The sequence below is a fragment of the Adiantum capillus-veneris genome, chromosome 24, assembly GCF_014529385.1.
Source record: "Adiantum capillus-veneris isolate H3 chromosome 24, ASM1452938v2, whole genome shotgun sequence".
Lineage (NCBI taxonomy): Eukaryota > Viridiplantae > Streptophyta > Polypodiopsida > Polypodiales > Pteridaceae > Adiantum > Adiantum capillus-veneris.
Genome location: NC_140954.1, coordinates 102561290 through 102633378, shown reverse-complemented (window position 1 = coordinate 102633378; position 72089 = coordinate 102561290). Strand labels below are relative to the sequence as shown.

General features: G+C 43.4%; 1 protein-coding gene across 1 annotated transcript; it reads left to right on the top strand.

Annotated features, from left to right (window-relative positions):
- Nucleotides 1-25057: 25057 nt before the first annotated feature.
- LOC147426869 (uncharacterized) lies at nt 25058-60097 on the top strand. Its single transcript, XM_086498309.1, has 4 exons — nt 25058-25413; nt 40852-41429; nt 59286-59372; nt 59566-60097. Exons 1-4 carry the CDS (start codon nt 25153-25155, stop codon nt 59855-59857), a joined length of 1218 nt encoding a protein of 405 aa, XP_086354435.1. The 5' UTR covers nt 25058-25152; the 3' UTR covers nt 59858-60097.
- Nucleotides 60098-72089: the final 11992 nt, after the last annotated feature.

Here is a 72089-nt window from a genome sequence, read left to right as displayed (position 1 = left end):
TTGAGCAAGAAGCAACCTATTGTGGCCACTTCGAGTTGTGAGGCTAAGTACATGGCAGTCTTCACAGCTACGGTTGAGTGTGTATGGCTCAAACGCCTTATGGCTGATTTGGGTGTTGGACACGACACTGCCAACACTATGTACACTGACAATCAGAGTGCATTGGTAGTTGCGAGGAACCCATTATTTCATGCTCGCACAAAGCAAATCGAGGTGCATTACCACTATGTCAGGGAGAGGCTCTCAGCAGGAGAGATTAGCTTGGCTTATGTCCCGCTTATGTGCCAACATAGGACAACCTTGCAGATCTTTTCACAAAGGCATTGTTTCGTGAGAAGTTTGAAGCTTTTCGCAAAGCTTTGGGCTTACTCTCCTTTCTGGACTGATCATGTCCTCAGGGCATGGCACTTCCCTTCACTCATGTGCTAGCTCTCATTCACCACATCACTCCAAGGGGGATTGGTTACCATATACATGTGGTAGTGATGTGTGTGAACACACTTAGGACTGCCGAGACATTTTTTTCCCTCTCTAGGAGGTTTTTCCCCCCGTGCAACACCCATTCATTCTAGGGCTATCTATCTTTCTATTGCACACTAGGTAATACACTCTCTGTTGTGTGCCTTGAGCTTCCTTCGTCTTCTCCAAGCTATGTGTGTTTTCCTGCAACCCTAATTCCAACAGGGGGTGAGCAGAGAAGCAGACCTTCTTTGCAGAGTTCTAGCCCATAGTTAGGGCAAAGCTGCACTAAACAGAGGTATTGAAAAGCATGCTGTGTGTGTGTGTGTGTGTGTGTGTGTGTATGGGGCAAGATACCAATAGTAATGGAGGCTATGAAACAAGTGATGATAAAGGCAACATAATTTAGCACGTGATTAAGCTATCTTATGAAGCTTGGGTAAATAATGATTACAGGCGGGTTGCTCAAGGGATGGAAAACGGAGGCCCTTGACACGTGTGTGTGTGTGTGTATGTGTATGTGTGTGTGGAGCAGGCGCTATTCTACAGATTTTGCATGTGTGTGTGTGTGTGTGTGTGTGTGTGTGTGGAGAAGACTAGCTCACGCTATTTTTGTGTGAGTTTGAGCTCCGGCAGCTTCTGCTCACCTCAACAGTCCAATCAGTCATCGTCTTCTTTGTTCCATTGCATATGTCTTCTCTCTCCTCGTTGCATGCATGAGCTCTAGAACGCATGAGCAGCAAGACGCTCTCGCGCATCCTCTCTCTCTCTCTCTCTCTCTCTCTCTCTCTCTCTCTCTATCTCTATCTAATGAAGGGTACTTACAAGCCCATATGGATGAGAGACATGAGCATTCCATACATCTAGGTCATTATCTTGGAAACCATACCTTTGTAAGCTGAGGTTTTCAGTAATCTTTCAATAACTCTTTTGTCAATGAGGCTGTCATCCACAACAAGTTCATGCACTTCTGTAGGCTCTGCATCTAAAGTTGGGGAGGCACTCTTGAGACTTCAGAAGTCGACGCCTCCTTGATCACCATCTTAGAGGGAAGCAGTAGAAGCCTCACCTAGGTGTACTTCTGCTTAATGCTTGTAAAAGTTTTTACAAAGGAAGGCAAAAATGGCTTGTGGAGAGAGGCCTCCCCACCTAACTCCAAGTTCTTGGGAGGAAGGTGATGGGTTCTCCTGATGCTTCCCAACAACAAAATCCTAACCTGCCTCTTTACAAAGGCAAAAATTGATAGTGCCCGATAAAACAGACAAAAGGGTGGCGAGGGAAGCAGAGGGATATTTGCTGTGCATCCACAGTGACAGAATCTTGCCTCTCAATGGAGGCTCAAAATGATCATATACAAAAAACTCTCTCTCTCTCTCTCTCTCTCTCTCTCTCTCTCTCTCTCTCTCTCTCTCTCTCTCTCTCTCTCTCTCTCTCTCTCTCAGTTGCATGCATGAGCTCCAGAATGCATGAGCACATGAAATATGAAATGTAACTTCACTTAACATTCTATATTCTTATTGTAGGCAGCAAGTCTGCAAGCCAAGGCGAGTGGAGTGGAGGTGTGTGTGAAGCAGATCAACCAAGTAGCTCAACCAAGTAACTTTTTAAATCAGCTTAATTCTTAGAGAGAGAGAGAGAGAGAGAGAGAGAGAGAGAAGAAAAAGACCAAAGAGAATAAAAACAATTGGGGGGAGAGAGAAAGAGAGAGATGACAATGAAATGAAATGTTATGGTAATGTGCTCAAAAGAGAGTACATCCATGTGACCATAGACAAGATAAAAGATGAAAGAGAGAGAGAGAAAGAAGTGAATTGAAATGGTATTAACTTACTCAAAATAGTGAAATGACTTATGAGACCCGAAGATTGCGTCTATACATGTTCACACACACAGAGGGGTCCAGACAGAGAGAGAGAGAGAGAGAGAGAGAGAGAGAGAGAGAGAGAGAGAGAGAGAGAGAGAGAGAGAGAGAGAAGAAAAAGACCAAAGAGAATTTAAAAAATTGAGGGGAGAGAGAAAGAGAGAGATGACAATGAAATGTAAGGTTATGGTACCTAATGTGCTCAAAAGAGTACATCCATGTGACCATGTTCACACACACACACACACAGGGGTCCACAGAGAGAGAGAGAGAGAGAGAGAGAGAGAGAGAGAAGAAGAAGAAGAAGAAGAAGAAAAAGACCAAAGAGAATAAAAAAATTTGGGGGGAGAGAGAAAGAGAGAGATGACAATGATGATGTAATATTATGGTACCTAATGTGCTCAAAAGAGTACGGCCATGCAACCATGTTCACACACACATAGGGGTCCACACACACACACACACACACACACACACACACACACAGAATTGATCGTAAGTCTTCACACACATAGAAATAAAACACACACACACACACACACACACACACACACACACACACACACACACACAAACACACATAGAGAGACAGAGAGATGAAAATGAACTGAATTTGAAGGGTACTTACACACATACACGCACGCATACTACACACACACACAAACAAAGAGAGAGAGAGAGAGAGAGAGAGAGAGAGAGAGAGAGAGAGAGAGAGAGAGAGAGAGAGAAGAAGAAGAAGAAGAAGAAGAAGAAGAAGAAAAAGACCAAAGAGAATTTGAAAAATTGGGGGGGGAGAGAGAGAGAGAGAGAGAGAGAGAGAGAGAGAGAGAGAGAGAGAGATGACAATGAAATGAAATGTTATGGTGATGTGTTCAAAAGAGTACAACCATGTAACCATAGATAGGATAAAAGATAAGAGAGAGAGAGAGAGAGAGAGAGAGAGAGAGAGAGATAGTTCTATTATCATCCTCGGAGGTCAAATATGACCTATGGGACCAAATGAACATGTATGTGGTGTGAGTGGAGGTCATAAGTGACTCTCGATGCTAAAAAATGACTGAAATGAGCGTCGCAATAGAGAGTCCACATTGTGGTTGGGAGAGGAAGGTATGTAGGGAGAGCTCATGACTAAATATATGGGGAAAAGAGGAACTAATGTGGTCAAAAGCTGAGCACTCAAGTAGTGTGTGGTACTCACACTCTCGCACTTGATGAGGGCATAAGGTGCAAAGTCGACGAGACTCCTCGCCACTGCCCCAACGTCCTCTCTCGCAGCGTAGAGAATGGGAGCTAAGACGAATGGAGGCAATGGTGTGGATCGCACTGAACGGGATGGGCTCAAGGATGTAGGGATGGGTTCGGTTACCTCGTTTGGAGAAGAAGAGAGATTTGTAGTTTGGGGCAACGTGTGTGGTGTAATGGCTGAAGCGAGAACCTCCGGATTTCTCCCAAGCTGTGATACATTGGCGTTGTAAGAAGGCCTCATTAACTTGGGATTCAATCGACGCATCCTTGACCAAGTGACATGCATCCCATCTTCCAAACCATTTCTTGATGTCAAGCATCCACCCCGAACTTAGTATTTTGCTCGTGCCTGTCTTTTGGACCTTTTGACTTGCTTCATATGCGATCCTAGGAAGTCAATGCAAAGGTCTACATTGTGTATGAAGCATGTACTCCATAACCCTTTGCATGCCCAAGACCTCAATGGGAAGCGATCCGGACTCAAGAAGTAAGAGCATGTAGGGTGTTTGTGTCGACTTGGAGAAAGTTGGTGAGAAAACGCTTTTGGACATTCTCAAACTCTTTCCAAGTAGACTTCCCGATGCTTCCACCCCACACCTCCACTCCATAAAGAAGCACCAGTGTCACCAATGTGTCAAAGAGGTACTTTTTGAGAGCCCAACACTTGATCTCTCCAGCATTGCACGTGTTCTCAAATGCATAATAAGCACTCTTTTCGGCTTCCAAGCGACGCATTGCACAATCCTTCCATTTATGGTTGGATGGAACCTCAAGGCTAAGGTACTTGAAGTGATCTACCACTTCAAGTTGCTCATTGTTGTATATAATGCATGGATTTTTGTCATTGAGGGTCTTTACAAGCATAACCTTGGTTTTGGATCCATTCACGATCAGCCCGCTATGTAGGCAAAAGCGTTCCAAGACACTCATAAGCTTTTGTGCATCTTCTAAGGTATGTACCAAGAGCACTACATCATCGGCATAAAGCAAAAGCATGATTACCGCATTTTCGATCTTAACCTTTTCTATGCCTTCTTGCTGCATAAATCAAGAACCATGCATTCCAATTCATCAATGAGTAGCCCAAAGAGGGTTGGGGAAAGTGGGCATCCTTGTTTGACACCAATGGTGCTTGCAAAAAATTCTGAAATTCCATCTCCCATACGTAATCGACATATCACTTTTTGGTAGATGCGAAAGACTGCATGCATAAATTCTCTCGGCACTTGAAGGCTTTGCATACGTCTCCAAAGATTTCCTCGCGGTACCATGTCAAAAGCTTTCTTGAAATCCACAAAGCAACAATACAACTTTTTTCCTTCCAATCGAGACGCTTCCATAAGAGCTCGAAGAGTGACAAGGTGATCAATAGTGCTATGATGCTTTCGAAAACCTGCTTGGCCAAGCGCACATTTGCCATTCTTTTCAGCTCATTCACTTATCTTCATCTCCATGACACATCCAAATAACTTTGCTATCAAAGAACCAACTATTATAGTGCGATAGTTGTTCACATTGTTTACATCTCCTCCTTTGTGCAAAGGTTTGATCCAATTTGCACTCCAATCATGAGGCATGCCATGCTGAAGTGCAAGGTTAAACATATCGCATATCCAATATTGTGTTTTCTTGCTTGTTCATTTAATCATTTCAGCCTTGACACCTTGAAGGTCCCTTGCCTTGCGAGTAGCAAGTTTCTCAAGCGCGCGGCATACATCTTCAATGGTAAAGAAGGGAGACATAAACGGAAGGGAGCTACAACACTCCATCTTATCAACATTGGGTTGCTCATAGAGGTTCTTGCAATGCATATACATATTCTCAAGAGGCCAAGTCACCAAAGCTCTCAATGCACTTACCTTTAGATTTTGCCAAAACTTGCCATATGCATGTGCTTTCTATTGCGCTAAAAGAAGTTGTTTTTTGACTTCCCACCTTATCCTCTTCTTTTGAACAAGTGCTTTGTATGTGTGTGAACATTCCAAGTAAACTTCCTTGTCTTTGCTTGCATCCAATATTAGCAAGTGTTTTCGGGCTTGACTACATTCCATTTCTTCTTGGTGCTACCCTTCTTAAACCTTTTGCAAGACATGTGTTTCACCGAAAAGCATTCCTTCGCACAAGAGCAAATTAGTTCTTTGAAAACTTTCCACTTGCATTCTAATGTTGGGCTCTCTTGATGCTCTATCATGCTTAACATTTGGTCCACCATATCATCATATATAAGTGCTCGTTTGAAGTCTAGATGTAAGCACAAATGATTCACATCATGATTGGAGGCTACATGCTTGGGCCGTGTACCACACTTGAGGTCAATACATAACATCCTATGATCCGATCCAGATTCCATTCACCAAGTGTAAAGCTTTGTGAAGGAGTACGAGCGGAAGTGTGACGCGAGAGAGAGTGCGAGAAGAAGAGCACGACGATATGGTGAACTCGCTCTATTGTACTGTGTAGAGCATAGTGAGTTCTTATTAGGTTTTTTACAAAAGAATATGTGTACATACCTGGCGGCCCGCCCACTTACCTGGGCGACCACATTGGGCTTTATACCCCAACAACCTCCCACTTAAAGTCCAATGTGGTACTTTAAGTGTGAGAGAAGCTACTATACAAGCTAATATACAAGAGATGTAGAGAAGTGATGTACTACCCTACACCTAACTGCTTGCGAAAATGCGCAAAGCTCTCTGAGGGAAGTCCTTTTGTAAGTAGATCAGCAGGATTTTCTGTGGTGTGAACTTTGACAAGCTGAAGTTGCTTATCCTCGAGCATTTCCCTGATGAAATGATACTTCACATCCACATGCTTTGTCTTTGAGTGATAAACTGGATTGCGAGCCAATTGTATAGCACTTTGACTATCACAATATAACACAGGCATCTCTTCTTTGATTCCCAAATCTGTTACTAGTCGATTAAGCCAAATTGATTCTTTGCATGCCTCTGATGCTGCAACATATTCAGCCTCTGTAGTAGACTGAGTAACACAATCTTGTAATCTAGAACGCCATAATACTGCGCCACCAGCCAATGTAAAGACATACCCTGACGTAGACCTTCGGTTGTCTAAGTCACCTGCATAATCTGAGTTTGTAAAACCCTTTACACTTAGCTCCTGACTCCCATAGCATATACGCATACTCTTTGTAGCTTTCAGGTATCTCAATATTCCTTTCACTGCCTCCCAATGTTTCTTGCCTGGGTTTGACATGTATCGACTTACTACTCCCACTGCAAATGCAATGTCTGGGCGAGTAGCAATCATTGCATAGATCAAACTACCCACTGCAGACGCATATGGAATCTTATCCATTTCAACCTGTTCTTCCTCAAACACAGGACAATCTTGTTTGCTAAGTTTCACATATGGTGGCAATGGAACACTTAGTGCCTGTCCCTTCTCCATATTGAAACGTTGCAAAACCTTGTCAATATACTCTGTTTGAGATAACCAAATCAACTTCTTTGATCTGTCTCTCTCAATGCGCATACCAAGTATATGACTTGCCTCACCCATGTCTTTCATGTCAAATGATTTTGCCATCTTTGACTTCAAAGCTGAAATTTCTTCCAAGTGCTTGCCAGCAATCAACATGTCATCCACATACAAAATAAGGATCAGCCAACTACCATCCTTAGCCTTCTTTGTATATAGACAGTGATCGAACTCACTACGTTTGTAGCCTTGAGAAAGCATAAACTTGTGGAATTTCTGATACCATGCCCTCGGTGATTGTTTCAAGCCATAAAGACGCTTTAACAACTGGCATACCCAATCTTCCTTGCCTTTCTCAACAAACCCTTCTGGCTGCTGCATGTAAATTTCCACATCTAAATCAACATGCAAGAACACTGTCTTGACATCCATTTGGTGCAACACCAAATCTAATATGGCAACCAATGCAAGAAAGCATCTCAATGTAGTCATCTTGACCACCGGAGAGAAGACTTCATCAAAGTCAATGCCTTGTTCTTGCTTAAAGCCCTTGGCAACAAGCCTTGCTTTGTACTTTGGCTGACTATCATGAGCAGTGATCTTATACCTGTAAACCCATTTACAAGGTAGAGCCTTTTTGCCTTGTGGTAATTTAACTAGCTTCCATGTCTTGTTTTTATGCGGAGCTGTCATCTTTGACTGCATGGCCAATTGCCAATTCCCGGAGTCCTTCATTTGCACTGCTTCCTTGTAACATGAAGGCTCATTGCAATCAGTCAACATGACATAGTTCATAGATGGAACAAACCTATCAGGAGGTCGCGTGACACGTCCAGATCTACGCACAATAGGTGGCTCAGGCTCAGCCACAACCTATGGTTCCAATCTATCCTGTCCTTGCTCCTCTTGAGCCGTGACATTTTGTCTTGCACGTGCAGGTCCATCTCTTGGAAGACAACTCTTCTAATCTCCTCAACCCTCTCTGGTTTAGAATGATATTTGGATTCATTAAAGTGAACATCATTGATGCGGACAACCTTTCTGGATTCGGGATCCCAAAGTCTGTACCCCATCTCACCAGAATTACCATAGCCTAGAAAGATGCACTTTCTACTCTTTTGCTCAAGTTTTTTCCTAAATTCCTTTGGAACGTGAGTATATGCCTCACAGCCAAAGACTCTGAGATGCTTGTATGAGGGCATTTTGCCTGACCATACCATCTTTGCCACTGAATCCTTCTGCAAAACCTTGCTAGGAGAACTATTTACAAGATGAACAGCTGTTGATACAGCTTCAGCCCAAAACCCATTTGGCAGCTGTGCATTAGACAACATACTTCTGACCTTCTCTTGTATGGTCCTATTCATCCTCTCAGCAACACCATTTTGAGGAGGATTGTAAGGAGCAGTAAGTTCACGTTTTATACCTTTTGACTCACAAAAGTCCTGAAAGGCCTTTGAAACATACTCTCCACCATTGTCAGTGCGTAAGCATTTAAGCTTCTTGCCACTGTGATTCTCCACAAGTGTCACAAACGTTTTGAAAACACTAAACGCTTCATCCTTGTGCTTGAGAAAGTAAACCCATACTTTCCTCGAGTAATCATCTATAAATGTCATAAAGTAAGAAGCTCCCCCTAGAGATAGGTTAGGCATAGGTCCACACAAATCACTATGAACAAGTGCCAACTGTGTATCTCTTCTACTGCTTCTATGCTTATGTGGCTGTTGTGTTTGCTTACCATACAGACAATGTTCACAGAATTCAAAATCATTAAATGAAAAGCCAGGCAAATAACCAGAACGAGACAAGATTTCCATTCCCTTCTTGGACATATGTCCTAACCGGCTATGCCACAAAGAAACGTTCGGCTGCTCGGTTACATTGATCACATTTTAAGAGACATTTGATACATAAATCATGTAAAGTCCTCCAGACTTTACTCCATGTACTACTGTCATAGAACCCTTGGATATCTTCCACATGTTCTGTCCAAAAGTGGTGACGTAGCCAGCATCATCAAGTAAACTTGTGCTGATCAAGTTCTTTGTAATTGCGGGAACATGTCTCACATTCTTCAGCGTGAAAGAAGAGCCATTCTGAAACTTCAATTGAACATCTCCAACACCTAAGATCTCACATGTCTGCCCATTGCCTAGCCGAACATGATCTTTAGTGGTCACATAAGAATTAAACCACTCCTTGTTTGGAGACACATGAAGTGATGCCCCTGAGTCTATAATCCAGTCACTCAGTGCATTTCCATCAGATGCTGTAAGAAGAGCTGAGTCCATTGTATTCTTCAAGAAGTAGATGTCTCCTGACACTAGACTGTCATCCTCTGCAACAGTGTTTGTCACATTTATTTCTTGAATCTTCATTGAGGACTTGTTCTTCTCACCATGGTCTTCAGCTTTCTCTTTGCCTTTTTTTGCTTTCCATTCTCTGCAGTCTCTTTTCATGTGACCCTTCTTGCCACAATGGTAGCATTCTATGTCACTCTTGCCTTTAGCACTGTGGGACTTGCTACGAGACTGATTCCTCTTTCCACCTTTGTACTTTTCTTTGGTCCTTCCCCTGACAACTAAGGTTGTTCCTTTGCCTTTGTCCATTGTCTTTCTATTGGTTTCTTCAGTAAGCAGACTTCCTTCTACACCTGCTATGTTCAAACCATCTGGAGGTGCATAATTACTCAAATCTGTGCAAAAAGTGTCCCAACTTTCCGGCAATGTGATCAACAGGAACATAGCTCTAACAGGTTCATCAAACTTGACACCTTGAGCTGACAACTGACTACAGATTGTGTTGAATTCATTCAGATGATTGGACATAGGTGTCCCTTCTTTCATCTTCAAGTCAACAAGCTTCTTAAGCCAGTATACCTGTGAAGCTGCACTCTGCGTCTCATAAAGATCACTCAGCTTTAACCATGCTTGATAAGCCGACATCTCGTCTGCTACATTGAAGTAAACGCTTTCTGCCAAAGTCAGCATAATGGTAGAAAGTGCCAATTCATCCATTTCGCTCCATTCATCTTCGTCCATATCTTCTGGTTTTATCCCCTTGAGCTTTATAGGTTTTATCTGCTTCTTTTGTACCAACACGTGCCAAATCTGCTTCTTCCACAATGGGAAATTGGTTCCATCCAGCTTCTTGATATTGTAAAGAGCAGTGTCCTGTGATCCGGCCATAGCTACGCTTCACAATGGTTTACTTTCCTGGGAAAAATTTGGCAGAGTTTCCCCTGTAAACTGACCTCTGAACCAATATCAACCTGTCAAATGAACCAAGAAAGCTTTAGATTCTGCATAAATTTCGGCAGAGTCTCCTTTGTAAAATGGCTCTTGTGTACCCAAAAAACAGACCAAAAAACATTGTCTCTCTGACACTGTAAGCTGCGGGTAAACCTGTCCTGCACCTGTACTGTCTCTCATTGTCCTGTCACTGTCCTGTAAGCATAGACTGTGACAATGCCTCAACGGCAGTAAAGCAAAGATGCAATCCCAACTGTCTAACTCACAGCCAATACATCCTAGCTGCCTATCTAAGGGTGCTCGAGGGATCGCTCCAAGACCTGTATCACCGAAAGGATCTCAACATTCGAGAATCCCCCAGCTCAATAAAACCTCACTTGACCCTAAACAAAGGCTGCAGTAAATCTGACAGTACATAGACTTCCCACAAAGTCATACATCCACAAATTTTCCACTATATGCTGTAACCGCTGCGGCGGTTGTTTGCTGCGTGACTCACAGCCAACAAACCCTCAACAAACATACATCATCTCTGACAATACATCCCATGTGGAAGTACCTGCAATGTCAGGATGAACTCTGGAATATCAAGCAGCAAACACAAGCTACCTGATGAACTAGTGGATGTCGCCTACAGTCTGTGTGTAGATGCGCCCGTGTCGTATGTGACACGCCTCCAAGAACTGTGAGCCGTCCTTCGATGTGTAGACAGCCACAAATCAACACTCTGGGAGTGTTGATATCCTCAACACCTGCACTCGTAGGCCGAAAACCCCAAATTTGCAGAGTCGGATCTGCATCCGCCGAGACCACGTAGTCGAAAATGGCCTGCGCAGACCTTTGTCGAAGCCGAACGGTGACCGAGATGACCTCAGAATGAAATTCTGAGCACACCAAGCTATACGGGCATACCCACAAGATTTGGGGCCGTGTCTTTGCCCGTCGAATTTCACTCCAATCTGAGCTGGTGACTCTAGCCTCCTGCAGTGCTGCCCCGAGCCTCGATCTGAGCTCTGATACCAGTTGAAGGAGTACGAGCGGAAGTGCGACGCGAGAGAGAGTGCGAGAAGAAGAGCACGACGATATGGTGAACTCGCTCTACTGTAATGTGTAGAGCATAGTGAGTTCTTATTAGGTTTTTTACAAAAGAATATGTGTACATACCTGGCGGCCCGCCCACTTACCTGAGCGACCACATTGGGCTTTATACCCCAACACTTTGTATGCATTCTAGAGTGGCTTCCGAGAACAACATATAGTCAATCACACTATCACCATTGTGCTTTCTACATGTAAAGTCATTGGTGCCTTGTCATAGAGATACACCATTTGCAATGAGCATTCCGATACTATTGCACGTATGTAAAAGTGACTTTCCATAGTGATCCAGTTCTTTTGCATCATTAGAACTTCGATTATACATGTATGAGTCATCCATTCTTCTTGAGACATGCGGCATGTCGACTTGTTGTGTGTCGTGTTGTAATGTATTTGTGCGAGTATTCATGTCTCCAAAAAGAATGACTTCTCCTTGATCCTTGTAATGAGCAATGTCTTCCTCTAGTTCAACAAAGGGCTGATCTCTATCAAGATCCAAGCGAGCATAAAAGTTGGAGTCATAGTGAGGAATGTAGCAACCAACCACAAATATGGCTTGACCATTTGGTGGGCTGATTTTCAACCATAAGTAGTGTTTATACTTATCTTCTTTGACAATGGAAATATCTTTCAAACCCTTTTTGGTCATACATGCTACGCCTCCTTGGCCTCTTCGTTGCTTTGCATTTTTGTCCCACATCAAAGAATGCACATCATATTTGTCAAATCCAAGAATTCATTGCGCATCATGCTCTCATGCTCCCATATTTTGACAAGAAGTATCACATCGGAGTCATTGGTAAGCTCATCAATGCCAATTCCCGCATTCCATGGATACCCGTTACAATTTCAAAAGCTTATTCGCAAGCGTGAGTTGGTCTCATAGATCATGTGTCCCTATTCGTTGGGTGGACTTGCATCCTCCTCAAATGGCTTCTCTTCTTGAGATGACACCTTAACCTTCTTGCTTCTTTCCTCATATGCTTTGCGACGTATATTTTGTTGCATAAAAGTGTGATCCTCGTATACATTACAACCCATTCCTTTGAGGTAGATCCAACTATTGTCAAAGATGATCTTTCTCTTTACCTCATCAGCCATGGTACATACAATAGGTCTTTGTCCCGAGCGAGGGACTCCTTGTTTTCCAAATCAATGTGCACCATAAGCCATGATTCCTGACATGCCAAGTGTGTAGCAAAAAATTCTTCAATAGCAACCGCAAAGATTGGGGTGTTTCCATGCTTTCCTCCTTGATTCCGCGAATGATGATATTCTTAGAGCGTTTTTGTCATTCTTGCAATTCTTGAGTGTCCACAGTCTCTACGTTCTTTGCTTGGACAATGGCTTGCGTGATAGGAGATGTAGAAACCACATTATCCTTACATACATCAGCCCATGATTTGGATGCATTTCTCATCTCACATACATCATATCATATTGTATCTATCGTTTCCTCTTTCAATACATGATCACTCTCAACTTTGATCAAGCACTCTTTCAATACATTCATGTCAACAAGAGAGCGTTTACATTCTTGAACTTCATTCTCAAGATGCATCAAGCGTGTTGTTTGCATTTCAAGAACCTTCTTGAGGTGCTCATTCTCCACATCGAGAACTCTTAAAGGGTCATTCTCCATTGCAAGAGCGCGCAACTCTTCACCTTGCTTGTTGACGGTTTCTTGTAATGAGATCAAGTAAGCCATGATCATTGCTTCCACTGTTGTAGACAATGTGGTTGGATTAGCATCCAAATTCCTTGGAGATTTTGCATCATTCTCCATAACGAGTGTGGATTTTCCACCTTTGCGAGTTTTGTCTGACATTGCTTTCAAGTCGGCAACAAAAGCAAAAAGTTTTGATAGTTTTTCTAGTTTTGAGATGCTGTTACAGCAAAGCCTTCCATTACACAAAAAAATTTGTCTTTACATATATGCGTAGAGGGCTTCGTGCTCTTCAATTGAGGCTATAGATCAGCTAAATCGGAGTTCAAATGAGTGAGTTATGGTCAAAAGAGTGAACTGTTGTCTACTAGGTCAAACTGAGAGAGAGAGAGAGAGAGAGAGAGAGAGAGAGAGAGAGAAATATAATTAAAATAAAATGTTATATGAACTTTCCAAAAATTAGAGCTGAACTGCCTATGAGAGAAGACTTTATAAGTGCACTTAGGGTGTTCAAGTCCTCGCACAATTCCATCTAAAACTTATACATATACATAGGCATAGAGAGGGTTTCCAAAGATCTCGGGCTTGATGTAAATGCCTAGAGCAATCCCATTAGACCTTACAAATTCTCGAGTAGTCTTGAAAATCAAGGCATGATACTCAAAAGGCAATCCCAAGAGAGCATGATACTGAACCAAGAGGCCTTGCACATCTATTGTATGGGCCTTAAACTCAATATTCTTATCAAGAGGATACTCGAATATCCAAGGTAGCAGTACAGTCTACTACAATTTGGTGCCTCGAACTTAAGTGATGGGAGTAATTCAAGAAACCCTAGATGAGATTTTTGTCTTCTCCCTAATAAGGAAGAGGTTTTGAGTGTCCTGTCTATGGAAGTATTGAAAGATCTATCTAATGATAGGGCTCCAAATCTAGCTATGATATTCAAGTGACAATTAACATAACCAATTTGTCACACATACACCCTCACTTGGACATGAGAAGATATGGTTAGTTCACTCTCATACGGATAGTTTCAAAAGATCCCAAGGATGTAAGTGCCATGACGCTAGCATTTATTCTATTGGTCATCAGTCATGAAGAACTCTACCGAGTTTTGAAATGAAGGCATGATACTCAAGAGGGCATTTGAATATTTAACATCTTATTCTTCTTAACAATAAGATACCACCCCTAGGTGTTCTATACATCATGCCACTTTGGGGTTTTAAAACAATCCAGTAAAGCTAAAAGTTGTATTGGGTTTGATAATTTTTACCTCATGAAGAGAGTTTCAAGCTCACTAGGAGATGATGTTAGCATCATAGATATAAGAGCATATCTATTTTATGAGTCTTGAACTCAACATGTTATTCTATAGTGTTTTGATTGTGGAATATTTCCAAAAGGGACAAGGCCTAGGTTGTTTTTTTCATATGATGCAAAGTGACAGCATCTCTCCAGATGCAATTACATATGCATTCCAATTAAAATAAACCACAGTTTGATCACCAAAAGGTGACCACATGGATAGAGAATCACATACAACCTAGACAGATTTCAAAAAGGGTTAGATAGAGAGAATAACATGTGTGATTGAAAGATCCAATGTTGCTTTTGAACCCTACAAATTTTAGATACAAAATGTGTGTGTGTGTGTGTGTGAGTGTGTGTGTGTGTGTGTGTGTGTGTGTGTGTGTGTGAGAGAGAGAGAGAGAGCTAGAAATCTATAATTCTTTGAGCACTTATCTAAAGAGACATATTGTAAAGTCAAGTTTTGTGGACGAAGTCCTATAGCAATTATACTTACATTGTCTCTTATTTTTTTCTATTAGGAACTTTATGGCACCTAGGGTGATTAGCAATGGAGATAGTATTGGATCGTATAATGCTTCACTACTCTCTACAAAAGAAAGCTAAATTCTTTCAAAGCATTGTTTGAGGTTTCTTTTTGGGTGTTACTATAGAAGAATCTTGGAGAACCTATGATCGCACTTCCATGACTCGAAATAGGGTACCCTTTCACCATGTGTTTGTCATAATCCAAAATGATCCTAGTAAATGGTTTTGCAACCTACACCTTTTGCAAATTTGAGTAAAGTTGGGATATTCAGATGCCCTCTACCTTGATTTTGAGTTAGGTTGTTGTTCTATCTCTGAAGCTTATAGAAAAAATTAATGCTTTAAAGAGCATTTGTAGGACCTGATAAGATAGAGAATTATAAGGAGCCTGCTTTCAAGTGGCCGAGTGCTAAACACACTTTTCCCGTTTTCAAATATAGATGGGGTTGACCATGTATTGAGCAGAACTTTTATCTACTAACAAAAATGATTGATGAGCATTTTGGTTTGTTTTCCACTTCTCATGCAATCCTTTGTTATTTCTCACATCTAGATAGAGATGATGTATTTTTTTGTTTCTATAAAAGCAAGCACTTAAAAAGTGAATATTCTAAGAGGGTTATTTTTTAATTTACAAGCATTCAAAACTTTCTCTTTGGTTGTCAGATTTCTCTTTGCAACCATTGTAGTTTTTTGTGCACAGTAAATGGAGATTAGTCATGCCATTCCTCTCGCTATTGCAACCAATGGCTTGATATCTTCTCCAATAGCTGTAAGTGCATCAGCTAATGAAGAGGAGATACTGTCATCTCTTCCTATTTGCAACGTGCGTGCAGCAAAGAGAGCAGCTCAAAATGTCAAGAGGAATAGTGCATCAGCTAATGAAGATGAGATACTGTCATCTCTTCCTATTCATAATGTACGTGCGGCAAAGAGAGCAGCTCAAAATGTTGGGAGGAATTCTAAAAAGCAGATTATTGAAACCCTGCTAGAGATAAAAGCCTCCTGCAACAATAGGATGGAGACAATGCAAACCAATGTCTCTGATGTGGTTGAAACTTAAAGCTTTACATTGGAGATTGAAAGTGGGATACTGTGGAAATTGCGAGCAGAGACAAAAGCAACAAACTTGCAAAGATTAGAGAGTGAGGCATACTTGAGAGAGAAACTTTCTCAAGTTGAGGATTCTCAAAAGATGATATTGGCATCTATTGAGAATCTTCGAAAAGAGGTTTCAAGGAGTCAATGTGAATGAAAAGGACGAATTCAAGACATCACTCTATGACACATCATGCTAGGATTGAGAAGTACTGTCAACAAGTTGGGTGCTTTGACAAAGGTTCAAGGTTCAAGAATTTCAGATATCCGAGCTGCCTCAAATAAATTAAGTGCTTTGGCTAGATTAGTTCGACCAAAGCAACGTCAAGTTTCTCAACGACCTAATCCCACTAATGGAAGATATATGTAATTCTATGTTGTATCTTCATCAAACTGTACTTTTTTGTTGAGTCACTATCAATGTGTCAGTTGTATTCAATTTAGAGGAGATTTGATGTTCAAGCTTATATTGATTTTTTATTATGCATAAGAACGTCCTTTTACTAATCAAAACTATAGCAAGTACTAACTAATCAAAACTATAGCAAGTACCTTATATGAGATTTATTTGCACGTGATTTCATAGATGGTATCTGGACCACATATATTATCACCTGGTCATGCGAGACGTAGCCGCCTATGTGATGAATCTTGAAAGGCGAGACGCCAAATAGCACGAGAGAGAACAAGGCATTCACTACAAAGTACTATTGGAGATTTATTGGAGTGCAATGAAAGATAGTGCTTGCATGATGTACATGAAGGAAACTCTGAAGCCATGGATGTTGGGACGACAATGAACATAGCATTGTGATGTAATCAAGAGACTGTAGAGCCTATTTCTATCCTTGAAGAGGGAACCTATTCTAAAGTAGAAAAGCACTGTTTGTCCATCCGCTTTGATACCCAACTTCTCTCCTTTTACATCACAAGTCTATGGCACCTGCTCTATCCAAAAAGTGTATGCTGCACAACTTAGAAAGCTTAGATTTTGTTTGCTCCAAATGTGGAGCAAAGGCATGGAAGGATGAAGGAAGGACTATCCAAAAATTCGTGAGTAAATATTGTTGCTCTGATGGAAGAGTTTGATTATTTCCTTTGAATGAGCTACCAATGAATTGAAAGATTTGATGAGCTCAACCACAACAAGAAGTAGACAGTTCTTACATAACATTTGGGGATATAATAATGCATAGGCATTTGTGTCTCTTGGTGCCCATATCAATGAAACTATTAATTATAGTAGGAGAGGTGTATACACTTTTAAGGTACATGGCTTTGTTTATCATAGCATTGGTTCTTTAACGCCAAATGAAGGACATAATGAAGTTCCACGCTTTGCACAATTATATTTTTTCAATACCGAACATGAGTTGAGCAACACATTGCATCATGTTTCTGATTTAGATCGTAGTATTCTAGACCACTCCCCATCAGCAAAGTGAGGTCTTTTTATGTTTCCTTGTAGATTTGTGCACTTTTGTGTATGTGTGTGTAACATAGCGTGTGTGTGTGTGTGTGTGAGTTTTTGCAGGTTTGACGATATTTTTCCAACCGTTTCTTGCTTAAATAGGCTGCATGTGAGTGCTCTAACATTCTTTTTTGTTGCATACACACATACGCACACACATTCACATAAACATGCATGCAAGTAAATAAAAATGCACACTAAACAATACAAACACACTATATGCGATGCACACACATATTTTTTGATTTAAAAAACAATGAAATGTTATTTTATAAGTAATATTAATTAAAAATCATCATAGCTAAAAAAACATAACTACATTTTATCATTAAAAGAAAGATTTAATTTGATTTATGTTATTTTATAATTAGTTTTGTTGTTTTAGTGTAAGTAAATTTAGAAATTTAAAAAATATATTGTTATTTTGGTAATTGTGACTTATCATAAGCTATTCGCTTAATTAGGTTTAGTCCTTTAACACTAACCGTTTAAGTAATAAGTGGTTTCATCTCTTAGGATTGGTCCGTAGTTAGATCGGTGAACGTTAGGTGCTTAATTAGAGCATGTAGCTGCTTACTTATTGAATCGTTTAGCCAAGCCTGCTTAGTCTTACACGTGGCTCGGCTAGTTTCGTTATTTAGTCACTTAGAAACTTAGAGATAGTCGTGTAGGTTTAATCGATATTCAAACGGTTTATTAGGGCTTGTCGCTTATAGGTAACCGCTTAGGTATTTAGTTGCTTACTGCTCAGGAAGGACTACTCCGTATTTAGGCCGTTGAAGGATACACGCTTAGGGCTAGCCACTTATTGTTAGCCACAAAAGAACTTCAACAAACGAAGTAAACTAGCACAATTGGACTTCAATAGCGCACACAAACTACAAAAATGCAAAAAGATTCAAAATAGACTTATGTAAAACCCTAATATATAGGCATTGACTAATAAAGACGAGATTGTTACCCGATGGTCTTGACCTTCGTGCACCTCTAGATCGAGGTGTGTGGAGATCGGGCATGACTAGAGAATGTGAGGTTGTTAGAGCTAGCAGCAAATGGTAGAAAAATCGAAAACGGACTACAGAAACGCAACAGTCTAAAGAGTGACTTGTGTACTTCAAAAACACAAACGGAGTTCGACAAACGAAGTAAAATAACACAATAATACTTCAATAGCGCACACAGACTTCAAAAACCCTAATACATAGTCATTGACTAATAAAGACGATATTATTACTCTGTGATCCTGATCTTCGTGCACCTCTAGACCAAGGTGTGCGGGGATCGGGCACGGCTAGAGAATGTGAGGTTGTTAGAGCTAGCGGCAAATAGTAGAAAAACCTCAAACGGACTTCAAAAACTTCAAAGTCTTCAAAAATGACACAATCGGACTTCAATAGCACAAACAGACTTCAAAAACCCTAATATATAGTCATTGACCAATAAAGACGAGATTATTACCCTATGGTATTGATCTCCGTGCACCTCTAGACCGAGGTGTGGGGGGATTGGGCAAGGCTAGAGAATGTGAGGTTGTTATAGCTAGCGGCAAATAGTACAAAAACCGCAAACGGACTTCAGAAACGCAAAAGTCTTCAGAAATGACTTGTGCACTTCAAAAACGCAAACGGACTTTGACAAACGAGTAAAATAACACAATAAGATTTTAATAGTGCACACAGACTTCAAAAAACCCTAATATATAGTCATTAACAAATAAAGATGAGATTATTACCATGTGGTCCTGATCTCCATGCACCTCTAGACCGAGGTGTGCGGGGATGAGGCATGGCTAGAGAATGTGAGGTTGTTAGAGCTAGCGGAAAATAGTAGAAAACCCGCAAACGGACTTCAAAAACTTTAAAGTCTTCAAAAATGACGCAATCGAACTTCAATAACGCACACATACGTCATTGACCAAGAAAGACGAGATTATTACCCTATGGTCTTGATCTACGTACACCTCTAGACCGAGGTGTGCAAGGATCGAGCATGGCTAGAGAATGTGAGGTTGTCATGTATTGTCATGTAGTTAGTGGTGTGTACTTATAACAAGAGTGATTTATTTATTTGTTGTATCATTGGTAGATAAAGTATGGACGATAGGATGGCATGTCCTTATGTGCATTGTAATCATCAGATCTTTCAAAAATGAAAAATCTGTGACCAACACACGCAATAACGGTCTCTTTTCCATAAAGCAACTACAAGACCTGTGTTATCAATCTCATGGTGCGGAGGCAGTAGATCAACCTCTGCAAGTAGATATTGCTCCAAACTCATCCCAGAGAAGACGATTTTCAAACGAACACCCGTCAACTCAGTCCACCCAACCAATACCTGATTCCACATTTCAAGAAGTAGAGATGGAGCACATGTTAAACGCATTCTTTGACATGGATCCCATTATTGAAAACATAGAACGCAACAACATTCAAGGCAACACTGCGAACCAACATCAGTCATCCCATCCATATCGACGACATGATAGCAATGATAAAGAGGGAGAGATGATGCAAACTCTTGCGCGTATGCTGCTTTACAATGGTGCAAAAATCTCACTTCTCCGTACCACTTTGGTAATGATTAATTTGTAGTCTGTCTACAGGTGGTATGACGCCTCCGTCACAGAGCTTTTTAGGTAAATACATTGTATCCTAAGCATGCCAAATGCAAATTACAGTTCAATAATATGATCGTTGTGTTCACTTTTTGATGTAAAGATAGGTTGCTCAACGAGAAAATCTTGCCGGAAGGCAATCACATACCCCCTACCCGTCCAACCGCTAAAAATCTTCTTACTAACTTGGGCTTGGATTATCACAAAATACATGCATACCCTAATCATTGTATACTCTCGCAATGAGTATGCAAATTTGGAACAGGGTCCTTATTGTGGATCAAACATGTAGAGAGGACACACAAGGAAACAAAGGTCCTTCAACACTTTCCTATCATTCCAAGAATAAAGAGCATGTTCATGTGTAAGTCTATAGCCGCTTGGATGACATGGCACTCAAATACTAGATCGACAGATGATGTGATGCGGGTATCTGCTGACTCTCGTGCAAGGAAGCACATAGAGGAAGGTTTGCCTACATTTAAGGATGAGCCTCGATGTATCCGCTTTGGTCTAGCAATGGAGGGAGTAGACCCATTTGGATTACGGAGTTCGTCATGGAGTACGTGGTCTATTTGCTTGGTTGATTATAATCTTCCACCATGGCTAGCTATCAAGAAGGGCCATCTGTTGTTGTCATTGATCATCCCAGGAAAGTACAAAGCAAAGAACATGGACGTCTATCTGGCACCACTTATAAAAGAGCTCCAAATCTTGTGGACAGGGATCGATGTGGTTGATATGTCCCAACCAATCGGACGATGAAATGTACATGTGCAAGGCATTCTCATGTGGACCATGCACGATTTGGCCAAGCTTCGATGAGTGTTCATGTAAGTATCTTTGAAACCCTCACATACATGCTATTCCTGGCTATGCCAACGCTTTTATATTTTAATTTTATGATTTTTCATGCTTGAGTCACTCGGGCAATCATGCACGTCCGAAATGTGGTCCTCGACTTAGCTTTCGTCGCTCTGATCATTTGAGCAAAGACAGTTTATGAGGAGCGTGGTAGATTTTAAGCCTGAAGGACATGAGCTATGTGGACCAAACATATGCAAACATGACATGCATCCATTGAAAGCGAGCGATTGGAAAAACATGTGGCTAGAGAGGGGAGATTTCATGCCACCCATAATGAAAAAACTTTCTATTTTTCATGAACTCCCGTATTGGAGTGACGTGCTAATTAATCATCTGCTCGACCCAATGCACATCTTCAAGAATGTGGGGGAGATCATATGGAAAACCATCACTAGAAAAAGGGAGAGCAAGGCCCAAAGAGATGACTACAGGCTGTGGGTTGAATGCTAGAGATGTGGCCTCGACTTAAACCCAATGGAAAGTTCGCTATACCAAAAGGTCCATGGGTTTTGAGTCGTGCAGAAGAGCAACAAGTGAAGAAGACTATATCTCATTCAAGACTCCCACTGAGTGCATGCGATGTCTGAAAATGGCTTTTACGAGAGATGACAATCTTAGTGGTCTCAAGTCTCACGATTGGTATATATTTTTATAGTTTATCTTACCGAATGCCCCATAAAGAATTGTCTCACACATGACATTAGAAGAACAATCTATAAAATCAATGAGTTCGTACGTTGAATCAGTTCAAAAGACAACATCGATGCAACACACTTAAATGATATTGAAGCATTGTGTATGGTGGAGAAGTACTTTCCAACAAACATTCTTACCATCCAAATGCATCCACTTGTGCATGTGGTCGATGAAGTTGCAATTGTTGGGGTAGTCCATAGCAGGTGGATGTTCTTCTTGGAGAGATTCATGAAGACTTTAAAGCGGTTCGTTCGTCAAAGGGCTCACCCCAAGGGTATGGAAAAATTCCATACCGACGCGTACTGGGACGCGTATAACGATGTAAGTTTCATTGCTTTTTTTGACGGTAGCTATACCGATATATATAATGATGATACGATGCCGACAATGATTCCGACGCTTATTCCATGGATTTTTACTTTTTAAACAAGCTTTGAGTCGTCAATATCCGCGTCAATTTTCGCACGGCGTGCTGTAGTGGAAACACAAGCTTTTATTGTACCATGTCTTTGTGGGAGAATCTCTAATACAAAAGCCTTTTGGAGAGGAGACCAGCTCCACACAAATCCGGTCCTCAACTGTTGTCAATTTCTCTAATCCTTCCTCTCTCTCTTTTACAAGTATTGCTCATGCCAAGCTAACTAGGTGTAATGTTCATCTTGCTACCTTTAATCAATTACTCTTCTTATGCTCTTTGAGAATTCTCTTAAAGGAAATGCTCACTATTGTTATTTCAATTTCCGCTACAGTCCATGTTACATTCTTTCTGACTTTAAGAGCTTTGAAAAATAATCTTATTAAAATCTTCTCTTATCAAAATTAACTCTGTCCTCAGAGTTGGAAGCAACATGCAAAACATACATATCCCACTGAATCAAAACTTCAATAAGAGTCCTACTTCTAAGGTGCCTAACTCTACCATCAAAATTGATTTATAGCTCTATCTTTAGAATGGTTATTTCACTGTCTAGGCATCTATTATTCAAAACAACATTGCCTCAAAAAGGAGTATTATGATATTCCCACAAAATTTGATGTTTCAAAGAGGAATTTGCAAACACACACTAGCGATCATGATAATACAAGTTTCCATTATACAAAGGCATCTATTATTCAAAACAACATTGCCCCAAAAAGGAGTATTATGATATTCCCACAAAATTTGATGTTTCAAAGAGGAATTTGCAAACACACACTATCGATCATGATAATACAACTTTCCATTATACAAACGAAATCTTCTCGATATATTTTAAACTCTATTGATCATTCTTCAATAAAAAGAGAAAAATTATCTCCAAAATTTTACGATCACAAAAATTAGATGAAGCTGTCGACGGGTGATTGTCTTCATGGCTGCGGGATGTTCCCTTCTCTTGCGGGCCGCGACTGCAGCCGTGGCCTGCCCCCTTCCTCTCATGGCAATAAATTGCTCCCTCCTCTCTACTTATGCAAACTCCATCCCTTCACACAGGTGGCAAGGAACACCCCCCCCCCCCCCCTCCTGAAGAGCAGCTCGGTGCAAAAAGAAACAACTCTCTCTCTCAACTCTTCGTTTTAGATGGTTAATGTCTAGCAGGCTCTCTCTTTGTCTCTCTTGACTATTCACCTCCCATGCTCTTCACATTGCCTCCCACACGTCGAGCCATGAAGCTCAAAATGCTCGGAGGTTTTCTTAGCACCATGTGAACTATCTGAATCCTCTTTGCCAGCTCCATTCCGCAGTCCGTTCATGCAATCTACCATCATCACTATGTTGCAAAGCCCTGGGACTCATTGCAGGTTGTAGTAGAGAGAGAGAGAGAGAGAGAGAGAGAGAGAGAGAGAGAGAGAGAGAGAGAGAGAGAGAGAGAGAGAGAGAGAGAGAGAGAGAGAGAGATGTAGCCTCTCAGCGTCGATCATCAACACTTCTTCATTATTAAACAACTGCCTGGGTTGGGGACATCCCACAGCCTCACAACTTGCACATGGGCACTCCTTCTTCCCGAGTCTACAACAAAGGGTGAGTCTGTGTGTGTGTGTGTGTGTGTGTGTGGGTATCCAACTGCTTTTAAAATCCCTTACCATGAGATTGATATATGTTGATGATTGACGTTCAAAGGCTACATCTGTGTGTGTGTGTGTGTGTGGATACCCAACTACTTTTAAAATCCCCTACCATGAAATTGATATACGCCCTGCATGCGGTGCCGTCGGCCAACGGAGAACTGTTGATCAACCTCCTCGACAGGTTCGATGGATGCCCTTGCCTCTCTCTCTCTCTCTCTCTCTCTACCACCCGAGAGGACTACCCAACTGCTTTTTAACTCCCCCACCACGTGAGTGATAAACTTCCCGCGCGCGTTGCCCGTTGACTTGACAACGAGCATATTACGCTCTCTTTCTATCAATCTCCGTGCTTGCCTCCCACGGCTCCAAGCTAGTGCCACTTGGCCGCCTGAAAAGGGCTCTCCCTTATAGAGTTTTATAGATAGATTTAGTTATATATAAATATAGATATACATTACCTGCAAGAGCCTGTCTCGAGGCGAGTAGGGCGAGGAGGGGCAGAGAGCCTCGGAACTAAGTGGCTCGGGCATGGGGGGGTGGGATTGTGGGTTGTAGATCTAGGTTACAAAAGTAATCTGGAGTACCCTAGATTACTTCGGGGATTGCCGTTGCCCACACGTGTTTTAAGTAAATTAGGGCCTCCATGCTTCAGAAACGCGCGTAAGGCGAAGTGGTTAGTGCACATGCTTCCCATGACGCTCGCATAATGGGGTACCCTAGATTAGTTCGAAACGGGGGTACCCAGATCACTTTTGTAATCTAAGGCACCTTAGATTACAAAAAAGTAAGGGAAAATTACCAAAATACCCCTCTAATTTGTGGAAATTCCCAATATACCCCTCAAATTTCAAAAATTCCCAAAATAGCCCTGTATCTATTTTCGTTGGATCTTCAAGATTTTCTAATCTTTTTCTTGTTTGACCATTGAGATCGGTTTTTAAGTGCTTAGCATGTAATTTTTTGCAAATTACCTCCCAAAAAAAGGCAATTATGCCTAAAAATAATGAAGGAATTCATCTCCAAAGCCTACATAACCAACTCAAATCTTAGTTTTAGCATCCTGTATGGTAGACAATCACTCTTCTTATGAAAAGCTACATTTTTTTTTTGTTTTTGGAGAAATTTACTCTCACAACCAGTGGTATTTTGGGAATTTTGAAAAATTTGAAGGGCATTTTGGGAATTCATGACAAATTATGGGGGTACTTCGGGAATTTTTGAAATTTGAGGGGTATTTTGGGAATTTTCACAAATTAGAGGGGTATTTTGGTAATTTTCCCAAAAAATAATTTAAGTATTCACGTCCAGATCTACGGCCCACAATCCCCCCCCCCGCCATAGATCCCACCTCCCCATGCCCTTGCCACTTAGTCGTGCAAAGAGAGAGAGTCTATTTTCGGCAAAGGTGATTATTATTATTTATTAATTGTTAATTACTTCGATGCTTGGTCCTCTGCGTTGCGATGCATTTCGTTTCGGCTGCTGACAATGCCAAGAAAACCTGTCTTCCTGCTCAGTTATTTGTCCCTTTCATTTCTGGTTTTCGTACCATGGATTTTACTTCACTTCCTATCTGATCCTTCCTGTAGCCCATTTAGCCCAGTCATTTCAGCTTCCTCTACTGGAAAGGCTCGTTCTGATCATGTCCAGCTCAAAGCTATGGTGGTTGGCGATCTTCATCTCGGAGGAGCCACAACTCTGTGGCTAGACAGGGCACGCAGGGATGCTTTCATGAAGGCCTCCCTCAAGGTCAGACATTTGGTTCTTCTCGTTTTCACTAAGCTCTAGTAACTCATCCTGTGATGCATCACAAAGATCGTACTGGGATATTCTGTTTGTTTGGAAATTACAAAGTATTTCCTTTGGAAGGTTGTAGTCACCATCGTGCATCACAAAGATCGTACTGGGATATTCTGTTTGTTTGGAAATTACAAAGTATTTCCTTTGGAAGGTTGTAGTCACCATCGTGTGACACATCCAAATATCCGTTTGGAAGGTCTAACGTTTGATTTTTCACCGTGTCATCCATTGAATTACACACAAGAAATAATTGATCTAGGATGGACTCAGAGATATTTTGCTCGATGCTATAGTCATCCATGTGCTCTAAATGTCTACTCTAAATGTTTTGGGTTCCTCAATTTGATTGATACTTCTATTCTGTACGAAGTGAGAATTACATTTACTGGGCTTCTAAACAATTGTTCTCAACTACAATGCTTCTTTATAATTGCGAAGGACATATAGGTGTGTCTTAGCTATCTTAGATGGGATTAATTCTTAAATTGAACTAGCGTTGTTAAGTACTTTAGGAGATTTAAATCTCATATTCAACTGAAAATTCAGATTTGGATTGTTTCATGTAAAGAAACTAGGGTCTTTTGTATGCAAAGTCTTATGGTTGCTCTTATTTGTTGAAATTTTCAGCCTATTGCATCTATTTTGTATACACACTTGTGGTTGAGTTAACCTCTTCCACATCTGACACTAAAAGTTTGATGGAAATCAAACGGTTTGACAGTCAAGGTTTCGACCTTTGGCAAGAACGCATACAAGGTATCCTTTTCTTAAAGGATTGTGAAGATTCATTGAAGAGAATAAGCTGCAAGGTTTGTCTGACTTAGAGTGGGCCAGGTTGAATAAGAAAACGATGGCCTACATCAAAATGGCTATCAACATGACATTTTGACGGACATCAAGCGTTTGGACACTGCTTATACTATATAGCAAAAGCTAAAGTCCAATTACGAGAACACAACGCCTGTGAACCGGGTACATTTGATGCGAAAGTTGGTGAATGTGCAGCTTGATGACTCGAAGTCAGCTTCTGAGCATTTGAGTGCTTTTAGAGGTGTGTTGAGTCAGTTGCACGACAGTGGGCTTCAGTAATCTGGTGATAAGCTGAAATCTATTTTCTTGCTTATGACATTGCAGATACTTGGGAGACATTGGTTGTCTCCTTGAGTAACAATCCCAGCCTCACGAATGACGGTGTGAGAGCGTCTATTCTCAATGAAGAGATTAGACATAAGTCTAGTAGGGAAGGTGGCAGTTCTGCTTGCAATGCAAGAGGTAGAAATCAAAAGCGTGATGCGGGCAACAGGACTCAAATTAGAAGTAAGAGCAAGACAAAAGATAAAAATGTCACTTGCTATCAATGTGACAGAAAGGGTCACAAGAAACCCGATTGCAAATATTTCAAGAAAGAGCCGGACAGGAAGAAGGAAGCGCAAGAGAAGAAGAAGAAAGATGAAAAGAAAGGGAAAATATCAACAGGTGATTCCTTCAAGGATGCTGAAAATGCAAATGTATCCTCTAGTGTGGTCATTGAGGAGTTGTCAGATGTTGAGGAAATCTTGGTTGCGGCTTCATGTCTCTTAGATTTCATTGATGTATTGCTTAGTGCTAATGATAGCCTATCCCAATCTTGGATAGTAGAGTCTGGTGCTTCTTTCCATGTGACTCCAGCTGTGGAGTGTTTTGCTACATATGTGTGTACCTTGGTGATAATTTTGCTTGCAATATTGAGGGAATGGGTACCATGCGCTTGGCTCTTAACAATGGTCAAGAGCTTTTATTGAATGATGTCAAGTTTGTACCAAGCATTAAGAAAAGTTTGCTATCAGTTGTCCAATTAGATGCACATGGTTTTACTACCATCTTTACTAGGGATTCATGGAAGTTTCTTAAGGGTTCTATGCTTGTTGCAAAAGGGTCTAAAAGAGGTACTTTGTACTATCTTCGATGTAAAGCTTTGCCTGACAAGTTTCTTGCCGTTGTTGAAGTTGCTTCACATACAGAATTGTGGCATAAGAGACTTGGCTATATGAGCCAAAAGAGTATTGATGTGCCTTCCTCTTTGAAGAGGGTTGATGTAAAAGGCAAAACCTTGGATTCTTGTAACAATTGTCTTTATGGAAAGCAAAAGAAATCTTCTTATTACTCTCGTGTCTCTCGCAAAGCTAGTCCTCTTGATCTTATTCACTCTGATGTATGCACTATGCTTGTTAAGTCTTTTAGTGGGGCATTGTATTTTGTTACATTTATTGATGACTGTACTAGGAAAGGATGGGTGTATTTGTTGAAAAGTAAGAGTGAGACTTTTAATGCTTTTAAGAAGTTTCATGCTTTTGTCACTACTCAAAAGAGTGCTAAGCTTAAATGTCTCAAGTCGGATGATGGAGGAGAATATGTATCTGCTGAATTTCAGCGTTTTTGTGATGATAATGGGATCAAAAGGGAGTTGACAACCCCTTATAATCCGTCTTTGAATGGTGTGGCTGAGAGGTACAACCGTACTTTATGTGAGAGTGCGTTGCATGTTGTCCACCGCTAATCTTTCCCAAGAGTTTTGGGGGGAGGCTTAAAAAATTGTAGTTCATATTTGCAATAGCTCTCCTAATAGTGCGTTGAAAAATGACATTCCAGAGGAGGTTTGGTCTGGCAAACCTGCCTCTTATGATCATTTGAGAGTATTTGGCTGTGAAGCTTTTGTTCATATACGCAATGACTTGAGAACAAAGCTTGATGTGAAGTCCATTAAGGGAGTCTTCTTAGGTTATGGGGAAGAAGGTGAAACGGGCTATAGAGTGTGGTTACCACAATTTAGAAAAGTAATTCGCAACCGAGATGTAGTGTTCAATGAGGCAAAATTGCTTAAGAATGCTACAAAATCTGATTCTGACAAGAAAACAATCAGATTTTAGTCTCTTGTGCCACCCATTGATGTTGAAAACAAGCCTCATGATGCATTACCGCAAGCTGAAATTGACAATCAGTTGGTTAACCTTGAGCCAGAAGAGGTAGGACATGATATTGATGCTCCTACTGAGGATGGACAACCACCTGAATTGGTTGAAAATGATTTTCAGCAGCATGATAGAGCTGAAAATGAGTTGCCTCATGATGTAGAACCGTTGTCTGAGAATGTAGATCATTGGATATGCAGGTCAACTCGTTTGAGAAGGCAACTGCAGAGATTTAATCCCTCTTTGCATCATGTAATGTTGTAAGATGAGGGAGAATCTCTTACTTATAAAGAGGCTAAGTCATGTGAGTCAAGTAGTACGTGGAAGTTTGCAATGCAAGAGGAAATGAATGATACTTTGGGATCTTGTGCCATTGCCTAAAGGGAGAAAGGCTCTTCCTAACAAATGGGTGTACAAGATCAAGATCGTGGATGAAAAACCCAAGTACAAGGCAAGATTGGTTGCAAAAGGATATGCACAAAAAGAAGGAATTGATTTTCAAGAAATCTTTTCCCTTGTTGTAAAGCTTACAATGTTATGTGTCCTTTTTGCTCTCGTTGCGGTGCTTGATTTGGAATTGAATCAAATGGATGTAAAGATAATATTTTTGCATGGTGACATTGAAGAGGACATATACATGAAACAACCTGAGGGTTTTGTAGTTCCTACACGTGAGGAACTTTTATGCAAACTGAAAAGAGGTCTGTATGGTTTGAAACAATCATCACGGCAGTGGTATAAGAAGTTTGACACTTTTATGCTGTCTCAAGGCTTTAAACGCAACCATGCAGATCATTGTTTGTATGCAAAAGGGATGAAGATGATAGTCTCATCATACTTGTTCTCTATGTTGATGACATGCTGCTTGCCGGGAAACGTAAGACTAGTCTCGATGCTATGAAGTGTAAGCTAAATTCAGCATTTGCTATGAAGGATATGGGTGATGCAGAGCATATTTTGGGCATACGTATTAAAAGAGATAGAAAGCTGAAATTGCTGTTTTTATCTCAAGAAAAGTACATTGCGAAAGTACTTGACAGATTTAAAATGGCTAATGCTAAGCCTCTTGGAGTACCTTTACCTCCATACACCAAGCTTAGCAAAGCAGATTGCCCAAAAGATGAGGTGGCATTGAAAGGAATGACGGGAATCCCTTATGCATCAGCTTGTGGTTCTCTTATGTATGCTATGGTTGCCACTCGTCTTGACATTGCTTATGTAGTGGAACTTGTTAGTGGATACATGTCGAATCTTGGCAAAGTGCATTGGGAAGCTGTCAAATGCATTCTGAGATATTTGCAAGGTACACAATCGAAGTGTATTTGTTATGGCGAAAGTGACTTAGAGTTACATGGATATTGTGATGCAGACATGGAAGGTGACATGGATACCAGGAAATTACCAGTGGATATGTATTTGCTATTACTGGTGGTGGAGTCTCTTGGTGTTCTAGGCTACAGAAAATTGTGGCACTGAGTACTACTGAGGCTGGATACATTTCAGCCACAGAGGCTTCAAAGGAAGCCATTTTGTTGGACAGGCTTGCAAAAGAACTTGGCATGCCTGCTAGTACTCCAGTATTAGGATGTGATAGCCAGAGTGCTTTCTATTTAGCCAAAAATGCTATGTTTCATGCGCGTCCAAACACATAGATATGCAGTACCACTTCATACGTCAGGTATTGGAGGATGGTCTAGTCATCTTGACTAAGATCAATACACAGGATAACCCTGCAAATGTTCTCACCAAGAGTCTTGCTAAGGCTCAACATGAGCATTGCATACAGCTGGTGGGAGTTGATTAGCTTAAAGGCGTCATTTATGCCTTTAAGTGGGAGGTTATTGGGTTAAAGGCCTAAATAACCCCTTTTGTATATTTTATACTTGTCCAGGCTCACATTGAACCTGGATACATTTTGTAAAAGTCACTTATAATAAAAGTGGGAAAGCCACAAACTCCATATGTGAGTTTTCCCCAAATCGAACGAGCGCTCTCTCTCTCTCTCTCTCTCTCTCTCTCTCTCTCTCTCTCTCTCTCTTTCTCTCTCTCTCTCGCTCTGTGTGTGTTTTCGATCTGCAGCGCTACAGCTTCCTTGCACTCACGCCTGGCTCCACCCGGGCCCAAACCTGCACTCTTTCACCTCACGCATCTCCCGGTAGCCTCTCCTTCGCGCTTTCATGAATGTTACCACTACCACAAGAAAGGGCGCAAAGAATCAGAATGCAGAAAGATGTAGCAAAACGAGGCCAACAGGGAGAAACAGAGAGCCTCGACTGAAGTTGTAGCCTCTCACGAGACGACGGGGACCGCTCTTGTCGCGACTACGAACAACACTCTTGCTACATCGCAGTTAGGTACTTGGGTTGTTGACAGTGGAGCCATCACTCACATGACTCCCCAACAGTCTTGGTTTAGCTCTCTCAGGGAGACTCATGGGCAGACCGTCACTATGGGTGACAACCATGAGAATCTGAGATTCCAGTGTCTGGCACAGGCCAGATTACCCTCTTCCCTTCTACCTCAAACTCGAAGTTTAGTTCAATGGAGGCGCTTTACGTTCCAGACATGGCCTTCAACCTCCTCTCTGTGTCGAGTTTGGGCTCTGAGGGAGATGACATACACTTTGGGAGTGGCACAGTGACCATTTCTGATTCTACGACAGGTACTGTTCTTGCACGCAGTGAGCGCGATGGTTCCCTATACCGCCTCGCTGCTCTTCTGTCTCGGACCGTGGAGTCTTTTCCTCTATGGCATGCACAATTTGGACATCTATGCTATTGTCACAAGGCGGGCACCACGTGCCAATAGAAAAGAGCAGACTAAATAGACTTTTAGCACTTCAATAACAACTGCCCCAAACCTTGGCGTCCCTTTTGGTATTTCTTTATATTGCATCATCAAAGTACAAGTCGGTACTCCAGACTTTGCACCTTCTCCAGGAAGCAAACCAGAGAATGAGCCCTAGCCTCATATTTAAAGGCCCTTGGCCTAAAAAGCAGTTTACATGAAAGCTTTCAAACTCAAAAGCTTTTGGTCCAAAAAGCAATTTACATGAAAAACTTTCAAACTCAAAAGCTTCTGGTCCAAAAAGCAATGCCAAAAGCTGTCAGCGTAAATCACGGAAATCCGTACAGCCTGCCACGTCATCATGCCAGCGCAATGGAAAGCAGCCATGCTGTTGCAGTTTTAGGGTTAGGTTTTCTAGAATTTGGGTTTGCAGGTTTTAGGGTTAGGGTTTTCAGAATTAGGGTTTCAGCAGTTAGGGTTTTTGGAATTAGGATTTCAGCAGTTAGGGTTTCCAGAATTAGGGTTTCTGGAATTAGGGTTTCAACAGCTAGGGTTTCCAAAATTAGGGTTTCAACAATTAGGGTTTCTAGCAAAAATTAGGGTTAGGGTTTTCTGCACTCGGGCAACCACCTCATCACTCTGTGACACTTCTTTTGTTGCTTGTTCTTCTTAGGGTTTATGTCCCTCGGCCAGTGGCTCCGTTCTTCAGTAGGTCGACACGTCAGCAGTTTGTTACATCTCCCCTTCTTGAAAGAGAGTAATCGTCCTCGATTACAGCATATCTGCAAAACAACTCAAGTTAGTTCAAAAATTTTTGAGGGCCATTCCGAGGGACATTCCGAGGGACAATCACTTTGCTCTTTTTATTAAGGAGTTAGCTTCTCTTTTCTGCTCTTTTGATCAAGGAGTTAGCTTTTCCTTTCGGCTGTTTTGATCAAGGAGTTAGCTTCTCCTTTCGTCCAGATCGGAACTCTTGATATTTTGGCGTAGTAAAATTAGCCATCACACCCAAACTGTACTGATCTTCCACGGGTGTCTTGATGCACTAAAATTACATACCCAGGCAATCTCATCCACTTAGGAATATTCAATAGTTGGCACATCACAATGCAACACAAATGCTTACATATGCATGTTACAAGACATAGAAACATAAAGCCGCCGATGAACACTCCTCCCGCATAACCTAACAAGGTCCGGGCCGGGAGATATTAAACGACTCTCTCATCACTCCTCCCGCATAACCTAAAAAGGTCCGGTCCGAGAGATAGAGGCCTTTTACAACCAAACGCCTCCTAGACCGTAGCTTGTGTCGTTTGGAGGTGCTGAGAGTAACCATTGCTTAGACTTCTTAATACTCCTCCCGCATAACCATCCAGGTCCGGGTCGGGAGTCACAACAACAATTATTTCACAAGCATACAACAAAACGCTCCCCAGGCATCGGCCTGCGTTGTTCGGAGGTTTTCAAACATACAACGAAACGCTCCCCAGGCATCGGCCTGCGTCCTTCCGAGGTTCAAACAATACCAAAACAGTATTTCTCACTTCTCCACCCGGGAGTAAAATCACCAATCATTGAAACCAGTATCAAACCAGAGTCAAACAATTCAAATCGGCACCAAAACAGGTTCAAAACAGATACCATCCATTTCAAACAAATTCCAAACAGGATCACCAAACAAGATCAAATAGAACTCAAACTTAAAAAGCAATCTCGACATCAGTCGAGCTCGAAAAGTCAACTGACTTTCCATCTTGAAACCTGCACCAAAAATTAGGGTTAGGTTCATTCCATAAGGTTGTAGCCGAGCACAGCATGGTCCATCAGCTCTTGGACAGACAGTGTTCCTTTGGCGGCGATGGTAGTCCCAAGAGATAGCAATCACACCGAACCTCCAAGGTCATCTGCTCGTAAAGAGACAGCTACTGAGAGATGTCGAGAAATTTCAAGTTATAATCTGCTAGGGTTTCCATGGCAAGCATTTCAGGATACCCCACTCTGCCAGAAGTTGCACTCCGAAGGAAGATGTCAGAAATCATAGAACTTCGGGCAAAATTTTTCTTGAAGGCTTGCCAAGTCCTTGGATGTGTGCGTCTTGGTAGCTATAGATATCAATATCTGCATGGCACTGCTTCTGAGAAAAATAGTGACTTGAAACAAATTTGGATCCTTCTCTTGTAAGTGATCTTAATTGGCTTATGCCCTGGAAGACATGAGTGGTGAAGATGGAAGCACGCCCGATGCGTGATGAAGTATGGGTGAGAGTGGCTCTGTCTGCTCTTTTGTAGGACCGATATGCTTTCAGAAAAGCACACGCCTGATGCTCTGATACCACTTCACAAGGCGGGCACCACGTGCCAATAGAAAAGAGCAGACTGAACAGACTTTTAGCACTTCAATAACAACTGAACTGAAAGAGAAAGACGACACGCGACACGGAGTGGCGGAATTCCACCCCAGAGAGTATTGGCCCCAAACCTTGGCACCCCTTTCAGTATTTCTTTATATTGCATCATCAAAGTACAAGCTGGTACTCTAGACTCTGCACCTTCTCCAGGAAGCATGCCAGAGAATGAGCCCTAGCCTCATATTTCAAGGCCCTTGGCCTAAAAAGCAGTTTACATGAAAAGCTTTCAAACTCAAAAGCTTCTGGTCCAAAAAGCAGTTTACATGAAAAACTTTCAAACTCAAAAGCTTCTGGTCCAAAAAGCAATGCCAAAAGCTGTTAGCGTAAATCACGGAAATCTGTACAGCCTGCGACATCATCATGCCAGCGCAATTTTCGGAAATCAGCCACGTTGTTGCAGTTTTAGGGTTAGGATTTCTAGAATTAGGGTTTGCAGGTTTTAGGGTTAGGGTTTTCAGAATTAGGGTTTCTGGAATTAGGGTTTCAGCAGTTAGGGTTTCCAGAATTAGGGTTTCAGCAATTAGGGTTTCTGGTAGAAATTAGGGTTAGGGTTTTCTGCACTCGGGCAACCACGTCATCACTCTGTGACACTTCTTCTGTTGCTTGTTCTTCTTAGGGTTTATGCCCCTCGGCCGGTAGCTCCGTTCTTCAGTAGGTCGACACGTCAGCAGTTTGTTACAGCTATCAACAGCTTCAGTAGGCTGATAGGACCTCTATGGTGGAGGGTTTACTAGTGATACGCTCCTCATCAGGCATATGCAAGGCTTGCCAGGGTAACATAGGGTTGCCTTTTCGAAGCAAGCATCCAACAGAGCTTCGGCACCACTTGCACTTGTTCACAATGACCTATGTGGCCCGATGAGCACTCCCTTCATTTTCTGGCTCACAGTTTTTGCTTGTGCTTGTGGATGATTTCAATACGTACACTTGGGCTTCGTTCTTAAAGCTCAAGTTGGAGGCTTTGTGTAAGGTGCAGTGGAATGGATGTTCGAACTTTGCTCAAGATGAGTGCTCCGAACTGTGCTCAAGGTTCCTTTTGCTTACGGAAGGGAGAGCCTTCCGTTCCTTTAGTGAGAGAGTGCAATGGACACACACAAAGTGAATGGACACTGTGAATGAAAGTGCATGAGACTGAGAGATAGAGAAGAGAATACGACACCAGAGACGTTGTAAAACCCTCCTCCGAAGGCCCCACTCTCTATGGCGAGAGCGGTCTACTTATGATTGCACAAATCTCTCCAATGCTTGGACTTGCTGACGATGTCGACGACGACGAGACGGGCTGAAAACTGAAAACGCTAAGGGCTGAAATCTGCAAATCTTTATCTGCTGAATTCTGACTCTATGTCGGTGACGATGTCGATGACGACGGTACGACGACGACGCGCTGAAAACGCAGATGCTGAAATCTGCGTTTTCCGGGATGAAACTGTAAACTTTGCTGGATCCGACCGTGCGGCGAGGCTCTGTTGTGGGAAGGTGAGATCTGCGAGGTTCGGGACTTCTTCTGCAATGTCAAAGGCTGAAAACTGAAAACGCTGGTCCTATGGCTGATTCTGTCGCGATGATCTGCAAAAACACTGAGGTTGTGCTGCAAACCAAAAACGCTAGGGCTGAAAACTGACCTTGTGGGGGAATTTGCTAACGCTAGGAAATCTGCTGTCTTGCTGTGGGAATCTGCTAACGCTAGGGTTGATCTGGTGTCTACTGTCGCCAGGAATCTGCAATTGCAAAAACGCTGGCTGATCTGGTGCAAAAACGATAGGCCTTCTGTTGAGAGAAAACGCCCAGAGTTGTTGCGGGGATTGGTCTTGCTGAGAAGTTGCCTGTTGACAAGGTGCTCTTGCCGCCTCTTCTGTCAATTAGTGCTAGTCTAGGTTTGCTTATATACAAACTTACTCAATTTGCCCTACCTACTTTCCAACAAAAGTCACTTAAAAATAATAAGTGAAAAATATCAAAAATAGGGAAAATAGACTAAATGCATTGGAAAATTCCTCTGAAGGATTCTGATGAGAATGCTTATGACCATGCTGTGTGCAGCCAGAGGATATGCATCTACACTAAGTGATTGGTCATGCACGATCTGCGAACAGACTCACAAAAGTGCCAGATCACTTCCTATTCTAGACTGACTTGACTGAACTGAACCCTTGTCGTGCTATAGCTTGTCCACGGATACATAGGGTTGGATGTATCACGTGCCATCCCCTCCTTTTCAAAGTGAGGTACTGGTACCGAACTGTATGGTGTCGAGGGAGATGACCAATAGCATCCGGAATCCTGGAAGGGACTCTTCGCCGGCCCACTCTGATGTGTGGGTCGTGCGGTACTTGAACTTCATAAAGGTCTGCAACGCTTGCTTCTTTGGGCCGCGCCGAAAGCGACAAAGTCATCTTCAATGCTTCCACTTCTTCTAGAGTCATGCGTCTATCTTCTTCAAGAATCTCCATGGCTGAAAATTCCTGAAACCATTTCCAACACAAAACCATGAACATACCTATTCCGTGTAAAGTGATTGGAAAAAATCTTGTGTTCCTCAAAGACTGTGCATGCAATGTAGATGAACAAAGAGACGGAGTGCCAAACCGTTCACCACACACACGCAAACAATGAGATCGAATCTTTCTCTTATGATCTAAAGCAATCAACTGTGGCAATTCACAACGGAAATGCCCATGCTTGGTGCTCATAGTTTCATGTGCTCTTTCTACAAATGTGTCATGCCAAGGAAGAGACATGGAATGTGACTTCCTTGAATGCATACTTTTCAGCTTTTCATGAACAATCCGCATATATTTGTGCTCATTCATGAGTGAAACGTGCTCAACGTACAATATGTCATGCCTAGGAAAAGGGATCACATAAAGACGCTGAAGAAAATACAGGAAACGATCACGAATGAAACACTCATACAATGCGTGCTGACTAATCATGTGAACACATAATACTTCGTGTGGGTTCTTGAGACCTAGGCTCGAGAGCCAAGATCGGTTCTTCTTGAAGGGGTTCTTTGGACCCAGGCTCGGGAGCCAAGATCGATCCTTCGTGATTGATCGAATCTGCAACGAGGTTAGCTTCGCTAGAAAAAGTATCAACTAACTCATCATCCTTGTGAACAATCACGTCATCTTCATGCAAATCATCATGTTTGTGAGAAATCACATCTTGATCATGCAAATCATCATGCTTGTCATTGTCATCCAAATCATCATGCTCATCATTATCATTCAAATCATCATGCAAATCATTGTCATTCAAATCATCATGCAAATCATGTGTTTCTTGCTTTGGAGAAGTACTGAGAGAGTCTCCTTTTCCTGATTCCGTGCAAAGTGCGTCTGCACTTGAGAAAAAAGTCGCCACAACTCTTTCATGTGTTGATTGCTCTTCTCTTGTCTTGCTTTGTTCTCGCGGTCATATTCTGCTTGTCTTTCATTGTTCTCACGATCCAATTTGGCTTGTCTTTCTTTGGCTTCCAAGCGTGCTTGCTCGCTCTCACGCACTATGGCTGCCATTCTTTCTTGGTATTTGCGCTCTATGGCTGTTATACTTTCTTCGCTTTCTAACTTCCTGTCTATCATCCTCTTGTCGAAAGCCTCCATAGGAGTTAGTGCAATCCTTGGCGTAGATGGGGAAGGGGGAGGGTCGGGAAAACCTCTTGGTGGGGAAAATTTTTCTTCGCCTCTCTCATGCTCATCACCTCCAAGCGAAGTATCCATTCCGCTTCGAGTGATGATCATCCACTGAAGTCTGGGGTTCTTGTGGTCTTGGGTTCTTAAGTTCACGAGGAACTTGGGTTCTTGGGGTCTTGGGGTTCTTGAGGGTCTTAAGGTTCTCGAGGTTCTTCTTTCGCTTGCAATCTGTGTTAGAGAAGGATCTTCTCTTCACCCGAGTTCTGCTCTTTCCGCGGGCGCACCCCTTGGCGGCCTTGCGCTCACACCAAGGTTGCTTTTTCCTACCGTCAGATCACCCGCACAACAGTCCCCTCGCGTCTTCGGACCTCCTGGGGGTATTAGGGACCGTTTAGGACCGAAACCCTAAACCTGCAAAAATACACAGCAGGCTGTATTTCCCTGTTTTGGGCTCCGTTTTGCGCGTCAGTCGCATCCATAGCAAGCAAGGTTGTTTCCGTATGTACGTACGATTTGGTTCCGTACCGTACGGTACGTCCGTATGGTATCCGTACGATTCCATACATACCCAGTGTAAAAAAAATAAAATAAAAAAATCTCGGGGAAAAAAAATTAAAAAAATCCGCCGACGTTGCCTATTCTCCGTGGTCGGACTGGTTGGGCGAGGCCTTTAATTAGTCCACCTATCCTATACTGGTTATTATCACAACAGAGAACCAGAGAGTAGAACAGAGTCTCTGCACAGAGACCAAGGAAGGATTTACCGCCGCCGATAAGGTTCTTTCTCCCTCCCTCCCTCCCTTTGTGTTTGGAGTCTGCAAGGAGGCACTCTAGAGTCCTGACCTCGCGAAAGATTGTAAGTTTTGTATTCAACTTTGAAGTGTGCGTTAATTGTGTTGCAGAGTTATCTAGCGGTTACTTAACTTGTGGGGTGATTTTAAGTGTTTTTTGAAAGTTGTGGCTATGTTTAAGTATTGTGTAGTGTTTTTAAACTAGATAGGTTGTATATATATTTGAAATTCTTTGTATTTTTAGCTTTTAAAAGATATACTACGAATTTTACGTACCTTATGGCCCAATCCATACGGTACAACGTACAATATGTACCGAACACGTACCGAATACTACGTACCTTACAACCTTGATAGCAAGTCCTCCAGCTCGTGCACCTGTATGGTTACTTGCCCTTTGAATTGGACGACATTTCTCGCGTGAAATCTCTCCGAATTCACTTGTACCTTCGGGGGATTAGCAACTAGCTAATCCAGTACCGGCTCTTGCCTCGGCAATCGCGCATGAACCCACACAACTGTACATATAGATGAAAGCCCTTGAGCGGGGCATCACATTTCTGTATTCAAAAGGGGAGAGAGGTGCGCGAGAGTAGAGTCATTGTGCTACATAGTGCAAGGGAGAAGGCAAGCTTTCCATTAAAGCTTCAACACCTGCACCAACTACTCACACACTCACTGTAAGTCACAATGAGAGAGAGGGGCAGCCCCAAGCTGATTTTTACGCCAATTCTTGGCTGAGGTGGCTTGGTTTGACCTTTTGAGGCTTGTGGTGCTGCCAAGTGTCCAATATGCCTCTTTTGAGTTAATTTCCTAGTACCCACCGACTTATAAGTGTAGCGAGGGGGCCTAAATTACTTTGAACTGAGCTTAGCGCTGGAGAAGGATGTAAGGGGAGAGCTTGTGGGATATGGGAGGAGGAGGAGGAATCATCCCAGGCTTGTGCAGGCGATAAGTTTGTGAGGCAGCTAGCAAAGGGAAGCTCAGGAGAGCGTTGTCAAGCAGGGCCGAGGGGCAATGCCGGTGGGAAGGCGGTTGGAGGAGGTGGCCACGAGGAGAAGGGGTGGAGAGGAGCACCGAGAAGCAACCAAGAGAAGCTCAAGGGCAGTGAGGCAGCGAGAGTTGAGGCAGCCAGTTCATCAAGGTGGGGAAAGCTAAGCAAGTAGTATGAAGCTCCGGTATAGGTAACGAGAGGAGGAGACTTTGATTCACTTGGGAGCACAAGTAATGTGCAGAATCACAGGATTTAGATGAGGTTCCAGATGTCGTGCTCGTAACATTCGCTGACAGTGTGAGTGGTCAGATTTGTGGATTGTAGCTGGTGTTGCCGTCCTTAATAGAGAGGCAGATATGAGTTCGAGCTCTCATAAGGGATGCCAAAGAAATGGTTCAAGCATTTGGTTCAGATGTTGAGCCAGTGGTAGGTGGTGTGGCAGATCCAAAGAGTTTGAAGAAAACTTCAGGGGGATCCGTGCTGTTTTGTGCTCCACGAAAGGAGTTGGGAGAGAGCCAGTGGGTAAGAGGTTCTCATAGCATCGAAGGAAGCTACAAGGGGCTGGGGCAGCATGGCGGAGAGCTTGCTGAGAAACAATGGCGAGAAGGTGACTTTCGAGATGTGAAGGGACCAAAGAGAGCCCCCAGAGGAGGAGTGACACAAAGGAGGAGGACCCGCCAATCATGGTTTCTTTATGTAGCGACACCATAGAGATGGTCAAAAAATAATACATTTCCCAGCCTCCCTTAAAATGGCGTGACGAAAAGACTTCATGAAAGGTTTATATAGTGAGGGAGAACTTTGAGCTATAAAGAGGCAATAGTCTGAGTGTGTCGGTGTGTTTCACCAAGCTTTCATGAACCTTCGACATATCGGACAACTTGTACGTTCTGTTCTGTACCATGAACTGGTACATTTTGTTCTCGACTCAAACTTATAGTCTTCTGGTTAACGTTAGGGGCTTTGTTGACTGGTCAAAATGACCATTTTTAAACATTGTGGGCTGCATTTTGACCTTTTTCCATGTGTTAACAAGTCTTCTGTATTTTATCGTACGTAACATCCACATTATGTCATAATTTTTGTAGTTCAATTAGTACCGCACATCTTCGTACATGTAGTAATGGTATATGATCGTACGTGTCAACCTTGCGAGTCTATAAAAGCCTGACAAGGCCGGGCGCACATCTAGATCTCTCACTAGATCTAAATGGGAAACCCAGGGGATGATATCCAAAACAGCAGGACGAAGGCTGCAAAACTGTGAGTGGAAGGGGCTAGCAAGGGTGGGAGATTTTTATTTTTTTGGGGGGGGGGGGGGGGTCGATGGCGGGAGAAGCTGGCAGCAACATATGTGTGCAATGAGCGTTTTTCTTTTGTATATCAGATGCTTTGGAAACAAGTTCTTACACATTCTGATTCCGAATCTTCTCTTGTTACGTGATTTGTGGTTTTGTGAGTACTTTAGCCCTGTTTATAGTTTGTAAGTTCAGACATTTTTGACCTTATGAAGTAGATCAAAGCAAAACTGTTTTCAGTTTGAGGAACATCTTAAAGCTGGTTGAGGGTGATGTATAGGGATTTAGCTCTCTGTAATGGAACACATCTAGATAAAGACTACATATCACTCCATCTCTGCACTGTGGCAGTATCAAACATGAGTCTGCTCGAGCAGAAAACACATTTTTTGGGGGAGGGGGACACAGGAGTTCCATGACCAGCTCTGTAATGGCCTGATTATTGAGCAACGTGCAATGTTTTCAAACATGCATGTTTGTTGCTAAAGCCAGTTAAGTGATTCTGTGTTTTTTGGTGAGCGCAGCGGGCTTTCCAGACTCTAAAACCACATTCGCTTTTGGTTCTGGGAGATGTCTCGGATTGGGGAAGGAAGTCAACCAAGGAGCAGTGGCATTCAGTGATTCTTCGATTCAAGGATATGACAATGCCTTTTTCAGGTCTGCCATTCCATGTCCTACCTGGTAACCATGATGTTGGAGATTACTACCAAATTACTACCTCCTTGATGCAGCAGTTTGTGGACGCTTTTCCTGGCCTGGATGACACAGGGAATGAAGTCTTTATGATCAGAAACATCACGTTTATCTCTCTCAATGCGATGGCTTTGGCGTGTGAAGAATGTCCCTTGTATAATACCCTGAAGAAGGTGGTGGAGCATTTAGAAGTTGTACTGCAGACTGCAGTACAGTCTGCTGAACACACTCAGCAGGCTGACTTGCCCATTCATTCACCTGAATATGCCTCTACTAGACCCATTTTACTCACACACCTTCCTCTATATAGGGAAGATGAGGGTGTTTGTGACTCAGCTGATATTCCAATATGTGCTCCATGGCATGAAGTGGAAGGAGGGTGCAAGTCACTATTTCAATCACCCACTTTGTAAGTGTAAGAATGATCCTAGTTCTGTTTGAGTTTGAGAGAGAGAGAGAGAGAGAGAGAGAGAGAGAGAGAGAGAGAGAGAGAGAGAGAGAGAGAGATTGAACGAGTTAAGGACTGAGGGTCCATGAAGAAGGTAAAAGAAGAGAACAAAACCCAAGGGGGATTTGGTGAGGAGGGAGCTAGTTTGGGAGTTCAAAATTCTTGGATGATGGCTTTACCGCCTCGATAGACTGCCCATTTACCTTGCTTGCGAGGTTCGTGCATCTTCTTGAGTTGCTTGATTTGATCTTGAGTTGAGTCGTGGTCAAACCCTCGGCAATCCAAAGGTTTGTTCCCTTTAGGAGTTGAGATTGGTGTAGCACATTAGAAAGAGAATGGGGTTTAGGAGGCGTCTTTATTTGGTAGTTTAAGGGAGTCTAACTTTAGTATTGAGAAAGAAATCGAAGGATAGTTTTTGAATTCAAATAGGCAAAGCGGCTAGTTTATTTGTATTCAAATTTTCCCCGCAAAATGAATATTAAAATATAAGGGGTAAAACCATATCATGTAACATATCTGCGGAAAGAGCTTGTGTATATTGCAGATCTCTAATCTCCACTCAAATTGGAGAGCATATGTAAGAGCTATGCAAGGCCGAAAATCATAAAATTGTTCGTCCCCTTTTTCGGGGGGGGGAAAGTGCATCCTTTGACCACTCTTACACACCACCATTCTTGCACACATGACATGCACTATTGGTCAAAATGTTAATCACCTTCATATCTCATGGCAAATAAAGAGGCCCTCCTAAACCCCATCCTCGTCGGTCATCCGAGCGATTAGAGCTCATTTCCGACAGTGGCGCCATGGGTTCGATCTAACATTGGATGTTCTTGTCGAGGAGGCAAACTTGTCTATTTCGGTCTGCTTTCCTCGCCTGCAGAGGGAGCACTTACTGCTTCTTTCCAGGATTGGTTCCGAGATCGGGTCAGTCTTGGAGACCTCGTGCACGGCAGCTTCAGTTGCAGCCAAGGCTGCCGGTGTGCCTTCAGTATGCGTTCTAGTTCGTGACACTCACTCTCTCCCGAAGGTGGTCCTCCTACCTAGGGTGAGTAGCCTTTTTGGGAAGTTTGTTGTTGGAGGACTGCGAGTTGTTGCTTCACCGACTTCGAGCTCGAGTCCCTCATGCAGGAGGCCCTTGGAGCCCTTCCATTAGGTGGATCTTCACAGAGATGCGCAGAGTTGGTCTGAGCAAGAGGTTGGAGGATCGGTTTGCTGCGAGCTTGCTTCGCTCTTGGGAGCAGCTGAGGAGTGGCCTGGAGCAGCACCAGCCCACTTGCACGGAGGAGTGCTTGAGACAACCTCTTGTTTGGAACCCATGGTTCGCACTCAGAGGGCCACCTGGTTGGTAGTAGGCCTCATGTTTCTTGGGGTCCCATGGTTGAGGGCCAAGCCCGCACTCTCGACGACTGGCTTTAGTTTCCAAGGTTGCCTGAGGAGACACAGAGCTTCCAGATACGAGGCATGAGAGAGGTGGTGAAACGAACGAGGAGAAAGGATCTCCCGGCTACACGTACCACCTACAGATACGCGTCGGACAAACCACCCGACCATAGCCACCATCCGGCAGCTCCCCCGTACTGGGGCCAGCATCCGAGGACGTAGGCGTGCACCTGTAAGACCGAGCATCCCATACCACCCGGCCTCACCTCCTCGAGGTGACCTCGCGCACTCCTAGCCTCGCGGGCTAACCACTGGCACTCTGCCAATGGGGGTCGATAACTGCAAATGAGGCCTTGGTCCCCCTTTTATTATAATGGCCGGCCACACTGGTCGGGTTCACACTACGTCCGCCCGGACACTGGACGCCCATCCCGACGGCATCTGGGCTAGGTCTCCTCTCCTGTGAGCGGGACATAACATACTTCCCCCCTTAAGAACCATGGATGTCCTCATCAATGAAGTGGCGATATTGAGCCTTCAAAGCTCTAACGGGTTCCCAAGTAGCAAACCTTTCAGATTGACCTTTCCATTTAATTTAGTACTCGTCATAAGCCTTTTGGCGCGAATGACGGGTACGATGATCTAAAACTGTTTCTGGTTCTCGAGGAATATACTCAGTTTGCATATCTTGCCATTCATTTTTCTCGATAGGCACAACAAGCCAATTTTACTTTAAGGCGGCTGACATGAAACACTGGATGTACAGTAACATCCGAAGGAAGAGCCAGTTTGTAGGCAACTTGGCCAATTTTCTTTGTGATCAGGAACAGACCACAATATCTAGCTGAAAGGTAATAATGCTTTCCTGTTTGCATAGTCTTGGAATCCTTGGGTATCTTCAGATAGACCCATTGTCCCACATCTAGAGTCCTTGGAAATCTCTTTTGATTAGCATAAGTAGTGACTCGATCACGAGCCGTTCTTATACTATCCTTAGCCAATTCGAGCATTTCCTGCATGTCATACAGGAAATCACGAGCTTGGCGTTCCTTGACTTTCTCTAAGCCAATAGCAATCGGGGATTTAGGCTCGAATCCATACATCAGCATGAACGGGCTAAATCCAGTAGCAGAATGCTTGCTACTATTATAGGCAAACTCTAATTGTGGAAGATACCTTTCCCAATCAGTCTGCCTATGAGAGACATAGGCTCTCAACATGTCCTCTAACATCTGATTCATCCTCTCAGTTTGTCCGTCGGACTCAGGATGGTCAGAAGACGACATGCTCAACTTCGTCTGAAGATGAGCAAACACATCTCGCCAAAATCGGCCAGTGAACTTAGTATCTCGATCACTGACGATATCCTCTGGCAGACCATATAGCTTATAAAGCTGATCAACAAATAAAACCGCCAACTCATGGCTTTTTACTGTCGACTTCGTTGGTATAAATTTCGCCATTTTTGTGAGTCTATTGACCACAACCCAAATAGCGTCATTGCCCCGACTAGTATTTGGCAAACCAACGATGAAGTCCATGGAAATACTTTGCCACTTGGCATTTGGGATTTCCAATGGGTGTAGCAGGCCAGCTTTCCTAAGGCGCTCGGCCTTATTGACTTGACACTGAGCGCATCTCTTGACATAGCTCTCTATGTAAGAGCGCGTTCTTGGCCAATAGAAATATCGTTTGACCAAAGCCAAAGTTCTCTAGATGCCTGGGTGCCCAACGCTAGGAACATCGTGGCATTCACACAAAATCCTTTGTCGAATCTCATCGATTTTCGGCACGCAGACTTTACCATTTCTGAACAATAGTCCACCTCTACTGGAATATTGTCGCTGTCTCGTCTCTCCAGCACGACTCACTTGGGTCTCCGGATCACCCAAGCCTGTATGCGAGTCATGCCCCGCTTCGACCTCGTTCCATATCTTACCAAAATGGCCATCGGAACAGTATAGCTCTTGGAGAGAGAGATAGAAATCCGTTGAGATTTCAGCCATAGACAAGGCATTAACCTCAAGAATCCTGCTGAGCACATCGGCAACTCGATTGCTGGATCCTTTTCTATAACGGATCTCAAAGTCAAACTCTTGTATAAGCTCAACCCATCTAGCCTTCCGGCCTCTGAGATCACCCTGATCATAGATATAGCGCAAAGAGTGGTGATCTGTCCATGCAACAAACGTAGAGCCATACAAGTAGTGCCGCCATTTCCTTAGGGCGTGGACTACGGCGTAAAGCTCCTTCTCATACGTTGGATAACACATCTCAGTGTCAGAAAGCTTCTTACTTTCAAACGCAACAGGACGTCCATCCTGATATAATGCCGCACCAATAGCATAATCACTAGCATCCGTTTCAACCACAAACGGTTTGCTACGATCCACAATGTGCAATATTGGCGCAGTAGTCACCAAGTGCTTTAGTGTCCGAAAGCTCTCGTCGAGACGCTCATTCCAGATAACAGGGGGATTACCTTTACGATGAGGACCCGAAGTCTTCGGCCCTTTCACCCCTCCTTTTAAAAGTTGCGTAAGCGGAGCAGCAACTTTAGAGTAATCTTACGAAAGAATCCAGTAAAGCCTAAAAAGGACTTTACTTGGCGTACATTCTTCAGAATGGGCCAATTTCGCACTTTATCCAATTTTTCAGAGTCAACGTGAATTCCATCGCGAGTAATGATGTGACCCAAGTACAGAAGCTCTTTCTTAAAGAATTCACACTTAGAAGCCTTAGCGTAAAGCTTCTCAGTTCTCAGTACTTCGAGAACAGTGCGTATATGCGCTAGGTGCTCGGGCAAACTTCGGCTGTAGATCAAGATATCATCAAGAAATACAACAACGAAGTTGCCTAAAAATGGTCTCAGCACATCATTCATCATTTGCTGAAACGTAGCTGGAGCGTTGGTCAAACCAAAAGGCAAAACCAAAAACTCATAGTGACCATAACATGTATGGAAGTCTGTCTTAGAAATATCTTCCAGTTTGATCTGTATCTGATGATAGCCTGATCGTAGGTCTATCTTCGTAAAATACAACGGTCCATGGAGTCGATCTATCAAATCATCCATGCGCGGGAGCGGATACTTGTTCTTGACAATGAGCTTATTCAACCCCTTGTAATCTACGCAGAAGCGCATAGTGTTATCCTTTTTTCGAGAAAGTAACACTGGCGCTCCCCACGGGGATTTACTTGGTCGAACAAAACCCCTGTCGAGATAATCTTTCAGCTGCCGCTGAATCTCGTCCTCTTCGGTTTTGCTAAACCGATAGGGTTGCTTTGAGAAGGGTTGGCTACTAGCCACCAACTCAATGCCATGATTCACTCCTCTCGAAGGCGGCAAGCCAGGAGGTAGATCATCAGGAAAAATATCCTCGAAATCAGTCATGATTCCTCGGATAAGGTTGGATTCGTCGGAATCCCCAAGTTCAACAGAAGAACATGAAACATTTTTACGAAATTCAGTGACAGAAGTACCAAGCACTAATGAATCAAACCAAGCAGATGGTACACATTGATAAAAGTCAACATCAGAAGACTTTATTTCTTTATACATTTCCAAAGCTGTAATAACTGGTATTGCAAAACCATTATTTACAGACTTCTGATTACAAAGCGACATAGATACATGAGGCATGTTCTGCTTAACAAAAACAAGAGAGTGATGTACATAGTTTATATACAATGAGTCTTGTTTATCATAAAACCATGGAATTTCTAAAATAACATCCGCTCTGTCAAGGCGCATGATGTCGAAATCCAGGTTCTCTTTGTAATCAACCAGCTCGAGCGACAAGTCTGGAACCATCCGATTCCATACATCCGTATCCATGCCACAAGCCATCTTCACGCGATACTCATGGTCACTGTCCCGCGTCCGAAGGCTCAATTTCTGCACCAATTTTGCATCCACAAAAGTGTGAGCTTCCATTATCAAGGATTACAGTCACGTCGTGGCCATTGATCTTCCTGGGGAAATGGAGAAGATCGTGCTTATCAAACACTTTGGTGCTAAAAGTACAATTAGTGCATGAACTGTGCGCTAAATGATGGATTTCAACTTGAACAACATCAGAGTTACCTGAGATATCGTGCATTTGAACCGAAGGATGGCCTTGCGGTTTCTTCGTCTTCTTCTTGGGGCAATCTTTGATTTGGTGACCCGTCTGGCCACATCCGAAGTAAGTCCCCTTCTTCACTGCATGAGCAACTGAAGCATTTCTGGCTTTCTTCTTCTCCTGAGAAGATCTCGGCGGTGATTTGGACTTATGCTAGAATCGGGGTCGCTTGCTCGAAGCACCCTCACCGGATTGATGGTCTGCAGTTCTTTTCTTCTCATAATTCGCTCCATTTATTAAGTGAAACGTCTTGGCCTTTGCCACTGCATCCTTGACGTGAGTCAGACCTTTATCTTTGATTAAGGACCAACGGTAATCCTCATGTAGTCCCAGCAGGTACATGTGCACTGCGTGCGTAGAATCCACCTTGCAGAAGGTGAGCGCCTCTTTGAAAGCTGTCGTATATTTATCAAAAGACAGAGTTTTCATCGAAAGACGCTGCAGTTTGGCATAAGCCTTCAAAGGGTCCATTTTAGCGAAATCCCTCTTGAATTTCACACAAAAATCAGCTCACGTCGTAGGCTTCTCTTGTCATGTCGCGCCACCAGGTAAGCGCCTTACTGCGTAGATAGAGAGGAATCATCTGAATCCTCCGTTCATCATGCTCCCCATGGAGATCAAAGTATGTGGTCCACTGGTGCAACCAATTATTTACGGCCAGTTCCGTAGACTCCTTCTCTTCCCCTGAGAAATTTGTAGTTTTGTACGGAATCGTGGCAGTCGGACCACCTTGTGAACGCCCAAAAGCAGCAATCTGCATCCGCAATTGCTGGAGATGGGTTTCGCCCTCGGAAATACGTTGATTGAGCCATATTTTCGAGAGTAGAGAGTCGGGAACTTAGCCCTTGCATGACCCCTTCGAGAGAGGCCAAGTGAATGTTCGTCTGAACGTTCGCGTTTTCTAGGGCGGTAACATGCTGGTCGAGAAAGTACTTGTGACCCATGTGTAGAGAGCATGTGTGAATGGAATTTGGATATTACCTGGCGCGTCGTCACGTTGCACATCTGAGCTGGAGGAATCCATTGCAAAGTGCGTGAAAAACTGGAAATTTCACGCGAAACGGGGCCTTTTTGCACTTTTCGATCGCGAAAAGTTGAAGTTCGAAGAGCTCCACGCATCGGCGTGAGCGTCTGAAGGCGAGCAAGTGATGGCGGGAGCGCGAGAGCACGAGCAGATGTGAGAGAGTAGACTCGAGAGAGAAGCAGGAGGACCAAATTTGAGTTCTCTGTAAGCTCTGCAACTCTGTAAGTGAGTTTTTTTTTATAATATGCAGGTTTTAGACTACACGTAAAAACCGCAAAGTGTCCAGGCCCTTTAAAAAAAAAAAAATGTCCTTGGCCTCTTAAATAAAAGACCACCTGGCATAATAAACAAACAAGCGTGTTATTTAAAAAGAATAACGCAAGGCCTAAAAGCTGCCAAGCTTTAAAACAAATAATCTGCAGCAACGCGTGCGTAGAGAGAGAAGAGCACAACGCGTGGCAAGTTTTCCCCTTCCCACAAGCGTGTGCGGACTTGTGCCAGGCATGCGATTTTTGCCTTGCTAATCGCATGCCTTGCTGGAGCCAACTCGGATCCTCATGCTAGGGAAAAAAAAAATCGCCACTAGTCTGTCTTCCCACGCTCACATAGGAAATCTCTGCTTACAGAGAGGGAGGTACCTCCAGTAAATTCAGTAAAAATCCTCTGATTTCCAGCACTTCCCTATGTTAAATTGCTGAATTTTATCAAAAATCAGCGAGCAGCTCATTAGATTTCACCTGCACACATGCCCATGAGAAGAAAATAATCGATCAAACAATTATATCATCAAAAATTACCTAAAACAATGATTACCCGACTCGAACCAGTCCGTAGGTGTACACACAGTCCTTCGTGCAGCCAAGCCGGCTCTGATACCATGAAACGAACGAGGAGAAAGGATCTCCCGGCTACACGGACCGCCTACAAACACGCGTTGGACGAACCACCCGAGCTCCCCCGTGCTGGGGCCAGCATCCGAGAACGTAGGCGTGCACCTGTAAGACTGAGCGTCCCATACCACCCGGCCTCACCTCCTCGAGGTGACCTTGCGCACTCCTAGCTTCGCGGGCTAACCACTTGCACTCTGCCAATGGGGGTCGATAACTGCAAATGAAGCCTTGGCCCCCCTTTTATAATAATGGCCGGCCACACTGGCCGAGTTCACACTACGTCCGCCTGGACACTTGACGTCCATCCCGACGGCATCTGAGCTAGGTCCCCTCTTCTGTGAGCGGGACATAACAGGTGGAGAGCATGTGCCAAGACACTACAGAGGCTTTACCAGCTAAGTGGATCACCCCTCTAGAGATAGCAGCTCCCAGATGGATAGGGTCCTTCACGCGACTGTAGGTCCGCATCGCAGTTCGTGCTTGCTCAAAGTCCGTACCCCAATGTTCTTTGAGATCCAAGGAGAGGGTCGCCTACACAGAGTCTTAGTAGAGGCTCCACAGGTAGCAGAGTGTTGTTTTCAGAGGATACGCGTAGTGGGCATTTGTGGGAGGGCTTGTGCCTTAGATCTTGACCCAATAGATCTTGAGATAGGCCACTGGCGACTTTGGGCTTGGGAGAGCTGTCCTGTGGCACGAGTGTAGTGGGACCCCGGAGAGTGGTTTTTGAGAGACCCCTTCTCTTCAACCGATTACCTTGGGATCCTCTTCTTTTAGTACACTGTTTGACTAGGGCGACACATACTGGCATCACGTGTGCAGCTTGTGACCATCCTTTGGAGAGTCAGTGTCCCTGTCTGTGGGATTGCCCCATGGCACAACAAGTTCGGCTTCGAGTACTTCGACTGATGCCAACTCTTTCCATAGCACGACAATACACTTGGGGTGCTGTAGCTTGGTCCACCCTCACGGGCCGTGCACTCGATTTTGAGCTAGCCTGTAGAGCAGCAGGATCGACCTACACTTCAGCTTGCCACAAAGCTTACCCCCCAAGAGTGGTGCAGTGAGAGGTGTGTTGGGAGCTCATCTGCGGCCTGACACTTTGGCTCATTTGGCGGGCCTGTTGCTTCCGCATCTTCGAGGCTCGCCCTATCCCACCGGCGGAGCTCTTTGTGACTTTTAGTTGGAGTTGATTCATACTCTGAGGGGTCAGTTTGAGAGACTTCAGGGCAGCTCCAACCGCATGCGGGAGCTCAGAGAGGCTTTCCTGTGACTCTAGCGCCCAGAGCCCTCCTTCACCATGGTCGAGGGTGCGCTAGATGGCACTACCAGCCACTTGTGTGGCTCTTTTCTCCTCCCATTTTGTGATTAGCCCCATTGTACATATTTTGTTTACTCATTGGGAGAGTCTCCCCTGGATGTAGCCGTCTCTAGTAGAGGTGGTTTGTAGCCCTATGGGCAGTTTTATTAACTAATGTAAGGATCTTTTTCTTTGGGGGGGGGGGGAAGCTATCCTCAAATGCCCCTACATCAAGACGAAGTGACCCATTACAATTTTATGTTGCCATCTTTAGTGTGGTCCCATAGGTCTCACACCGTCATGTGGAGCGTTGCTCCAATATCACTATCCTTCCATCTCGATAAAAAGCAATCTTACCTTTTTTCCTCGCCGCTCTAATATCCGGCATTACCTCCTGTATGTGAGCAATTTGCGAAAGCGTGAGGTCATCTCCAAGAAAGATACCCGTCTTCTTAAGAGTTGGTCTCTTCTTCAAAATGTCCTTCGCTTCCATGGAGGGGAAACACAAAATAAGTGCCCTTTCCTTTGAGGTTTCCCTAGTGCTACCACACTCTCCAAGCTCTCGTATGCGTTGGCTCATTAACCTCACATGTAAGGCACGCACATGCCTCCTTTGCTCCTCTTCTAGTGTCAAGTTAATGGTGGTGGGTGTGGGGGTATCTCCTTACCTTTTCCTTTCTTGGCGATCTTGATCCATTTCTCGACATCATCGGCTTTTTGTTGGATCTTTGTAATAACATCTACTCACGAAGTTGTCATTTCTTTGTGTTGTTTCTCCCCTTCTTTGATGGCCCGCATTTGTTCTTTAATTGTTCAGTTCGTCAACTCCTTTTGTTGGGTCTAAAGGTCCTCTGGTCACCCTTGTATATATATTTTATTCTTTGGAAGTGAACCACCAGGGTCACTTAAATTGACCCTCATACTTGTACCCATATAACATCAAAAAATAAGGCGTGTGATAATTTTGACACGCTACCCCAAAAACCAGCGTACGTTTGCGTACTCTCTCTCTCTCTCTCTTTGTCTGCGGAAAATCTCAATGCTACCTCATCTACTGCACACGCTCCCTTCAAACTGGTATAAGAGCGCAGCTTCGCGTACGTTTCCGCGTCGGGAAGCAAACAGCAGGCATTTTCTCTCTCTTCGATTTCAGCCCACTCTCTCTCTGTCACTACGGTTTTCAGCCGTATGCTCTTTCTTTCTCCTCTCACTACAGCCTACAGCTTCTTGATGAAGCTTTGAGACTGTGAGGGTCTCATTTCGCGATACAGCAAGGATTAGCATGCAAAATCAATCATAGAAGAAAGGGGGATTTTACAAGTGGTTGAAATTTCAGCAATTTCATAGCATTTTGATGCTTTACAGGTGGAAATTGCATTTACAGGTCGAGGAAAAATTGGGGCTTTTGCTGAAATTACTGAAATTTACAGAAATTTTAGAAATTAGACCGTCAAAATCTAAGGCTTTTGTTGAAATTTCACTACTTTGCAGACATTTGTGCATGTATTGCAATTTGTGGACAGTTTGAGCAGGGAAATTGAGGTATATTCTTGAGTTTTCAAGAAATTACGTGAAAACGCAGGTTTATACGCATCGAAAAGCTTATGTTGCCCATATTTATGTATTTTACATGCGGGGTGCTCGCCATTGAGTTGATGTATTGCTGAAAATACATTTTACAGCAGCTTTCAATCCATTTGCAGATTTGAGGTTGATGCATATGCATTTTGGTTATACTGCTGAAGTGGGAGTATTCATGCAAGGACTGTATTTCCTATTTGTGTGCTGAAATTTCAGCTTTTACTGCCGAAATTCATCCTTCTTTATTGCTATACACTTGTGGTAAAGTGCTGGTAACACTCTGTTACCATCTCTTGCTCTTCTACAGTGCGTATTGATCTCAGTTTTCAGCTTGCTGTCATAAAACTACAGCAATCAATTTTTGAGTCATTTTGCACCGAAATGGCCGTGAGTCAAAGTCTCTCCTTGAAATCAAAAGGTTTGATGGCTCTGGCTTTGACTTGTGGAAAGATAGAATGCAGGGAATCCTATCCCTGGTAGATTGTGATGATGCACTTTTGGAAGTGAAACCTGCAGCTTTGTCAGATGATGATTGGGCTAGGCTTAACAAGAAAGCAATTGTTTACATCAAGATGGAGGTGTTTGATGATGTGCTCATGGACATTAAGCGTCTTGACATTGCTTATGCTATCTGGAAGAAATTGACAGATATGTATGAGAACACAACTCTTGTGATTCAAGTGCATCTTATGCGAAAGCTTGTAAACATGGAGTTGGATGAGTCCAAGCCTGCATTTGAACACTTGAGTGCTTTCACAGGTGTCTTGAGTCAATTGCAAGACTCTAGTTTGCAGCCTTTTGGTGATAAGCTCAAGGCTATCTTCTTATTGATTACTTTGCCTGATAGATGGGAAGCTTTAAGCTTTGAGCAACAATGTTGCTTTGACATTTGATGGTGTACGAGGTTCTATTCTCAATGAAGAGATTAGAAGAAAGACTAGTAGTGACAACAGCGGGTCAGCGTATAATGTAAGAGACAGGTCTGAAAAGAAGAATAATGCAAACAATAAAGGCAAGAACAGGAGTAAGAGAAGTGGTAAGTCCCTGGATGTTACATGCTATCAATGTGGATGCAAAGGGCATAAAAAGCCCGATTGCAGATACTACAACCAGGAACTTGAAAGAAAGAAACAACAGGGCAAGAAGAAGAAGGATTCTAGTGATGCTAAAAGTGATGATCATGACTCTTCTTCCAAGGAAGTTGCAAAGGCAAATGTTGCTTCGAGTGTTGTCATTGAAGAAATTGTTGATACGGATGGTGTACTTGTTGTTGACTCATGCCTTCATGATGATAGTGTGGCAATGGCTAGTGATATGTATATCACAAAACTAGAGGTAATTGATGCGTTACTTTCAACACAGGATGGTTTATCACAATCATGGATAGTAGACAGTGGTGCCTCGTTTCATGTTACTCCATCTTTGGAGTCTTTTGCTTCATACTCTGCAGGTAGTCTGGGTAAAGTTTACTTGGGCAATAACCATGTATGTGAGATTGAGGGCGTTGGCACTATACATTTGGCGCTTGAAAATGGTCAAGAGCTGATTTTGCATGATATTAGGTATGTACCTGGAATCAATAAAAGTCTACTTTTGGTTAGGCAACTAGATGTGAAGGGTTATTACGTTTTGTGGTGGCTCTTGGAAAGTGCTTAAAGGCTTTATGCTGATTGTAAAAAGCAGCAATAAGGAAACTCTTTATTATTTGCATTGCAAGGCATTACCTGGCATGTGTTTGGTTGTAGCTGAAGTTCATTCTCACAAGGAGCTTTGGCACAAAACACTTGGCCATATGAGTGAAAAAGGTCTTGATGTTCTCTCCTCTTTGGGGAAGTTTGATGTAAAAGGCCCTGGCCTTGATTTTTGTAATGATTGTATCTGTAGAAAGCAAGTGAAGTTCTCTTAGATAATGGAATCCCTGAAGAGGGTTGGTTTGGCAAACCGGCTTCAGATGACCATTTATGAGTCTTTGGTTGCGATGCATTCGTGCATGTACCTGTTGATCAAAGGACCAAACTTGACATGAAATCTATCAAGGGTATCTTCATGGGATATGGAGATGAGGGAGAGATGGGTTACCGAGTTTGGATACCTCAGTACAAGTTTTCAATGAGGTTAAATTTTTGAAAAATGCTACACATGTAGACATTGACAAAAAGAGGTGAAGTTTTAGCAAAATCAGCCAGCCATAAAGCCACCTTTGGCTGAAAAGTTGACTCCTTTTGATGTTGAAAATGAGCAGCAACCTATTGTGCAATTGCCAGAAGACAATGAACAACAAATAGATGCACAAAATGGGATTATACCACATGGCCAGCATGCTGAAAATGAATTACAGCAGTGAGGGAATGCTGATAATCAATCGCCAATTGATGGTGTGCACATTACGGATGATGTAGACCCATTACTAGTTGATGCATATCATTGGGTGAGAAGGTCTACACGTGTTAGAAGGCAACCACAGAGGTTTCAACCATCTATGGATTGCATTTTGTTGACAGATGAAGGGGAGCCTCTTATATACAAAGAGGCCCAATTTTGTGAAGACAAAAGTAAGTGGGAGTTTGCTATGAAATCTGAGATACAGTCACTACATGCAAATAATGCATGGGAGCTTGTACCTTTGCCTAAAGGTAGGAAGGCTATTCCTAACAAGTGGGTTTATAAGGTCAAATGTGGTGATGACAAACCCAAGTAAAGCACGTTTGGCTGCTAAGGGTTATGCACAGAAGGAAGACAGACTTCCAAGAGATCTTTTCACCTGTGGTGAAGATGACTACGCTCTGGGTGGATGTAACTACTGCTTTCTTACATGGTGACTTTGATGAGGAGTTGTACATGCTGCAGCTTGAGGGCTTTGTCATTCTAGGGAAAGGGCATTTGATATGCAAACTGAAACGCAGCTTGTATGGGCTGAAACAAGCCCCTAGGCAATGGTACAAAAGTTTGATACTTTTATGCTCAACCATGGGTTCAAACACAGTCATGCAGATCACTGTCTTTACACTAAAAAGGCTCCTGATGGTAGTCTTATTGTGCTAGTCCTATATGTGGATGATATGCTCATTGCAGACAAGCATAAGGAAACTTTGAATGCATTGAAAAAGGAGTTAAATTCAGTTTTCTCTAAGAAAGATTTTGGTGCAGCTGAACATATTTTGGGTATGCGCATTGCAAGGGATAGAAAGAAGCGTCTTTTATTCCTTTCTCAAGACAAGTACATCAAGAAAGTGCTTGAGAGATTTAATATGGTTGATGCTAAGCCTCTTAGTGTGCCGTTACCTCCACACACAAAGCTTGCTCAAAGCTTAGCAAGCAAGATTACCCAAAAGATGATACAATTGCCCATGCTATGAAAGGTATTCCTTATGCATTAGCTTGTGGGTCTTTGATGTATGCCATGGTTGCTACACGACCGGATATTGCTTATGCAGTGGGAGTTGTTAGCAGGTTTATGTCTAACCTTGGCAAACCACATTGGAAGGAAGTGAAGAGCATTTTCAGGTACTTGAAAGGTACACAGGACACATGCTTATGTTATAGAAAGGGTACATTGTCTGTGTGGGGATTTTGTGATTCGGACATGGCAGGTGATCTTGACACTTGGAAATCTACTAGTGGTTATGTCTTTACATTAGCTGGTGGAGCTATTTCCTGGTGTTCAAGATTGCAAAAAATTGTTGCGTTGAACACTACAGAGCTTGAATATATTTTAGTCATAGAGGCTTCAAAGGAAGCATTTTGGCTTGGCCGTCTTGTGAGGACTTTTGGTCTTCCAGCTCATGCTCCAGTGCTTGGTTGTGATAGTCAGAGTGCTGTATGCCTAGCCAAGAATGCCATGTTCCATGCTCGTACCAAACACATTGATGTGCAATACCATTTTATACGCCAGGTACTGGATAATGCCCTGGTCACTTTGACAAAAGTCAAAACACAAGATAACCCTGCAGATGTTCTCACTAAGTGTCTTGCTAAGACACAACATCAACATTGCTTACACTTAGTGGGAGTTACTTAAAGGTACCACATCGGGCCTTTAAGTGGGAGGTTGTTGGGTCTAAAGGCTTTTTGGCCACCCTTGTATATATTTTTTATTCTTTGGGTGTGAACCACCTCTAGGGTCACTTAAAGCGATCCTCATACTTGTACCCATATAACAGAAAAAAGTAAGGCGTGTGATAATTTTGACACGCTACCCCAAAAACCAGCGTACTCTCTCTCTTTCTCTCTCATGCTCGTCGTCTGCAAAAAACCTTAGTGCTACCTCAACTGCTACACACGCTCCCTTCACTACTGAGGGTTGAAGCTCTCCCTCTTCAAGTGTGTCATGATTGCATCTCTGCAAGCTCCTTCTTGAGTAACACTATCTCCTCATCTTGGGCCGTCACCTGATTCTCAAGTGTGTGTATTGTGCTTTCTTGGACCGACACGCGTTCTTCCAGTATCTTTATTGCGCCTCGGAGGTTGCGATTAATCTTGTTAATGGTCTCACACATCTCTTCTTTGCATTTTTGAATGGCACCCTCCAGAGGGTCGTCCTTGCCATTTTGCTTCTTCATGTTTGAGAGGGAGAGGGAGAGGGAGAAAGTTCGTGAGAGAGAGAAATGCACACTGTACATGTGTGGTTCCACATTATGCCTACATGGTCATTCCACATTGGTTTACACTCTCCACATGGTCCATACATGTGCATTGCATGCCTATCAACAATCTTTGCAATTTCTGAAATTTCTGACCTGCAATTTCTGCACCTGAATCTGAAATTTCTGCAGTTGAACTGAAATTCTGAAATTTGTGAGCTGAGAATCTGAATTTATGTAATTTTTTCGATCTGGCAGAGAAAGGGAGGGAGGTGAGGGGTTGGGGGAAGCTTGACAAAGAGAGAGAGGGAGGCTGGGGAGTGGGAGCTCGGCAGGGGGTGGGAGGGGAGCGTGACAGAGGGGGAGGGAGGCAGGGGAGGGCAGCGCGGCACAGGGCACAGGTGCATTGCATGCCTATCAACAATCTTTGCAATTTCTGAAATTTCTGACCTGCAATTTCTGCACCTGAAATCTGAAATTTCTGCAGTTGAACTGAAATTCTGAAATTTGTGAGCTGAGAATCTGAATTTATGTAATTTTTTCGATCTGGCAGAGAAAGGGAGGGAGGTGAGGGGTTGGGGGAAGCTTGACAGAGAGAGAGAGGGAGGCCGGGGAGTGGGAGCTCGGCAGGGGGTGGGAGGGGAGCGTGACAAAATATACCTTGCTTGTTCATCTTTCCTGATAATCTGTAGTAGTGGTTTCAGCCCCTCTTTAAATAAGACTGCTACTCCTTCTGACCCCGGCTACCTCGTAGAGATCTCTTGTCTGGTTGACCCGCTGTTTCCCATAAATACCCCTTCACATGTGGCATAAGCTGTCCCGGTATTTGGTGTGTCTCTGAATAGAAAACTATGTCTCTGTCCCTAAAGCTGTCTTCAAAGGCACCTACATCTAGCCTATATGATCCATTACAATTCCACGCCGCTATCCGGAGCGTCGCCCCATAGGTCTCGCACCGTCATGATGAGCGCTTTTCCAAAACCACTACTTTCCCTCCTCTATAAAAGGCGATTTTCCCCTTTTCTCTTGCTGCCCTGATCTCTGGCATCAACTCTTGCATGTGTGCCACTTGTGCCAATGTAAGGTCATCTCCCAGGAAAATACCGGTTTTCTTAAGAGTTGGCCTCTTCTTTAGAAATTCTTTCCTTATTTCTATATTCGGGAAGCGGAGAATAAGTGCCCTATCCTTTACGTTTCCCTTCTCATCGACTCCTTTCTTGCCCACTCTCCATGCACTTGTGTGAGTAGGCTCTGTGATGCCCATGCGTTGTAGCAGTTCCATCACCTCTTCATCTACATTCTCTTTGTCCTTGACTCCTGTGACCCGCACATGCAGGGCTCGAGTCTTCCTTTTTTGCTCTTCCTCAATGGTCATATTAATAATGGTGGAAGTAGGTGTGGTCTCAGGCATTTGGGCCTTCCCTTTCTTCGCATCCTCAATCCATTTCTCTGCTTCATCAACCTTTTCTTGTGTTTTAACAAGACGTTCCGCCCATGAAGATGCCGTTTTCGATTTCTGTTCATCTCCTTCCCGTAGAGCTTTTATATGGTCCTTCATGTCCTCGAACTCCTTCAGCACCGAAGGTTGGTCGTCTCCCTTCTCCTTAGTTGCGGATTTGCAAGCCGCAAGTTCTCCTTTTAGCTCCTCGATTATTGCATCTTTTTCCTCCATGTGCTTTTCCATATTTGTTCTCCATGCTTCAAAATTTGCTACTGCCTCATCGAGCTTCTTTTGCATAACGCATTCTGTTACATTTACTTCGGCCTTGATTAGGTTTCATAATTCCGTTTTCATGGTCTGAATTTCCTCATTCTGTATCCCCCGGATCTCTCTACTTAGTTCTCTCATCATGTCTCCATACATGGAGTTCCTGTAGCTCTCGGTGTTCGCGTGCATTTCCTTCCTGATGTCGTCCCTCATATAGTTTAGTTCTGATTTGAGCATCACCTGGACCTTCTCCATCAGTAGCTCATCATGTATCCTGGAGGTTTTCCCAACGCGTAAGGATCCTGGTGATAGTACAATATCTCTGTTTCTCCGTTTGAAAGTAGCCGTTGTTTTTTTTGGGGTGGTGTAGCTATTTACACCCGGCCCTTCCCCTTCGGTAGGCGGGTCCATCGAACCCGCGCCCCAAATCTGGGATAGGGTACTAGGGTACTAGGGTGAGGGACTGAGAGTATGGCAAACTTAACCAGTTTACCTTAAGGCCTTAAATCGCTTTAAATTGGACGCAAAGAGAAGGCTTAAAATCTCTTTAGACTTAAAATTTTTACCTTAGGGCACGTGCCAAGAGAGAGAGAGGCCCTCAGCCTCGCACGCGCCAGAGAGAGAGAGAGAGAGAGAGAGAGAGAGAGAGAGAGAGAGAGAGAGAGAGAGAGAGAGAGGCCTTCAGCCTCGCGCTGCTGCAAAGAGAGAGCTCCCTCACGCCACAGCACGCGCCAAGAGAGAGAGAGGCCCTCAGCCTCGCACGCGCCACAGAGAGAGAGAGAGAGAGAGAGAGAGAGAGAGAGAGAGAGAGAGAGAGAGAGAGAGAGAGAGAGATGGATGGGTGTGAAGAGGGTAAGGAGGATAGTTTTCTTCCCGGCATGTTTATAGTTTCTCAGGTTTTATAGTTTTGGCTTTTGGCCCTTGCGAGTGTTTCTAGTTTTTACTTCCCTTCGGGGGAGAGAGAGAGAGAGAGAGAGAGAGAGAGAGAGAGAGAGAGAGAGAGAGAGAGAGAGAGAGAGAGAGATCTAATAATATTAAATATACATACTTCCAACTATGAAGGGGAGCCTGCACAAGCAATACGAGGTTATGCGTGAAGTGTCGTATGGAATGTCATCCACAGACACTTCCTGTTGTATAGCAAAAAACAATATTCAGTCTTTTTGTTTGCATCAACAAGACATTTGGTAGTTTTTCTGCTAACAATTTTTTGTTCAAATGTGGTTTTAGGTACCATAAAAAAATAAACTACAGAAGTAGGATAGATATGCTGTCCTTGAACACTTCAAGGCTTCTGTTGTCAGTATTCAAACCAAGGTGTGTATCATACATTGCTGCATTGAAGAACTTTTTTTTCATAATACATTTTTAGGTGCCACTCCCTCTCTTCACCCTTGTCTAATGGAAGCATGCAAGCACTCTATGGCAACAAGCATTAGTGCTCACACACTCACTTTGGCTTGATGAAAGAGTTGCACTTGATTGACCCGAATCTTATTTATTGCTGCAGGTTAGTTTTGAGCGCACATGCTCATCGATTCTGTAGCAGAGCTGTGGAAGATGGGGTCAAAGAGATAACAGTCTCTACATTCACGTGGCGCAACAGAGATGATCCAAGCTTTCTTCTGTTGCAGTTTTACAAGGATGGAACTTGTGATGTTCAACAATGTTTCCTACCTCGCGAGTCTTTTGTCTTGGGGATGCATATCCTGCAAGGAAGTATATTAATCACGGTGGTGATTTTTGGTGGACTTCGTTACCGAAGGATGCAAAAGGGCGCTAGATTGCACTTGAAAACTTGAATTGGCTGGCAGATGATATGGCTGGAATAATGGGAAGCAGCATGCTTTTAAATGGTTGCATGTTTGCAGCATTAACATGCATATTGCAATTTTAGAAATGGTGGCTGAAGGATAATCAGAGCCTAGATGACAGACCTTCAAATGACTGCTAGATTCTTTGTAATATGCGATCATAAGAGTCGTACCCAAAGAAGGGCAATCCTCAAAGTTATAAAGGTTTTTGCCACAAATTTTCAGCGACTCGGGTTCTTTCTGAAATAGGTCAATGCATGAAGCTGTTTTGAAGCAGAGAGGTATGACGGACGAGCTGATATATCTCAACAGCTTTTGATCAAATTGCTGTGATTGGTTGGTTGCATGAAGCTCGACTTGTAAATTTCAGCAAATAATCCAATACCTTACGCCTGCAAATAATGCATTGTTTCATCCCATGAGCCTACAAATAAATTAAAAATTCTAGTCCTTCAATTTTCTATCGAGGGAGAATCGACAGGCCTATGGAAAGTTGCAAAACATGATACCTTGAGAGATATTAGGAAGATCGAGGAGGGACTCTTTGGGAAAATCTGTTTAGTAAATTTAAGGGCTTTTTGGAAGTCTGGTAAACTAAGTATTAAGGAAATCTGGGAAAACTTGACGAAGAATTTCCATAAATATCAAACTTGTCGAATAGCTTAGAGAAGAAACAACCGAGTGGCATAAAAAAGTGCAAGGAATCCCAAACTGGTTCTTGTGGTTGCAATTAAGAAAGTGTTATTTTCCAAATAAACTTTTAGTGGGATCTTCCTTGAGGAATACAATTGAAAATTTGCCCGGAGATGAGGATTACCTGATCATTTAGAGGGCTCTTCCTAGAAGAAATTCTCATTTCATGAACATAAATTCCAGTTATTGAGATGTGGTGCGAGAACTTAATCAACATAATTTCTAGCATTCAAAGATCCTTGCCAGTAGGATTGTCACTTGTGTTGGAATGTTCCTGTAGATGTGCAGAGACCAGGCCCCATTCCAGGCTCATTCAAATCATTTTTGAAAGGAAAGTTAAGGATCCTACATTATTGATTGTTAAAAGCTCACCATGCTATTCAAGCATATTGAAACTGTTATGCGTTTGTTGCTTCAGTTTTACGTATTTAACAATCAGATCAAAGCTTCAAACCTCTCTCTCTCTCTTTTCAACTCTCCTCGTCGGATAGATCTTTAAGGTCTCTTCGGATTGTTAAAAGCTTACCATGAGCAACATGACTTTGTCACATATGAAAATGTGATCTACAACATGAAGATACCTTTCAAGTATGTGCATGCAAAACAGAGTGGATTGTTGAGTTTGAACATTATCAGGAGTTTAAGTAGATGATGTCTTATGCAAGTTCACATCGTGTCAAAAGTTACAAATCAAAGCACTATTGTATCTATTCACAAAATCCCACAAGGATAGGCCTTTCAAGCTCCATAATAATGCTATTCGAGCATATTGAAACTGTTATGCGTTTGTTGCTTCAATTTTAGGTATTTAACAATCAGATCAAAGCTTCAACTCTCCTCATCGGATAGATCTTTAAGGATTCTTCGGATAGTTTCCTTTGACGTTGAAACAATCTTCTTCTTCTTCTTGTGTGTGTGTGTGTGTGAGAGAGAGAGAGAGAGAGAGAGAGAGAGAGAGAGAGTTCCTAACAGAATATAAGTCAACACTGAGATACTATCTCATATCATTTGCAACAAACTCTTAGTTTCACATGATATTGTCACTGCATAGCTGATTGGAGGACCTATTCCATACCGTGTGTTGTATTCAACAACTGAAAGAATGTTACACTAAAAGCCAACTCGCTACTTCTTTTTAGTGGACCACTTCTACATTCTCTCCAACCCCTTAGAGAGGAATTCTAGCTCCAAGCTATCCTAGCTCCAAGCTGGTCTTATCTAATAGAAACTACATGATTGCAGGAGAGGGATTCTAAAAAAGTGCAACAAGGTGGCATCGCCATAAGAGTGGGGAGAAACCTTCCGATACTTCCGATGCTCTATCCTACATTGGTCCCCTTCACTCTCCAAGCTAGGAGGACGGTCCTTTTGAATACCTTTTGGAGGGAAGTTGCTACAAAGGTGAACAACAAAGGGATATCCAAGCTGGCACATTTATGGGATGACATCAACTCCTGTTGAAAGGATGTGGACCAATTGGAGGTGCAACATAGTTTGAATCACGCTCTTATTGGAATTGAGCAATGGAACTTGAAGTACCTGTCATGCAAGGTGAGTGCTTGGGAGAAACAAAGGAAGAGTGCCAATGCAAGTGCTAATTATGGGACACCCTATATGCATATGAGAAATTTGTCAAACAAAAGCATGTAGTGCGAAAAAGGGATTTGATGGGTGCTTCAAGGAACGAATGTAGCACATGTGACACCAAAGCATGTCACAATAGCTTCCATGTCTCCAAGAAGGGTTTTCAATGTAGAAGCTTCTCCATTCATACCTCATTGTGCTCAGTGTGTGAGTGTCTTTTGGACTTCCTCCTTCACTTCACCAAACTTAATATACATAGGCTTCGACCCTTATGCTCACCTGTACCAGCATGAGCTACACTTCTTAAGGATAGTTTACCATGCAACATTTACACAAACAAAAGATTTATGTGAATTCCATGGGTTTGAGTCGATATCTAAGAACCAACTATTACATTTTGTCTAGTGAGTTGTGCTTGAAGGGGGATTCGTTCCGTTATTCAACGCCCTTGTTAATGAATCCTAAATATTCAAGTAGAAAAGGCATGTAGTTGAGATTTACCCAATAGTGTTAAAAGGGAGTTGGCCTAGCAGCAAGGTGTGGGCCTGTGTCACACCTCTGAAGGTTCATCCCTTGGAGACATGAGATGTGGGTGAGTGGGTGTGATCCCATAAACTTGGAGTGGTGATGACTATGAAAAACAAGATAAGGAGACACAAAGGCCTGCTAAGTTAAGAGGAGATTAGGGAGAGTAAGTTTAAATACGTGCCTACAATCACATGAAATTTTTATTGTATTTTAATATAAAAAAGTTTATACATATATAATCACAAATGAGCAAAGGGTCCCACTTAAATAATGTGAAAGGTGCACATTGCACATCAATATTTTGAAACATAATAAAATGAGAAGGAATTAAAATAAAAAATAAAAACAAAAAATAATTTCAGTGTTTTTTTCATAAGAGAAGATAAATTTAATAAACATAAAAAACAAGAAAATAAATTAGTGAAATAAATCTTTATGAAGTCCTTATATCAAAGGACCCTTTGTCAATACTTTACGTCATGAGATCAAACTCCTATGAATACACTTTTTAATCCAAAAAGATGAGTGCAACTCTACAAAATAGCACCATGATTCACAAACTTTTAAGCCTTCCTTGGACACTTGTCAAGCAATGAAAATTGACGACCTTCACCCATAGTGCACTAAGGCCTTCAGTAGACCAAAAAAGGAAATTTTTCCAATTGTGTTAGTCATCCTAAACATATCTTTATTTCTTGAGAGCCAATTACCCATACATTGAGTGGGTATTTGGTTATGATTCAAAAGACATGTGCATTTCTTTAGTAGGAAACTCATGAGATCCTTCAAGGTCTCTTGGTTGGTTCTCTTGATAAAAGGACCAAGCACCTTGGAAATCGTGAAGGAGAGAAGAGTCAAATCTCTTGGGTAATCCGTCGCGACTGCTCCCTGTTGCAACATCATTATCATTATAAAACAAGGCGTCCCAAGGACGAATGACACTGTCGAAAGTGAGATGTGAAGATGCAGCTTAGAAGATGTGCACATTAAGAGAAAATCCCTAATTCACGGCCACACTTTTGTAGTAAAACCTAGAAATGTTTGCATTAGCAACTTCCTCTCACAGTGCCAACAAAAGAAGACATGCATAGCTACAACTTGTGCTCTCTAGGTGTCCGCCTCCTCCCATCCTTCTCAGCCAACTTGCCTTGCCATCCAACATACCATCCGATGCCATCGCCACCAGCTCCTATCTGCCTCCCCTTTCACATCCCCTCACGCATCAAGTGTGTTGATTTGCCAGGTGCCTTCGCCATCATCTCTCCAATTAAAAGGATCTACAAAGATTCTGCTTATTAACTCTTTTTGAAAATGTGTTTGACATACTTATTACTTGCACACTAAAAAGGAAAACCCCAATCTATACTATATATTAAGGAGAATGGTTTTCCAGTGCCACGTGTCAAAGTTTGCTGCATCCGGTGAGTTCCGGTTTATATGAGTGAGGGGGAGAGGGGGAGAGAGAGAGGCCATCGAAGGCGGCCGGCCGTACTAGTATCCTCTAATACCCTGCCGAGATTCCCTCCCCTCCCCCCCTTTCCACGTTAGGTAGGAGAGAGAGAGAGAGAGAGAGAGAGAGAGAGAGAGAGAGAGACTCTCTGCAACCCTACCCCCTCGTGCTCCTCCCTCCTCCTGCTCCGCTCCCTACCAGCTTGCCCTCTCTCCTCCACCAAACTGGCCTGCGCACACACAACGTAAGACACCACTCCTCCCTCCCTCTGCTCTGTTTTCACCAAAACCCTTGCCTGCGCCACAACACCCAACAGCCTCGTGTCAGAGAGAGAGAGAGAGAGAGAGGCTTCGGTGGCATCACACGAGGGAGAGAGAGAGAGGCAACTATGGCATGCTAACCACTTGTGAGCAAGAGAGAGAGACAACAAAAGACTCGAGTAGACTCGAGCATGTCCACTGAGTCTTCAAATTTTCTCCCGCAATAACCCAAGGACGAATCTCATTTGAATTCCACCCAATTCACCATTTTTCTGAAATAGTCCAGACATACTCATTGTGAAGATAATTATGGTGCTTTTGTGATTTAAGGATGCACAATTGTTAATTGTGAATGCACAGGTTGATGTATATTTGTATCAATATGTCAATATGTGCATACTTGTTCCCCCCCCCCCCCCCGCCCCCCCCTCCCCTCTCTCTCTCTCTCTCTCTCTCTCTCTCGGATGGAATGCCGTGAAACGGGGTTTTTTGAATCTTGTCTAGCCATGGAGGAGAAAGCAAGCAGCGGTAGCAGCAGTCAGGATGAGACCTATTTCGTCCTAGTGCTGGCCCTCCTTCTCCTCCTCCTCGTGTTGTAGCCCATCAACTCCTCCATCTCCTCCTCTTTCTTGCCATTCTACTCATCGAGGTTGAAATTGGAATTTGGAGCGAGATTTGCAGTGCTGCATTTGGCGTGGCTTTCCTTATCGTTTGTGCAAAGGCTCAAAGGAACTTGGAGTCAATGGATTCCACCTTGCCTTCTACTTCAAATCAGGCCCTGGAGCTTTCACAAAAGGCTTTGCAGATGGCAGAACAGGTGGAATCAAAGGGAATTGACTTTAGGTTTAAGATCCTTACTACAAAAGGGATAGTTTCCTATGACGTTAAAGTACTCTTCTTCTTCTTCTCACTACAAAAGGGAAAGCTTTTGTCAAAGGAGGCGATGAGAAAGTTACGAAGGAGAAAACAAAACAAGTTTTGGTGAGCCTGCTTTTCAAATATACAATAGCCTTTTGATATATTGTGTGTCAGGTGTTGTGAGAAGAGAGAGAGAGAGAGAGAAAGAAATATTTTTAAACGTCTATAAAAATGCCAAAATCGACCTATGAGACAAATCAAAGTACATGAGGTGGGTGTCCCCTGTGTATCTGTAAAGGATAAAAGGTACAAAAGTAAAGTAACTATCTTGTGTAATGATTGGGGGAAGAGGGAAGTGATACAAGGGTGGGGGTGGAGTGGGAAAAGATGCAATCCTATATGCTGGGGTAAGTACAATCATGAGAAGGAATGCTGTCCTATCTCAAGCTCCATCTAGTCCCATAATTAGGGTGTAATACATAATGCATAGGCGGGGTGTGAGTAATCCACACAGGATGGCGGCTGGATTTGCAAAAGCTCGGATGAGTCTCTTCTCCATATATCTATAGTAATGCTTTTGGATCTCCTGGATCTCTCTCTGGTGTAGGCGAGGTGCCCTACGTCCATGAGTACGTGGGCGTCTGCGAGCTTGGACCTTCTCAACCTTCTGTAGAGTCACTCCTCTCTGGATGGTCGGAGGTGGTGGTGCTCCTATGGTCCTTTGAAAAAAGCATGTAAGCCGTGTCTGGCGCTTGTCTCTAACAGCTGATGCTGCCTGGAGGAGGGAGTCATGATGCTTATATGCCTCTAGGAGGAAGCGGTCTCTGGACTCAAAAATCTGATGTAGAGTGGGTTGATCTGCAAACAAGGTCGGATATTTGCCTGTATCTTGTAGGTATCCATGTATCTTGGTCTCTCGATGAACCTCTACTAGAATGGTCAGGAACTGGTCTCTGTAGTACTGCCTCTTCGTGGGAAGAGGCTCGCTGGGTGTGATTCATGTCTCCCTGATGTATAGCCGCCATAGATTGTGTTTGGGAACTTGATTCCTCTCAGTGTGTGAGAGGCGTATATGAGGGGAATCAGGATCATACTAAAAACGAGGGAGATCCGTGATGTCCATGCCATGGGATGTAAACCACTCTATATGACCTGTGAGTACCATGCCCTCGTATCCCCCTTTTGATGCAGGTGTATCGATACCTCAAAAGCTCTGCGGGTGAGTCTGTCTGGTGGGAGCTCTCGCGTGCGTTGAATGAAGCAAACTGTCTAAAAGAGGGCCTCTACTAGCATCGGTGGTGCAACTAGCTTTGCTCTGATGATGTCATGTAGTACTGAGGGTTTGCTGTGGAGAAAACGAGATCATGATGATCTGTGGGCCCCCTATCTGTGTCCATAGAGATGCTGATAGCCTTGGTGCCCATATTGCAGTGGTCTACAGCATGGCAGATGTGCTAGAGTGTCAAAAAGACACCCCTTGGTGCAGGGCTCCTAGAAGTGGGCCTGATGGCACCTGTACTCTAGGGTGGCATGTGCTGCATATCCTCGAGTAAGCCGGTCTTGGGTAGCCGCGATCTCGAGTTGCCTGGGCCATGGAAAATCTGCCACTGGTGCCAGTGAAAGTCACCCCCATGCATATATATGAATCAACCACGTTGACCTGCCTGCTTGCTGCTATGAGTAATGCTCTGCTCCAAATTGTCTTGGAGGTGTGGAAGATCATGACCTTGGTCTTGCCAAGGTTCACAATGTGTGCAAAAATCATCCAAGGCTCATAGGTAGCTCTGTAGTCCCTCCTTTGTCTCAGAAACTAGAATGATATCACCAGCATAGAGCATAATATGGACTCGTATACCTGCCAAGTTTGATCCCGCTCCTCCTTCTCGTAGAATGTAATCTGATATCTCGTGGATGTAGAGACCAAATAGAGTCCGGGAGAGGGGGCATCCTTGCTTCACATCAATAGCGCTAGCAATGTGATCCGATAGTCCACTTGGGCATCGCACTCTACCTATGACCTGTGCATACAAAGAATGAATGGCCCATATCATCTCAGATGGTATCTGTAGCTCCTTAAGGCGCTGAAAGAGTCTCTCTCTAGGTATAGTGTCAAAGGCCTTGCGGAAATCCACAAAGCAACAGTAGAGTCTCCTCTTTCGTTCTTTCACTCCTTCGATCAGGCAGCGAAGTATGTTTATGTGGTCGATAGTCGAGAAAGTAAGTCGAAAGCCTACCTGTCCTGGTGCGCGAATCCCTAATGCCTCTGCATTTGTACTAAGCCATGTCTCAATAAATGCCCCATACAATTTGGCCAATGTGTGACCAAGCATGATAGTCATGTAGTTCCCTCGATCTAGGGTGTCGCCAGATTTATGGATAGGCACAATGGTGTGCATAGTCCACTCCTCTGGTAGTCCCTCAACCAAAGCGCGGTTGAAGAGACGTGCTACCAATGGGGAGAGAGTGTCTGCTGCATATATATCAGGTGCTCACTCTGTAGTCCAGTGTGATCTGCTGAGCGGCCATGATGAAGGCCTCGAATAACCCTCTTCACCATACTATATGTGAAAAAAGTTGAGGTGGTATGGTGAGGATCAGACATGCCAGATCTGGGGGTCCTCCTGGGGGGTGGTGGGGTGTGGCTCTCTCAGAATCCTCTATGCTGTGGCATAGTTTGTATTCATGAGAAGGTGGTATAGCTCAAGCTCCTATGCCTCCTCGAAGGCATGCCTTTCATGGCGTGTGTGATCGCCTTCATCTGTCGCCTGACCTCGCGCTTGGTGATCTCCTCCACGGCTCATAGATCTCTGCACTCCCCATCGCACCATTGATTCTAGGGCGTTGTTCCAGAGGGTAGTGTGTGGCAAGCAGCTCAGGGCTAAAGTGTGTAAAACTACAGAGAGCTGGCTAGTGAGTGTAGAGAGTGGTGTGTCTAGGTCGAGAGTGTAGATCCCCTCGTATACATGTGATGAATAAACTTTGGCTATCTCATGTGTGAAGTGTATAGTGGTGTGGATGTAGGTGGTGTGTGTGAGATGGGTGAGCCAGTGAAAGAGAGGGTGAGATATACGTGGTTAGCCCCAATAGGTAATGGTGGGATGGTGAATGTGAGCAGGTGGGCTACCTCTCTGAAGCCGATGATGTAATCCACTGTACTACCTCTGTTGGCTACTAATGGCGGTATACAAGTCAGGCTGTCGGATGATGGCCATTGCACCATCCCAGGAAAAGTAGGTGTCTCCCATATGGTGTGGGTGTGGTGGTATGTATCTCTGGAGATCCTCTCCACCGCTGTATCCTTCTAGTGGAGAGTAGCTTTGGGTCGTCAAAATCGTAGGTATCAGACTGTCTACTCTGTGTCCTAGCATTGAAACCCCTCGTGAGGAAGACTTCACCCATCTAGAGTACTCCATGATCTCCTCCCTAAGACATGCATATGGTGAGTGTGTATCATCCTCCTCCTCTTCTCCGTGTGTATGAACCTCCTCTGTCTCTCCTCCGCCTGTCTGTGCAAACGTAGAGCCGCTGGGTGCAAAGTAGCAAATGGCAATGTAGAGAATGTGCTCCTTGGATAGCTCAATCCATACCCACATGTAGCGTGTCTCTGGATTGCGAGCTACTATCTGTATCCTGCTATGGAGTGATCGACGATATAGGCGTGTGCACTTCCTGTGTGTAGACTCCCGCTGATAGTCCTATACTCGAGGGAGGCCTCTCTCGGGACTCTCATGTGTCTTTGTGAGTAGAATGAGGTCTTAGTCATGCATCACGTCCTCTAGTCTCCTTGGGTGTGTCCACAGAGAGCCATTGCAGTTCCAAACTACCATATGTATCTCCTCGTATAGTATCCCATAGGCCGTGAGTCCCTATGCAAGGGCCTTGCCATCAATGATGACTCGACCGTCTCGGTAGGAAGCCCGTTTTCCCTCTTTGCATGCTTCTTGTACTCGAGGCATGCATGCTCTTCTATGTTCCACTTGCATCTTTGTGAGGTCATCATCAAGGTAGATGGGTGGCCCCATGAGACCTCGTAGAATGACCCTTTTGCAGATGAAGATGGTGCGTGCTTCTTTTGATGGAAATTGAAGGATAAGAGGCCTCTTCTTGGTTGGGTCTTTGCCGGATCTCTAATCTCTGGTGAAGGGGGTTGGGTCTTCTATCTCGTACCCAAGTTTGGTACATAGGACTCTGTTGTCCCTCCTTTTCCTTGGCCCATTGCTCCTTTTTCTTATTCAACGCTTCCACTTACTTCTTGAGCTTGGAAAGGCGGTCGATGATGGTGTTGATTGCGGAGTCCATCATCTTCTTGTACTCTTTGATTGTGGTTGTCGTCCATATTGGACACCTCTTCCTTGGTTATGCCCTTCGATATGCCGGGGCGTCAATCCGTGATCCGGAGATTGTGGGTCAAGGGGTGTGTTTCAAGAAAGTAATAGAGCTATGGTGGGAGAGGAGGGGGGGGGGGGGGGGGGTATGTGTTTGTGTGTGAATGTTTACGCGTGTGGGGAGATGTGTATGTATGTGGTGTGCTTATGTGTGGGTGTATGCAATTGCAGGTGGGCATATGCGGTCAAGCAGAGGCATGCAGGCAATTGCAAGTGAGCAATGCGGGCGGTGGTGCGTGGTAGGTGGGCAGCTAGGTGACACACGGGGGTAGTAGCACGTGCAAGTTGAGTAGTGGCGTTGTCAGGGTGCGTGTCTCTCCAAGGTTGATCGGGAAAGCGCCGAGATTCTGGCTGTAGACGGAGATGCAGTCTAGGTGCAAACCAAGGGAAACTAGTGTGGCTAGGACCAGTTCAGTGTTAATAAGATGATATAGAGGCGTTTAGAGAGAATTGCAAGAGAATAACACAGATTGGATCAGAGTTAATGGGCTAAAATCCAACTTAGAACATATATTAACACTTATTAAGCTGGCAATCAGAAGACGCTTCCATTAAACAGATATCTGGAACCATTGATACAAATTGGTTGCATACGCCAATGTCGGTATGCCCGTTGATTTGAAATCCCCTATTCAGATAACTGAAAAAAACCCACAACTTGCCAAAAAACTTCATCCTGCTTAGCCCTTCTTGTGCTTCCTTCTCCTTGATATCCCTCTGATATGTGAGCTCAAGAGAGCTTTCGAAAACTTCCTTCTTCTTTCACCTGCTTGCTCCCCCCCCAAAAGAACACACTACTCCTGTTCCCCTTCGACTCCACTAGCTCTTGCTTCTTCCTCTTTTCCCTCTCCAAAGAACTCCCTCCCCTCTTCCTGCCTTGAGCGAAAGGAACTGCCTTCTCCTCCTCCTTCCTCGGCTCTCCAACCCCGTGTTCTCAAAAAAAACAAAAACAAAACCTTGCTTCTTCTTCCTCGTTCCCTTCCCCGAAGAGCTCCCGCCCCTCTTCTTGCCTTGAGCAAAAGGAACAACCTTCTCCTCCTCCTTCCTTGGCTCTCCAACCCCGTGTTCTCGAAAAAAAAAAAACCTTGCTTCTTCTTCCTTGTTCCCTTCCCCGAAGAGCTTCTCCAAAAACTGCCCTTAGGGCACGTGAGCCATCCCCTATTCTATCTTTGGCACTCCCATTTCTATTTCTAGCCCCCCTCCTTGGCGTGTAAGAGGACTTCTTTTTCCTATTTTTGGCCCTTGGCTTGCCCCCAAACTTCCCACATGCTCTCCCTCTTAGCCGGGGCACCGACGGCGCCGTCGATGCTCCCAAGCACTTTCTCAAAAGAGTTTGGCCCTTATGGGCGTGTGAACCAAGGGTCCACACGCCTGCCACATAAGCACCAAAAATCCAACAGCGAGCGCCGTTAACAAATATCACTTCCAACTTCAAACTCAAATATCTTGCAATCTACAACTCCGTTTGATGAGCCGTCTAGACCTATTCCTTCACCACTTCAAGCTCTACATATCTGGACCAAAAACTAGCATCTTGGACATTCTTCATCTATCACCCTGCCAGGCCCTATCTGGAGCCTTTTTGGCCTATAAAACCACATAAAGCATATATCTCCGGTGCCACTTGTTGACATAACAGCTATTAACATTATTTATAAGTTGGCAAAACCTCGAATAAGTATGCAAATTAGCATCTTTCACCCCGTTCCCACAAAGCGGCACGACATCCACCCCTCTAAACCTGCACATCCTTCGGTATGTGACAATCTTTAGAAGTCCTCCAAGGTGACATCATCATCAGAAGACGCATCTTCATCATCTAAATCCCTATCTTCAGACATGTAGAAGTCTCCACCTTCAATTTGAAGCTCTGTATCCCTTTTCTTATACATTTTGACACGGTTTCCTGCAGTTGGAATTTTTAGCTCTGTACCGTCCAATTCGCATAACTTGTAGGTAGCATTAGGAAAAGCATGTTTGACCACATAAGGGCCAAACCCCCGCTTAACCATTTTGCGCATAGCTATGTACTGATTATCTAAACTACTATCATAAACAAGAACCCAATCCCCCTCTTGAATAGTGCTTGGTAGCAACCTATGTCATTTATCAAAAACATCCTTGTTCTTTAAACGAGCATTTCTCAGTTTTTCCTTTGCAATTTCCACAGCCTTATTTTTCCTTTCCAGTTGTTGAATTCTCAAAGCAAGTAGATCTTCTCTGCTCATCTCTGTATCCCAAGGCAAGATACTCCATGTAGCTACTGTCTCTTCAAGAGTCTAACAGGCTTTTGACCATACATCAACTCTGATGGCATGAACCCTGTAACAATACTGTGCGTGTGGATGGTCAACCCATAAAGCATATGGTAGCAATCGAGGCCAATCACCAATATTTTCTTTGCATGCTTTAGCCAATGCCTTGATAATGGGGGGATGTCCCCTCTCACTTTTGCCATTTCC

Bases quoted from the DNA above. Each gene is read 5' to 3' on its own strand.
- LOC147426869 (XM_086498309.1), top strand. From the start codon at position 25,153: ATGCCAAGAAAACCTGTCTTCCTGCTCAGTTATTTGTCCCTTTCATTT. The intron at 25,414-40,851 runs GTCAGACATTTG...TGGTGAGCGCAG, and splicing joins TCATGAAGGCCTCCCTCAAG to CGGGCTTTCCAGACTCTAAA. The intron at 41,430-59,285 runs GTAAGTGTAAGA...ATGTGGTTTTAG, and splicing joins CTATTTCAATCACCCACTTT to GTACCATAAAAAAATAAACT.